Raw genomic sequence first — 71,680 nt, forward strand, 5'->3', positions numbered from 1 at the left:
TCATATAAGAAATTCTTACAGCACCTTACTCGAATATTTTATTTTTTATTTTTATTCTTCATGTATGCATGCATATATGTTCTTTTAGAAATGTATTGTTAGATTAATGTGTAAAATAAAAATGTATACTTTTTAAAACGTTGAGTATACCTTATTGAAGCATAGCGCCGGCACATCCTCTTTCTCCGGTGAGAACACTAGCCCTGAACCAGCGTGCCAGTTATTAATCGCCGGGGTGATAGCGACGTGTGGGGCTGCACATTGCTGTGGCCTCTACAAACACATCGACGTTGGGGCATTTTCTGAGCGATGTAGTAAAATCGCTTAGAAAATGGCCAGGGATCATTGTGTGTGTAGTTTTACACAGAAAAGGGGAAAATGAGGATCTCACTTAAGGGGATATAACACCCACTGCAGATTACACAGGGTGACGGAGCAGTTGCAGCAGCCAGCAGGCCAGGGAGTGTCACAGTCACTCCATCACACCCACACAGTGTGTGTGTGTGTGTGAACAGGTCAGTGACCATTGGATGTGTAATGGCCAGTACGATGTGTGGCACCATGTGTAATGGGTATTATGGTGTGTGGCGTATAGCTTTAGGTGCATTACGTTGTGTGGCGTATAGCATTATGGGCATTACGGTGTGAGGTATATAGTGTAAGGGGCATTATGGTGTGTGGCATACTGGGCATTACAGTGTATGGCATATAGTGTTACGGGCAATAAGGTGTATGGCATAATGTGTAATGGGCATTACAGTGTGTGACAATGTGTAATTTGCATTACGGTGTGCAAATTTCTGGTGCCGTGTGTCCAACTGAATGAACCTGGCGCAATCTGCCTAAGGGGCTCTAGCTGGGGCACTGGGCCTAAGGCGCTCTAGTTGGCGCAATCCATATTAGTGGCACCACTATGTGGTGTAATGTGAATAACGGACACTACTGTGTCGTGTAATATGAATGGTACTATTATGTGGCTAGGTCCCTTTCCCCATGAAGCCACATTCCTAAATTTTTGGTGCACGCACCCCAAGGTGTCTAGTTACGGAACTGTTGCTACTGGGCTCATGTGTATAAGAGTCACTACTACTACTACTACAGACATTTATACACCTTTTTTGCAGTGTACACTTTGGCAAGTACTCTCTCTTTGTAAAGTATTGGATGGCACAAATTTATAGTTTGCAGGATTGCGCCAAACACCCTAACACTGGCCCTGAACAAAAGGATATGTGCGCTATAAGAAAATCCGGGGCCACTTGCTAGTGTTTGCCCCCAGGCTAAAAGTAGCCAGCCAGCCCCTGTGGAGTGTCAATGTTAACCATCACCGATCTATGGTGTGCATGTATACATATTGGTTGTCACAGTAATATATATATCATACCTGAAACTGTGGTTCTTTACATTGTGGTGGCAAATGGTACAGACATAGGGGTATATTCAATAGAGGTCGAAACTGCTGTCTTGCCAAAAAGACGGCAGTTTTCAACATGAATACATTGGAAGGGGTTCCGACCTATTCAATCATTGCTTTTTTTTTTTTTCTGGCATGTCGAAATGTTTCGACATGCCGAAAAGCAGGTGGATTGACGGAAGAGCCGCTAATTCATCTGCTTTTGACGGAAACACAGCCAAAACTGAAAGGTTTTGGCTGTTTTTCTGTCATTCTCAATCCAGCATAACAAAATGCCGGATTGAGGCAGGGAGGATGGCGCAGTGTGGGCAGTAGCAACAGCTTACACAGCACTGTCCTCCTGTACACTGCAGCCCGCACCCTCATGCCGCTGCCCGCACCCTACCACCAACTCCTGTACATCAGCCGCCATGCTGGATGAGAGCCAGGCGAGTGAAAATAAATCCAGGAAAATGGGCAGCAGTTCTGACAAGCACACCAGCACAGTTCAAATGCACTATTTCTGCATTGAGAAATGCTTTTATTTAGCTAGAAATAGACACACCCCCTCTGTAAGTGAAGAACACCCTTTATGCAAATATACAGATAAAACAAGATCGCATAGTGAAAATCTCATATCACATCTCATAGCACATCTCAAGCACAAAAGTGAAAATCTCAAGCTGATCTCAAATGAGTAGAGAAAGCAAAAATCAGATGAAACATCGAATCTAACATCAAATCGCAAGGCACATCTCACCTTGTGTACACACTATTAATAAATAATAAATTAATAATACACAATTAAATCATTGCAATCAAGCATTTTATTTTTTACGATTTTGGATTATATTTCAACAAATATAAGAAAAACATAATCAATATTTACCGAAAAGTACTTTCATTGATATTAGTTTGAGCTCTTTTGCACCATAATGCTGCCCATACACGCTGCTATGTGTGCTTTCACGGTGTGTGCTTTGAGGTGCGCGCTCCCGCGCACCTCATCGCACAGTACAAATAGTATGTGCTTGCACATACTTTTTGTACTTAGTTCTCATCACATCGCATTGCATGCACAACGCATGCACAGGCAATGCGATGCGATACCCGCTATTTAAGCCCACAACGCCCGCTCGCATCGGGGCGTGTATGGGCAGCTTAAGAGCTGGTATTAAGATTTAGTAAATATCTGATGGTCAAAGAAGATAAATACCTAGATTAGATTGGTGGTTATTCAGAATCCTATGAAGGAATAATCCAGCCAATGGCCACTACTACTAAATATTCCCTTTGGCAGCAGTAAGGACTAATACATGCTTATAATCTATGAGATCACTCTCTACTTTTCGATCAAGAACCTCACAAGAAATTATTCCAAATCCTTCATCGGTGAGGTTCTGTTTTATAAAACTTTCATCACAATGAAATGCATGTATCATTTCATTACCAGCTGTGATATATGTTGTATTTAAGCATCCAATTAAAATAAAGTATCCCCCAGGTTTAAGCAGTTTCAACATCTTCCTCAGGTTGCTTCTGTACCCCTGTTGGTCCTGACTGACTAGGCCCAGCAACCATGCTGTGAGTACACAGTCAGCTTTTGGTAACACTTCCGGATCCGTGAGATTTTCTTTGCTGAAGTCGATTTTCACAATGCGTTTGATTGAATCTTTTAACTTTTCTTCCTTTTCCTGTTCTTTAACACTAAGAACAAAATACAGTAAACCTTTATATTATACTGTATAATAAAGGGGGCTTAAGTTGCAGAATTGTATTTTTCACTTCAATTTGTTTTTAAAAGCTCATCCACAAAAAAAGGCAAATCATCGCAAAAGCACACAAACACTTTAATTGTATAATTAATTCTTTCAAGCAGTTAAATGTTCCCCGGACTCTTAAGTGTTCTTTATGTGTATGGTATGTTAACCCTTTGAGTGCCAACGTTGCTGTGATCGATCCTCAAAATATCCGCTAAAAATGCCAGAGTCGCTTAAATAAATATAAATACAGCCAAGTCAATTAACTGAAGCTTAGTAAAATATTGCACCCAAAAAAAAAGAGCAGATATTTTGAGGATCTCTCACAGCAATTAGGCATTAGGGATGCCAATCCTGGGGAATTTTTTCAATCCCGGGTTTCCGGATCGAAAAATGCTCAATCCTGGGATTCCCGGGATCGGCATCCCTAAAAGAAAACTGCCCCCTGTCTCCCACATTTACTTACTTGGAGGAGCAGTGGAGCTGGGCATGCGGCAGCAGAGTGGATGCAGGCGGCGGGTGTGATGCCGGAAATGCTTGTGTGTGGCCGGGATAGGTTGTACGGTGGAGAGTTCCAGCAGCGGAAGCGCAGTGCAGCATGATGTGTCATAGGCCACTCTGTGTATGCCGAATGCCGGGTCCGGAATAACCGGGCATTAGACTGCGCATGCGCAGCATTAGACTGCGCATGCGCAGCATTAGACTGCACATGCACAGTGTCCAATACCGGGATTTAAATCCCAGACATTTTGAGGCCAAATCCCGGGATCCCGCTGATCCCAGGATTGGCCACCCTAGTTTGCATTCATAGGGTCAATTCCTATTTTCAACCCTGGATTGCTACAGGCACAATTGGAGCTATTGAATCTTGAGAAATGCTGGCCATTAACTAGAAATCAGTGGCGTAACTACTGTAAGGCAGCCCCAGCAGCCGCTTGGGGGAGCAAGCAGCAGCAGGGTCTGTGTGGGCGCCGGCACCCACTCGACGCACTGACATGCTGCTGCCTGCCGCTGCCCACTGACTGAGCACTGGAGGCGAATCAGCGGCAGCGCGGGTGCGGCCATGGCAGAGATGTCAAATTCCCCCACTGATTCAATTGACTTTACACAGAGCTGGCTATTGGCTACTGTGTACAGGATGGGTGGGCGGATGGGCGTGCTAGGGCGGCTTGGTATATATCGGAGCCAAGGGAAGCAGCAGTGTCTGCTGGTCTCTCTTACTCTATCCTGCTTCAGCTTCTCCGTTATGAGTGTGACACACTGGGGAAACATGCCGGAGAGGAGCCTGGAGGGGGGCACAAACTTTTTGGCAGGGGGGAGCAAAATTTATAGTTACGCCACTGCTAGAAATTATTCACTTTTAAGTTATAATCTACCCCCCTGCTCTACATCCAAAACTAAAACAGTTACCTGACGAAATGTAAGAGAAGTATTTTTTGTGTAGTATCGCACTGGAAAAATACCCTAATAGTACTGATTATGTATAAGAATAATTACTACTGGGTAAATGATTCTCCAATACCTATTTGTTTTTGCTGTAGTACTGTATGTCAGCTTTTAATTAGGTTGGAGGTGCTCCCCTAAGTCAGAAACATAGTTCAAATATAGACAAAGAAAAGAAGACTTGTGTTGGGGGCACTGAGAATTAATCGATCAGAATATGAAGGTATTAAAAATGAACCTTTATTTCAATTAAACTTAATATAAAGTCCCTTAGAATGGACCTATGGTTTGTTTAGGCCCAGGACAAATTACATTTATGGCAAACAAACAAACACACATAAATATATTGAAATAAAGGTTCATTTTTAATACCTTCATATTCTGATCGATTAATTCTCAGTGCCCCCAACACAAGTCTTCTTTTCTTTGTCTATATCTGACGAAATGTAACACAGTCTGAGTTTGTCGGAGGTGCGATTGGCAGCTTAAATAGATATTTTTAAAGTGATTGCCACTTTTAAAAAATGTCGGAGGCCGGCTGCCAAAGCACCTCCAGCAAACATGTACTTTGTTATACCCCTTCCACTGTATCTTTTAATATAGTTATTATTTTTTTTAACTTGACTCATATTTTATATACATATTGAGTATGTTTAGAATAATACTTTACCTGATCCCTTGCAGCTCGGTAACAATCTTAGATGCATGAGTCCAATCAAATGCCCCAGTGCGGGTGTTCACCCATTTGTTGAGTTCCATAATACACGGCTCTTGTAATTTTAGTATTGTGATCTCTTTGAAAAATTCACGGACAACAAAAAGTTGATGAACGATGGATCCGACACTGATGTCAATCAAAGTATCTCCTTTAATACAACCTGCATGGAAAGAAGAAACGCAGCATTCTATAGAGTTACAGGGAGTTAACAGCAAAGAAAGATAATGTTTGTCCTAACATTGATCACATACTGAAACAGATTTCATAATGTACAATATGGTTCATGGCATAATACTGGGTGCCTTCATCTACATACAGTAATAAATGTCCGGCACTCTGAGAGTTAATACATTGCTATAAGCAGCGGCAACAAAGTAATGGACACATGGTGCGCAGTATACATCCCCCTGTATAAAAAATGGGGTGAACGTAGAAATGGCTGACACCACAGCATCTACAGACCGCCATCAATTAGATAAATAGAAGATTCTCAAATGTCTTTCAAAGGCAAATGTGGATAAATAGTACCTTGTACAAAAAGATACAGAAGATACTGTAAGTATATATGTGTATATATATATATATATATATATGAGAGAGATCAATTTACCAGTATAGAGGAGGGGTCTGCCGTAATGCGGGCCCCCCCTCCGCTGCCATCCACGTCCAGCTGTGCTCCCCGGCTCCTCCCATCCACCGCCGTGCTCCCCGGCCACGCGCGCTCCCGAGTTCCCTGCACAGGCCAGCGCATGCGCAGTAACTTCATACATACGCTGGCCCAAGCCTCCATGGTCTGGTTTTGCAGCAGCCCCCGGAGGCTTGATCGGGTTCCGGAGCATGCGCAGTATGGTCCGCGGTACTGCGCATGCGCAGAACCTGTTTTGGGGGCTGCTGCGCATTTGCGCAGATAGAGGCATCCCGGAGGGAGGGAACACCTCCCAATGGGATGCCTTGAGTGACTGGCAGGTCGGACTTCCAATAGGAAGACACTGCCAGTCACAGTGAAGCCAGAGGAGTCTCACAGTCATCTGGCTTCACTTTAGGCAGAGACAGTGGTGGATTTTACATGGGGAGGCTGCAGCCCTGCAGCCCATAGGCAAAAACCGCCACTGATATAGATATCTATATAGATATATATACGCTTCCCGAGTCACTCGTGTCCTGTATACGTACAATTATGCCATTTTTCCTGCTCAAGCATACACTGCTCAGTGCTGAGCTGGGGAGAGAGGCAGCAGCAGCCTGTCCTCTCTCTCCCTGCAGTGGTGTGCAATCACAGGGGTGTTGCCATGCCCCTTCTCAGTGGCCACACCCCCTTCATTTTACTAGGGCCAGACAAACCTGTTGGCTTCCCTTGGCATCTGGTTTCTCTCTCTGAGCTGGAAAGGTCTCACCTACTCCCATTACGCACAGCTATGTTACCCAGAATAACCATATCTAAAGCATACAGTTTATCAAAACACACCTGTTACTAATGCATTGTGCAGCTTCTCCATAATAAAAACCACAGATTAATCTTTAAACCCACTATCTGTATGAAAATAATTATTAAGGAAATCCCTGGAATCCATCCTGTGCAGATGATGATGCTTCATCTTGGGTCCGGCCTCCATTCTCTTGTCTCCTGTATCACAGGAGGTGATGAGTCTCTGATCTGTACCTGTAGCCTTATTGTAATTTCTCTGACTTTCTCTTTATATGCATCAGTAATCTTGATCCGCCGTAGTCCAGGACTTCTTCCAGGTTCTTCAAGCTGCCGGCGACTCCGGCAGCTTCCTGCAGCGGACTGAGAGGCGCAGAGATGTTACATCTTCCGCACCGCTCATCAGAATGATTCTATTGGCTGATCAGAAGCGCCACTGAGCAGCCAATAGAATCATTCTGATGAGAGGCACGGAAGATGAAACATCTCTGCGCCTCTCAGTCCGCTGCGGGGAGCTGCCGGCAGCTTGAAGAACCTGGAAGAAGTCCTGGACTACGGCGGATCAAGACTGAAGAACTTCCATGGAGGACCTGGGTGAGTAGGATTTCCTTCCACAGGTCCACCATGGATTTCTTCAGACCGGGCACCGACCCCGGAGCCAGGGACCCACCGACGGGATCAAGATAGCTGTCAGTATGTGTGTTATGTATGTATTAAAGTTTTATTTTTCTGGTGTGTCAGTGTGTGTTTATTTAACTATTTTTTAAAATGTGGAACTACAAGACCCAGCGGGCCTTTTAATGCCCCGCAGGCTGGGACTTGTGGTTCTCCAAGTCCCAGCTTGCAGCGTAGGTTTGCTGGGACTCATAGTTCCACAGTTAAAAACAATAGTTTACTCTATTTTTTTACACACAATCAGCTCGATTCCCACCGCCCAGGGGCATCGAGGACAGCACCAGGCTTCAGCCTGGTCAGGGGAGTCCTGGAGGGGGGGGGGCTTTATTGGGGGGGTCCCCACTCCCCCAGGGCCCCTGGCCAGGCTGACCGGTCAGAGGGCTGAATGCTTTGGCTGGGGGGGCTTGTATAAAAAGTCTCCCCCCAGGTGTGGCATTACCCTGCTGGCTGGTTGAGCCTGGGGCTGGTTCTTAAAATACGGGGGACCACTAGTCATTTTATTTTGGGAACCAGCCCCGGACCTGGGGCTGGTTGTTAAAAATCAGGGAAATTTAATTTTCTTTTTTTTTTTTTACACCTTGCAGCCTGCACAAATCTGACTGATCCGTGCAGACTGCCTACACTAATTCGTATTAGAAGCCGTATATACGGCCGCTAATACGAATTTATATGCCATCGGAGGGTTACAAAGCAGTCGTATTTGACTGGTTTGTAAATCCCCCTCCGGAACACGACAAAGCATACGAGGTATGCTGTCGTATTAATTTGTGTAACGATCAGATCAGGTGATCGATCAAATTAACGTATGCCTCCTGTTATGATTATCTGTTCAATCAATGTATGTCTGGTATGTTTGGTAAAATCATGCCGCCTGTGATTATTATGTGGGAGATCAGAACATGTCATGTATTATGTGTGTGGACTATTGGTGACCCAGGGAGTGTAGCCATCTGTGGACTCCTCTGGAGTTAGGATGTAAGATAAGATCTGAGACCCCTCATAAACCAGATTGGGGGGGAGAGCAATAGTGTCCAGCCAACAGGCCAAAGGTGCTCTGGCCCTCCACTAAATTACCTCTTATCACTTGATGAATGTATAAAATCTACTTCAAAGCAGGGACAAATTCTTTATGGGAAAGATCCTATATCTAGGGACCTTCACTAGGCTCAGCAAGGGAATGGTTAAAAATCCCAAGGGTGGGAGGGATGAGGGAGTCTTCAAGGTATAACTAAGACCCTTCTCCCTATAGTCAGTGTCACTACCTGGGGGTCTAGCAAACAGGCTGTAAGCGACCAGAGATTTCTTGTGGAGAACCTCCCCACGTCAGGATCTGTATTTAAGTGTAAGATAGGTTCTGTCATTTTTCCCTTTTTATTTTATTTCTGAAATTGCATTTAAAACTTGTGTGTACTTTTAAAATCACTGTAAAATCTTGTAACTATTTTCTAAAGCTCTGTAGTATTTCTAGGAATAAATAATACATATTCTCAGTCCTGGTTCTGTGTTCTTAAGACTCATTAGCCTCAGAAGAGAACGCTCCAGAGTGTAACCATTTGTATATTGTATTGTGCGGTCAGGTGCGAGCCAAGCCGCCCCTTGCGCAGTTTCAAGCGCTAAAATCAGGTTTTGGCTGGTGGCAGTGTACCTCAAGGAAAGGACCCGAGCGTCCTAAGTGAACCCCAGTCACGGCCGGAGTTGCTCAGATTGACGTATCGGAGCAGGCGACCGGTGGGTCCGTGACATTTGGCGGCAAGCGGTGGGGTGGAGAATTCATTTTTCTCTTTAAGAACTTAAGTGAGTGTGGGTTAAATTTTGTGAGAAATACCCACATCACCAGAATCAGAACTCAGAGCTTTACTATAGTTTTAAAAGTCACACAGTGGATGCAATTTCTGTTCCCTCCCTTCTCTTGTTTTTCTTTCCTATCATTTTATTTGACAAGTGTGAGACTCAGAATGGATGATTACCAGCAGATGAGGAGAGATGACCTGGCGGTCGTGTGTGTTCAGAGGAATATCCCTTGGTCTGGCCAGAGTAGAAAACGTTTGATTCAGGCACTAGTGGATGCCGATCGGACTCTAGCTGCTGGAGGAAACCAGTCCATGGACAATCCTACCCCAGGGGCTCAGTCAGTACTGGACCTTACAAACGATTCCGCGCCAGGGTCAAACACTTCTGCTGGACCTAGCAAGTCTACACTGCCGAGCGACCTTCTAGCTGCTATCAGGCAAATGAAGAATGTGAACCCCATATTCACTTTGCAGCTGGTGCAGCACTGCCAAGCCATTGTCGACAGAGAGGCTGCGGAGCGCAAAGCCGTACGAGAGGCTGAGGAGCGCAAAGCCATACGAGAGGCTGAGGCTGCAGAGCGTCAGGCCGAGCGTGAGTACCAGTTGGAACTGGTGAGGTTTGGAGGGCTGATCGCTGTTGGTGAACCAGTGGAGGATGATACAGGGCATCATGATGGCGAACCTTTACGTGAGACTTTATCTGCCGTGGCTACTGAGTTAGCAGGAGATGGGCTTCGTACTGAACTTTTACTGTCTGCGGAAGTAAATAATGTGTTGGATCATGATGTGGACAGAGGTCCCAAATCACCGCTGACGCGAATTTCACCGGACCGCGTCATGCACAGTTCCCTGTGGAAGCCAAGTGAGTGTCAGCTTGGTTGTGAATAATGAGCTGGCCCTGGACACTACAGCCGGTGCTCAGAGAGGTGACATCTCTGCTAGCACCAGGGAGACTGTAGAATGTGTGGCAGTCAGGGAGACTGCGGAGTACCAATCCCCTACAGCACCAGAAGAGCCCAGTGAGTATTCTGACCCATATGGTGATGATTATCCGTTTAGGCTTATGAGCCCAGAAGAACTCACTACAGAATGTCAGCTGCAAGGTATCTCCTGCCCCAACAATTCCCGCTGGGAGATGATCAAGCGGCTCACCCATGCACGAAATGAAGAGCGCAATGTTTTCGGCATGTATCGCGGTGAGTTTCTAACCTGGGGTCCCGATGCGACTCCTTGGTTGCTGCTGAGAGACCTGACGGACTGTTTTGAAATAGCGCAGCAATATGCGTATGATTGTAAAAAGCTTGATACTCCATGGTGGAAAGAGCAGTGCCGCTGGGCAGATGCTGAAAGGAATCGCCTGGAACAGCTTCTATCACCAGCTATGGAACCAACGACACAGCCTACCGGGGTTTCCCTCATGGACATGGTACCCCGGCCTGCTACAATCGGTGTGGAACCTGTTCCAGAGACCTCACATCACAAGGCCCAGTTTAAACTGCTGGAAGATGTGAGCAGCATGTTCCCACCCGTTGCTCCAGATTTGTTGCCGGAAGAGGGTGACTGCATAGTGAAAGTATGCAGGGAAGAGACTATGTTGGAAATAGGAATGGGACTTTCTGACTGTATGCACACAAGTATGTGTGGGACTACTGATGTGGGACTTATATTAACTCCACACATATCTGTCAATGTTGTTCCCCCTGTCGCTAACCCTTCTGAACCATATGATGCATCTCAGGTAGTATGTAACCATGCTGAACATTGCAATGTTGTTATTTTGTGTGAAGCCCCTGGGATGATCTGTGATAGTGCCGTACCTTCGGTGGAGGGTGAGTTAGAGACAGGTATAGTGGGTAATCCTTGCCAGTTTGTGGGGTTAAATGAATGCCCTAATCTAGTTGGGAATGAGACACCCTCACTCACCAGTGGTAGGAGTGCTGCTGGTGATGTCATTAAGGTTGCTGTGCTAGACATTAACCCTGTTCCTCCAGTGATGTCTGGTTGTGACATGGGGCCAGGGGATGCTAACTGCACAAATGGGACAGATCTGAGTTGGTTGCAGGCAGCGCATGTACCTGCCAATAAGTTACTGGTGACAACATGCTCAGATAACCCCATTCCTGCTCAGAGACAATGGGATCCAGATATAGCGTTTTTGCCACGGTGCAATTGTAAGCCAGCAGGATGGGCCCCATGTGTTGTGGAAGATGCACAGGCTAATTTGCAGGCATTGCAGGATGTCTCCCCAGGTTATGATATTGATGTTACTGTTGATAATGTGATGTCTTGCGCTACTGTGGGAAATGTGGTACCAGGTATAATAAGTGACCCGGTGGGTCATGTGTGCACTGTAGACCTGTCAGATAGGGAGAGAGTGTCCCTTACTGCAGCTTTCCCCCCAAACCCCCCTCCTTACGGTAGCCACACAAACACAGATACAGGAACACAGCATGGGCTCCCTCCAGACACTGAGAACCTCAGTGGCACCACCCCAGCCACAGAACCTGCGGGTCTGGGAGGGAAGGTCATGCTCAGGAAGGTGTCCTGGACTGCCATGGAAAGCTTGGATTTCCACGCAGAACTGAGACTCAACCCTGCACAGGCTGCTCTGAACGTACCAGGTGAGCCGATGCCCACTGCGGCTGCCCCATACCTGGGAAGTGGGGAAGATACCCCTGGGTACAGTGAGAGGGTTGTTTTAGGAATAGAGCCAGTGGCTAGTAGGGAAGCTGCTGTGTGTAAGCAGAAGGGTGGGAGGGCCCGCGAAGCACAGGTAAACTCAGCTCCATTAACCTCGGAAAGGCTGAGCTGGGATATTCCCAAGACAGGGGACAATGACCTGCTGGTATTCCCCCTTGCAGAAACGTGCCCCCCTTCACAATTCACACACACAGACACACAGAGCGAATCTCCTCACAAAAGGATGAGGTGTGAGGTGTTGAGTGAGTGGACCTTCCCCCCAGTGAAGGGGAGGGGGGGTCAGTCAGCTCAGGAGAGGTGCTGGGAAGACATTTTTAAGTCTGTATATAGTGCTGGGAGAAGGCCCCACACCTGTGGTATAGTTAAACGTGCCGAGTTACGAGTCCCAGGGGGATGGCCGTTTGGGGTGTGGCGGAATGGTCTGGTACTGATCTCAGTGAGTAAGGCCAAACTGCCAGCTGCAGGGGAGAATCCGTGTCCAGGAGTCCGACGCACAGCTGTGGTGGGCTGTGTCATTGCCAGCCGGGATGGACACAGCTCCCACTATATCAGTGTGCTTACAGACTATGGGTTCGAGGACACCTGTGTGCTTTTAGTTTGCCATCTCCTGCGAGAGGGACAGGGACTATGCCCATTGCCCACCCTAGCCACGGCTATGGCGTCAGGTGGTGCCATGACAGAGGCCAAGTATAGGGAAGTGTTAGTACAAATTCAGCAGACTCAGTGGCAGTCTGTTTCAGCACAGAGACCACTGCTACCCGTCCAGGTGATGTAGTTAATAGCGCACTGATGAGACGGTGACGTGGGTCACCGCCTCTGTGCGCCATTTTAAAAGGGGGAGGTGTAACGATCAGATCAGGTGATCGATCAAATTAACGTATGCCTCCTGTTATGATTATCTGTTCAATCAATGTATGTTTGGTAAAATCATGCCGCCTGTGATTATTATGTGGGAGATCAGAACATGTCATGTATTATGTGTGTGGACTATTGGTGACCCAGGGAGTGTAGCCATCTGTGGACTCCTCTGGAGTTAGGATGTAAGATAAGATCTGAGACCCCTCATAAACCAGATTGGGGGGGAGAGCAATAGTGTCCAGCCAACAGGCCAAAGGTGCTCTGGCCCTCCACTAAATTACCTCTTATCACTTGATGAATGTATAAAATCTACTTCAAAGCAGGGACAAATTCTTTATGGGAAAGATCCTATATCTAGGGACCTTCACTAGGCTCAGCAAGGGAATGGTTAAAAATCCCAAGGGTGGGAGGGATGAGGGAGTCTTCAAGGTATAACTAAGACCCTTCTCCCTATAGTCAGTGTCACTACCTGGGGGTCTAGCAAACAGGCTGTAAGCGACCAGAGATTTCTTGTGGAGAACCCCCCCACGTCAGGATCTGTATTTAAGTGTAAGATAGGTTCTGTCATTTTTTCCTTTTTATTTTATTTCTGAAATTGCATTTAAAACTCGTGTGTACTTTTAAAATCACTGTAAAATCTTGTAACTATTTTCTAAAGCTCTGTAGTATTTCTAGGAATAAATAATACATATTCTCAGTCCTGGTTCTGTGTTCTTAAGACTCATTAGCCTCAGAAGAGAGCGCTCCAGCGTGTTACCATTTGTATATTGTATTCTGCGGTCAGGTGCGAGCCAAGCCGCCCCTTGCGCAGTTTCAAGCGCTAAAATCAGGTTTTGGCTGGTGGCAGTGTACCTCAAGGAAAGGACCCGAGCGTCCTAAGTGAACCCCAGTCACGGCCGGAGTTGCTCAGATTGACGTATCGGAGCAGGCGACCGGTGGGTCTGTGACAATTCGTATTAAGAATACGAATGCAACTTTTTGCATTCGTATTCTTAGTAAATTTCCCCCTATATATTTAACATACTGTATTCATATGATATTTTTATCACTATACAATGTGACATGTCTGTCTTGTCTGTTACAAGACGATTGCGGCGAGTCTGTGTAACCACGCATCAGCAGTCCTATGCCTACATGTGTTCAGCTTCAGCTGCAGGGCAATTAGGAGTTTGTCTCTGTGTGGGGGGGATTCAGTCCAGATCGGAGCCGTTGGTAGCAGTAAGGACTGTTAATTGCTTATAATCTGTAAGATCACTCTCTATTTTTCTATCAGGAAACTCTCAAGAAGGAAAGATCTCACCTGCTCCCATTACGCACAGTAGAGGAATGCTATAGCTATACCTGTGCAATAAAAGGTCACATATTAATTTGCTGTTACCCAGAATAACCATATCTGAGGATACAATGTATCCTAAATACACACCTGTTACTAATGCATTGTGCAGCTTTTCCATAATAAAAACCACAGATTCATCTTTAAACCCACTCACTGTGTGAAAATAATTATTCAGGAAATCCCTGGAATCCATCCCGTGCAGATGATAATGTTTCATCTTGGGTCCGGCCTCCATTCTCTTGTCTTCTGTATCACAGGAGGGGATGAGTCTCTGATCTGTACCTGTAGCCTTATAGTAATATATCTGGCTGTTCTCTATATACACAGCAGAAATCGTTAGTTATTTACTGTGATTGGAATGTTCTCACACACAGCTGACATTAAAGTGCTGAAAAAGTATTTATTGTGATTAAATATTTAATACAATCAGGTGATATTGATATCCCTCTGCAATGTGATGTACTGTCTGTTCCAAGCCGCTAGCGCAGGTCTACCTACTTAGAGTCTCCTCTCCAGGACAAGGTGCAATTTTTTGGTAAAAAATGGCCAAAATCACACCATTTTCTGAAAATCGCACATGTAGTATTGTGCGATTTGCGGTAACATTATTAGGCTTTGCTATGACCAAAAAATAGCACTTCAAGAATCGCATCCAGATGTTTTCTCATTGAAAACATAAAAATTGCAAATGCAATAGGGTACAATTTTTTAAACCGCACCCTAAACTTTACCAAAAATCTGAAAAAAATTAACCTGCTTCTGGCAGGCTAGACTGATAAAATCAGTGAGATCTGAGCATGGTTCTGTCAGAAATAAGTATATAAAGTGAAAATGAAAAAATAATGATGTGGGGTCCCCGCTGAGCATAACCAGTTTACCAGGGTCCCCCCCCCTGTTAAAGAAACCATCATTGGGCTCTTGGACTGGTCCAGGTTCCAAACATAAGGGGGTTCCAGCACTGGGCTCCAACAGCCAGCAGGGTGATATCACAGCCTGGGTAGACTATTCATATAGGCTCCAATGGCCAAAACATCACAGTTTACCTCCAAATTTTGGAGAGATTTGTGCAAGTGTATGACATTTTCACCCAGAGTTTCTCTACAATAAACAGAACAACAAACAAACTGAAAGCGTAAACCAGGATCTAGGCAAATTTACCCAAATGTATTTATCTGCTCTCCAAGACAGTGTGGTCTCTTTGTTACTGTGTACAACCATAATAACCATGTTCATAAAAGCCTGAGGACTTTCTCCTCTTTTTTGTCCAGAATTGTGTTGCATCCTATTCTACATGGACTGCCTTCTTCCCAGTCAGTACCATTACCAGCAGTCCATGACACTCTGAAACACTTTACTAATATCTGGAGTGAGGTGAAAATAAATTTAAGTAAAGCATCTGCTCCACGCAGAAGAGAAACCAATTGATTGGGTCTGGCTATAAACTAGACATCTTTGGCTGAAAGTAGCCAATATGAAGCTAGCTCCCAAGTTCAGTAAGGCAATTTCACAGCTGGGGAGACATATATACTTATTCACAGAGCACTATTACATGCCGAGCCATGATTGGCCAATGGGTATATGATTGTCATAATTGGACAGATGTCACATGTTCAGGACATGCACCTTTTTAACCCCTAGGATACCTACATGATCTGGAGAGAAACAATCTACACTGGATTAGGTGAGTATGCTGATTTCTTTAGAGGTACCATATAGCTTTCTACTGGATAAGAGGATCAAAGGGCTACAGGAGATGTGTGAGTGTGTCAGTATGTATGTGAGTGTGCATGAGTGTGTTAAAAAGCTATACTATCATGCGTCCTGTCATTATTGTAAAATTTGTTTTACAAGTGGAATTACAGGTAATAGCAGGCCCTTTAATGCCCTGCATGCTGGTCCTTCTGGTTCTCCAAGAACCAGCATCTGGAGGAGACTTGCTGGGACCTGTAGTTCCACAAGTAAAACACAAATTTAAAACTTTCTTTTACACTTTGAAGCTACTGTATGAACTCAGCACCCACCACCCAGGTGTGTTAGGCATAGCACCGGGCTTTATTCCTGGCCCTTGGGTGCTCTGGAGGGACAAACCCCTTTATTGTGGAGTTTCCATTCCACCAAGTGACCCGGGCCAGGGTTGTATATTTGGGGGGTTAATGCTATGACTGCAGGGACTAATATAAACATATCCTCCAGCTGTGACATTACCTAACTGACCAGTGGAGCCAAGGCTGGTTTCAAAAATACGGAGGACCTCTATGCTCTTTTCCCTAAAAAATTTTTTAAACCATTACTGGTCCAAGAGCCAGGTGCTGGTTCCTTTTACCATATATTTTTAGAACCAGTACTGTCTTAAAGAGAGTCTGTTGATGATTATCTTTAAGAGGGGGAACTCCATGCTGTTTGTATTTTACTTTTTTAACACTTTCTTTAACTTTTTCACAAAGAAGCATTGTACAGATCTGACTGATCCATGCACGCTTCATTGTTGGCAGCAGGAAGAATTAATTCTGCAAACATTGGAACTTAATAAAATAACTGAAATTGTTTTAAAAAACAGACCCTTGTGCATTCATAAACAGCAGAGTTGCCACCAATACACAGGAGATTAGTAAATTGAAGAGCGCCAGATGCACTAAGCTTCAAAAGTGATAAAATGGAGGGTGATAAAAAGTCAACCAATCAGCACCTGTCTGACATTTTTCAAACACAGTCTGTGACATGGCAGATAGGAGCTGATTGGCTGGCTGTTTATCACTCTCCATTTTATCACTTTTGAAGCTTAGTGCATCTCTGGCACTGTATTCGAAGAGTAGTCTCTTTCAATCAATTCTGAATCCTCTGTTAATATGAGCTAATAATTTGTGCTGATAATCATATTAACAACAATGCTGGTGATGACTCTGACATGTTCCAAATGAGCTTATGAATAACAACAGGGTTAGCATGCCTTAAGACAATTGGTAATTTGATTTACCCAAACCCCAAAGATGCTGTATTTTATGGGAGCCAATACAAAACAATCACTTTAGCCAAAAAAGTTTATTTCCTGTTTCTGAAGGGCTTGGTTTTTTAAACTGTGTATGTTCTTTTTAATAGAAAGCATAAAGGTGGATGGAAGGGCACAAGGACACTACCCTCGTGAAACACTTTTTTTTTCAATTTAGGCTGCATTTTCTGGGAGCATTCTTGATAATCTTCTGCCAGCTCATGCTTCTTCTTCTTATTATTATTATAAACAATATTTCATGGGTGTGCTTGACTGGTAGTGTGTAAGGGGAGTATACAATATTTTTTTTTCTCCATGTGCAGCGAATCCTGTTTAGGATTCGCTGCAAATTCACAGGGTTCAGGAGGGCTGCAGCATTCGCTGCCAGCCCTCCCTGTCACCCTATTCAATGCAGCAGGGGCTCATTGACCCTGCTGGTGAATATTAACCCCTGCGACGAATGCCGCAGGGAGCCGGAGGCAAGCAGAGAGACGTAAGCCTCCCTGACTGCCCCAGAATTTGTCGGGGAGGGCTCCCGGAGCACAGGCAGCAGAGGCTACCCCCCGGGAATGCTGGCAAGGGACAGAGGTAGGGAGCTGCTTCTCTGGTCCCACACATAACAAGCCGGGACCAGAGTGAAGTGAATATATGTATATCTAATGAGAGTCTCCGAGCCCCCTGCTGGGGAATGTGTAAAAAAAATAAATGATGCAGGGTGAGAGGGGGTTGGTGAAGGGGTTGGAGGATGCATGGTGAGAGGGGATTGATGCAAGGGGGCGTGGGATGCAGGGTTAGAGTGGGTTGGTGCAGGGTGAGAGAAGACACAGGGTGAGAGTGGGTTGGTGTAGGGTGAAAGGGGGTTGGTGCAGGGTGAGGGAAGATGCAGGGTGGGAGGGGGAGGAGGACACAGGGTGAAAGGGGGTTGGGGCAGGGGGGGGCGGAGGATGCAGGGTGAGAGGGGTTTGGTGCAGGGTGAGGGAAAATGCTGGGTGAGATGGGGCTGGTGAAGGGAAGCGGAGGACGCAGGGTGAGGGGGTTGATGCAGGGTGAGAGAGGGTTGGTGCAGGGTGAGAAGGGTTTGATGAAGGGGGGTGGAAGATGCAGGGTGAGAGGGGGTTGGTGCAGGGGGACGTGGAATGCAGGGATAGAGGGGGTTGGTGCAGGGGGTGTGGCATGCAGGGTTTGAGAGGGTTGGTTATGGGTGAGGGAATACACAGTGTGAGATTGGGTTGGTGCAGGGTGAAAGGGGTTGGTGCAAGGTGAGGGAAGATGCAGGGTGAGACGTGACACAGGGTGAGAGGGGGTGGTGCAGGTGGGCTGAGGATGCAGGGTGAGAGAGGATTGGTGCAGGGTGAGGGAAGATGCAGGGTGTGAGGGGGTTGGTGCAGGGGGGTGTGGGATGCAGGGTTAGAGAGGGTTGGTTAAGGGTGAGGGAATACACAGGTTGAGATTGGGTTGGTGTAGGATGAGAGGGGGTTGGTGCACGGTGAGGGAAGATGCAGGGTAAGAGGGGGTTGGTACAGGGGGGCGTGGAATGCAGGGATAGATGGGGTTGGTGCAGGGGGGTGTGGGATGCAGGCTTAGAGAGGGTTGGTTAAGATAATACACATTGTGAGATTGGGTTCGTGCAGGGTGAAAGGGGGTTGGTGCAAGGTGAGGGAAGATGCAGGGTGAGACGGGACACAGGGTGAGAGGGGGTGGTGCAGGGGGGCTGAGGATGCAGGGTGAGAGAGGATTGGTGCAGGGTGAGGGAAGATGAAGGGAGAGAGGGGGTTGGTGAAGGGGGCGGAGGACATAGGGTGAGAGGGTGTTGGTGGAGGGGGTCAGAGGATGCAGGGTAAGAGGGTTGGTGAAGGGTGAGAGGGATTTTGTGAAGGGGGTGGAGGATGCAGGGTTAGAGAGGGTTGGTGCAGGTTGAGGGAAGACACGGGGTGAGAGTGGGTTGGTGTAGGTCTTAGAGGTGGTTGGTGCAGGGTGAGGGAAGACGCAGGGTTATAGGGGCGGAGGACATAGGGTGAAAGGGGGTTGGTGCAGGGGGGGTGGAGAATGCAGGGTGATAGGGGGTTGGTGTAGGGTGGGGGAAAATGAGATGGGGCTGGTGAAAGGAATCGGAGGACGCAGGTTGAGGGGGTTGATGCAGGGTGAGAGGACACAGGAGGAGGGAAGCTTCAGGGTGAGAGAGGGTTGATGCAGGGTGAGAGGCGTTTGGTGAAGGGGGGTGGAGGATGCAGGGTGAGAGGGGGTTGGTGCAGGGGGGCGTGGGATGCAGGGTTAGAGAGGGTTGGTGCAGGGAGAGAGGACACAGGATGAGGAAAGACTCAGGGTGAGATGGGGGTTGGTGCAGGGTGAGAGGGGTTTGGTGAAGGGGGGTGGAGGACGCAGGGTGAGAGGGGGTTTATGCAGGGTGGCAGAGGATGCAGGGTGAGAGGGGGTTGGCGCAGGGAGAGATGGGGTTGGTGCTGGGACAGAGGGTGAGAGGGGGTTAACGCAGGATGAGACAAGACACAGGGTTAGAGAAGGTGCAGGGTGAGATGGGAAACAGAGTGAAAGGGGTTTGTGCAGGGGGTGCAGAGGATGCAGGGTGAGAGGGGTTTGGTGAAGGGGAATGGAGGAAGCAGGGTGAGAGGGGGATGGGGCAGGGGGGCATGGGATGCAGGGTTAGAGAGGGTTGGTGCAAGGTGAGAGGACACCATGAGGGAAGAAAGAGGGTGAAAGTGGGTCAGTGCAGGGTGAGGGAAGATGCTGGGTGAGATGGGGTTGATGAAGGGGGCGGAGGATGCAGGGTGAGTGTGTGGCATCCCAGTTAGATTTGCCACTAGATAGAACCCGGGAGTGAGGGGTTAAAATTAGCGCGCCAAAGAAACTGTGCCCTGGGCTGACTGACAGCCTGAGGGGACCAATAGGGACCTGCCGGATGTGGGGGAGGAGAGTGAGATCAGCGCGGAGGACGGAGGAGAGAGAGTGGTGCGCGGGAGCAGAGAAGAGGACGGCGTGGCGCAAGGCAGAGGGAGCTGAGCGGATTGACGAGAGAGAGAGAGAGAGACGCCGCACCTTGTCCCGACAGTGACCGGCCGGGTGTGTTGAGCCAGAAGGGGAGCCGCGGCAGGAGCTGAAGACGCGCGTGTGGAAGAGGACGGCGCGAGCAGAGAGGAGACCAGCAGCAATTAACCGGGCGGCAGCAGCAGCAAGTGGCGGGACCGGAGCAAGCGCCTGAGTGCGGCAACGCTGCAGCAGCAGCGCCCACACTAGTGTGCCCACCGCCGCTGAAGGGGACCAGACAGACACCGGGAGCGGCATCGTGACGGGCAGGAGCCTGCAACTGACTCCAGTATATTCAGGTACTTTTCACTGTGCCCCGCCAGCCAGCCCAACCAGCCATCAGCAAGTCCCCACTGTGCCCTGCCAGCCAGCCCAACTACGCAAGTCCCCAGGCAGCAAGTTCCTACTGTGCCCTCCCAGCCAACAACTTCCCTGGCAGCAAGTCCATACTGTGCCCTCCCAGTCAACAAGTCCCCACATTCATACCTCCCATCTTCTGCCCGTATGAAATAGGGACACTCGCGCGGCCCGAAAAGGGGGCGGGGCGTATGCAAAATACGCTAATTAACCGCGACCTCATTTTCATACGAGAATAGACGCTGTGCGCATGCGCACAGCGTCTATTCTACTAGATTGGGGGTCTCCCAACTGTCACCCCCCCCGCAGCGGGACAATGCCTGCCGCGGGTGGGACAGCGGGACAGGACCCGAAATTCGGGACTGTCCCTCTAAAATCGTGACAGTTGGGAGGTATGCCCACGTTACCTTCAGACAGCTGCTTTCCCCGTGCCTAAGACCTTGAATAACCCCTGACCCCGTTCAGGTCAGTGCCCTGATTAGTTACCCGACCAGCGTGGGACCCTCCTGCCCTTAAAAGAAGTATTAAAGGATCCTCGTCCCCTTTTTCCCATTGCGTTGTGGAATTGTTCCCCTACACGTGGAGTTACAGACAGCATTTACTGCAGGACAGGTTTACAACAACACCATCTTGTGGACAAAATAGAGAAGGTCCGGATTTTGATTTCAATTATGGTTAAAAGTGTGTAAAGTATTCTGTTAGTGTATTTAATATATTGTGTTAGGTGACTAGGGTCATCAAGAGTTGCGGCGTTGCCAAGTGAGAGAGTTACTTCCTCCAGGGTGCCACTTGACGGCCGGTGGGATCAGTTCTCTCACTTCCCAGCGACCTGGTATGGGGTCGTGAAAGGTTAAGTTATACATCGTCTAGTTGTGTAGTCAGCCACGTGGTTAGGCAGGTACTCCTAGGTATTTTGTTATGTCAGAAATTACTGTGTCATAGTGTATGTAATGTTTCAACTGCATGCTTACTGCTTAATTTCACTGTTCCGTTAATAAAACACAAGCAGTTGAAACTCCCAAGCGTCTTGCTCTACTTCCTGCGGAGGTGTGATCTTTCCCAGCCGGGGCGGTGAAGAACCTGCGTGCGGAAGAGTCATCCGGCGACGAGAAAGGTAATCTCCAAACAAGCCCCAAAGCGCGGCCCTTTTACAAGTGGGTGTCGGTGCAGGCTGAGGGTAGATGCAGGGTGAGAGGGGGTTGGTGAAGGGGTTGGAGGATGCAGGGTGAGAGGGGATTGTTGCAAGGGGGCGTGGGATGCAGAGTTAGAGAAAGTTGGTGAGGGAAGACACAGGGTGAGAGTGGGTTGGTGTAGGGTGAAAGGGGGTTGGGGCAGGGAGAGGGAAAATGCTGGGTGAGAGGACACAGGATAAGGGAAGACTCAGGGTGAGAGGGGGTTGGTGTAGGGTGAGAGGTTTTGGTGAAGGGGGGTGGAGGATGCAGGGATGTAGTGGGTTGGTGCAGGGAGGCAAAAGATGCAGGATTTGAGATGGTCCCCCTGGGGGAAATTTACTAGAGGAAATTTCACATAAAAGCACATCAATACGAATACGAATTGCCGTATTTTCGGGATAGTAAGGGGGAAATTTACTAAAGGAAATTTGTAAAAAATAGGTGTATTTGTATCCAGAAATACACTTATTTTTGACATTTACTATCCCGAAAATACGGCAATTCGTAGTCGTATTGATGTGCTATCAATACGAATACGAATGGCTGAATTTTCGGGATAGTAAATGTCAAAAATAAGGGTATTTCTGGATACAAATACACCTATTTTTTTTTACAAATTTCGATAAGTAAATTTCCCCCAGGGTGAGAGTGGGTTGGTGTAGGGTGAAAGGGGGTTGGTGAAAGGGGACGGAGGAAGCAGGGTGAGAGAGGGTTGGTGCAGGGTGAGAGGGTTTGATGAAGGGGGGTGGAGGATGCAGGTGCAGGGGGGCGTGGTATGCAGGGGTAGAGAGGGTTGGTGCAGGGTGAGAGGACACAGGGTGAGGGAAGACACAGGGTGAGATTAGGGTATGTGTAGGGTGAGGGAAGACTCAGGGTGAGAGGGGGTTGATGTAGGGTGAGAGGGGGTTGGTGAAAGGGGATGGAGAAAGCAGGGTGAGAGGGTTGGTGCAGGGTGAGAGGGGTTGGTGAAGGGGGGTGGAGGATGCAGGGTGAGAGTGGGTTGGTGCAGGGGGGCAAGGGATGCAGGATTTGAGATGGTTGGTGTAGGGTGAGAGGAAACAGGGTGAGGAAAGACACAGGGTGGGATTGGGTTGGTGTAGGGTGAGGGAAGATGCAGGGTGAGAGGGGGCGGAGGACACAGGATGAAAGGGGGTTGGTGCCGGGTGAGGGAAAATGCTGGGTGAGATGGGGTTGGTGAAGGGTGAGGGGGGGTTTTTGAAGGTGGGTGGAGGATGCAGGTGCAGGGGGGCGTGGGATGCAGGGGTAGAGAGGGTTGGTGCAGGGTGAGAGGACACAGGGTGAGGGAAGACACAGGGTGAGGGAAGACACAGGGTGAGAGTGGGGTTGGTGTAGGGTGAGGGAAGACTCAGGGTGAGAGGGGGTTGATGTAGGGTGAGAGGGGGTTGGTGAAAGAGGACGGAGGAAGCAGGGTGAGAGAGGGTTGGTGCATGGTGAGAGGGTTTGGTGAAGGGGGGTGGAGGATGCAGGGTGAGAGTGGGTTGGTGCAGGGGGGCAAGGGATGCAGGATTTGAGATGGTTGGTGTAAGGTGAGAGGAAAAAGGGTGAGGGAATACACAGGGTGAGATTGGGTTGGTGTAGGGTGAGGGAAGATGCAAGGTGAGAGGGGGTGGAGGACACAGGATGAAAGGGGGTTGGTGCATGGGGGGGGGGATGATGCTGGGTGAGATGGGGTTGGTGAAGGGTGAGGGGGGGTTAGTGAAGGTGGGTGGAGGATGCAGGTGCAGGGGGGCGTGGGATGCATGGGTAGAGAGGGTTGGTGCAGGATGAGAGGACACAGGGTGAGGGAAGACACAGGGTGAGATTGGGGTTGATGTAGGGTGAGGGAAGACTCAGGGTGAGAGGAGGTTGATGTAGGGTGAGAGGGGGGTTGGTGAAAGGGGACGGAGGAAGCAGGGTGAGAGAGGGTTTGATGAAGGGGGGTGGAGGATGCAGGTGCAGGGGGACGTGGGATGCAGGGGTAGAAAGGGCTGGTGCAGGGTGAGAGGACACAGGGTGAGGGAAGACACAGGTTGAGAGTGGGGTTGGTGTAGGGTGAGGGAAGACTCAGGGTGAGAGGGAGTTTATGTAGGGTGAGAGGGGGTTGGTGAAAGGGGATGGAGGAAGCAGGGTGAGAGAGGGTTGGTGCAGGGTGAGATGGTTTGGTGAAGGGGGTTGGAGGATGCAGGGTGAAAGTGGGTTTGTGCAGGGGGGCAAGGGATGCAGGACTTGAGATGGTTGGTGTAGGGTGAGAGGAAACAGGGTGAGGGAAGACACAGGGTGGGATTGGGTTGGTGTAGGGTGAGGGAAGATGCAGGGTGAGAGGGGGCGGAGGACACGGGATGAAAGGGGGTTGGTGTATGGGGGGGCGGATGATGCAGGGTTAGAGGGGGTTGGTGCAGGGTGAGGGAAAATGCTGGGTGAGATGGGGTTGGTGAAGGGAAGCGGAGGATGCAGGGTGAGGGTGTTGATGCAGGGTGAGAGGACACAGGATGAGGGAAGACTCAGGATGAGAGGGGGTTGAAGTAGGGTGAGAGAAGATGCAGGGTGAGAGGGGGCGGAGGACACAGGATGAAAGGGGGTTGGTGCACGGGGGGGCGGATAATGCAGGGTTAGAGGGGGTTGGTGCAGGGTGAGGGTAAATGCAGGGTAAGATGGGGTTGGTGAAGGGTAAGGGGTGTTAGTGAAGTTGGGTGGAGGATGCAGGTGCAGGGGGGCGTGGGATGCAGAGGTAGAGAGGGTTGGTGCAGGGTGAGAGGACACAGGGTGAGGGAAGACACAGGGTGAGAGGGGTTGGTGTAGGGTGAGGGAAGACTCAGGGTGAGAGGGGAATGATGTAGGGTGAGAGGGGGTTAGTGAAAGGGGACAGAGGAAGCAGGGTGAGAGAGGGTTGTTGCAGGGTGAGATGGTTTGATGAAGGGGGGTGGAGGATGCTGGTGTGGGGGCATCGTTCAGAACTCTCAAGCATGATCGTTCAGCACACAGTGATGTGTGCTGAGTGATCTGTCAGGGCCATTGTTCAGTGTTCTTCGGTGAGAAGGAGGAAAAAGGGGTTCGAGTGGAGCGCTATCAATAAGCGGCCAACACTGGGTTGTCAGGCCCAACAAAAATAGTTACAAAGAGAGAGGATGTGCCGGTGCTAGCTGCTTCAATAAGGTATACTCAATGGTTTAAAAAGTATACATTTTTATTTTACACATTAATCTAACAATACATTTCTAAAAGAACATATATGTATGCATACATGAAGAATAAAAATAAAAAATAAAATATTCGAGTAAGGTGCTGTGAGAATTTCTTATATGAGCAATTGTAAAAGTCTAGGACTTCATAATGATGTAAGTTTTGTATATTACCATCCTTTTTGTATATCACCTGGATATGGGGCTGGTCCAGGGAAGGTGACTCCAGAGTGTCCTTGCCTTATAATTTCAAAGGCTCAAGCCTCCCTATTTGGCGAGTGTCCTCCTTTTGGCTGGATTAGGAATATGGCGTGTATCCCAGATGAAGGTCCAGTTTTAAGTGGAGTATTATTTCGTCGTCGGGAGAAAGAATGGACTGGTCACTCTTTGGGTGGATGTGGGGTCCAGACACGTGAATTATCAGGCTCAACGCGTTTCCCCGGCTTATCTATGGCTGGCTTCCTCAGGAGCAAGTATGGACTGGTAGTCACAGCCCAGTTTAAATAGCAGTGGGTTTATTGCTCAATTGGTGTTTAATTGGTACACCTGTGTTGATTAGCACCTGTTGTAGTTAGCTGATACAATCCTACAGGTTAACATGCATACAGAATTAAAATAACCATTGAGTATTACTGAAATATTGTATTCTATCAGTCCAGGAGGCAGTTAGGGCTGATAGAAAGTTACTTTAATAACAAAAAACATTTGTCAAGCTAAATAAACATTATTTTATTGGGTCACGTGACCCGGAACTAGGTACAGAGTGGATCGTATATATGTAACATGATTTTTACCTCATTTGCAGGTTCCAGGATGGTCCAGTGCAGCACAGGGCACCCGGGGGAGCCCCCGCCCGCCGCCGATTGCCGGTATAGGTGGTAGGAGCGGGGGGATCCCCACGAGTATTCCACGCTGCGTCCGCCGTGTTGCTAAGGAACGGGCGCATAATGACGATGCGTCACGTGCATAGTGACGATGCGTCACATGATGCAGCACCGTCACGCAAACTTAGGAGACGTCGGCCCAGCCCCTAGCTCCACAGGGAAACGTGCACTTATGCGCAGTCGCATATTGCACGCGATACACGTCCCCAGCATTGCCGGGCAACCAAGCCGGCGTCTCCTGTGATATAAACATACCACTTGGCAGAGAGTCCCTAAGGATAACTGGAAGAAGGTGTTAGGTTTTTCAAAATAGGAGGGACATCGATTGATCTTGTTATAAAATTTATGACAGAAAAACTTAATATATAATTTCAATAAATGTATCAATAATGTAATTATTCCTATCACTGAGAAAACAAAACAAAAAACAGGCATATATATTTCTTTCGTTCTTATTAGTGTCAGAGGTCACCGCCGTGCACAGCCTTCCCCGTCCTCCGGGGCGCACGGCGGTCGGCTCTCTGACTCTCGTTGCCAGGCAACGTCTACGCTGGCTACTTCCTGCCCGGCGTCCGGGCGTCAGGGGGTTGCCTAGCAGCGACGCTGCATCCGTCCGGGTCTCTCTGCAGGCGCCGTCATCACGGCGCGACCCGGAACGCGCCTTGCGCGCGCTTCCCCTCTTCAAATACCGGCGTCTTTCACCATTTAGACGCTGGCTATAATCCTTTGTGGGCGCCTTGCAGCTTTCTCACTCTGGCAACTCTCCGGCTTCTGACCTGCGTTCCTGCGGCAGTTTCTTCCCTGCATCATCCGCCTCCTGGTTACTTAGGAGCTGTTCCTGTCAGAATCCTGTGGTATCGTTCCATACCTTGCTTGTGCCTATTCTTGCTGTATCTCAGTTTGTTATTTTGTTGTGTACATTTAGCTCAGTATATCTTAGGGTTATTCTGGTCACCTTCCCTTTTAGGGTTCCCCCTTCCTGGGGCCCCCTGTCTCAGCTACCGGGGTATTAGTTAGTTCTCCTCTTGTCCACCTGTTACCTCCGCCGGTTGGTTGTCGCCACCACCTAAAACGCTTTGGAGGGCACCGGAGTTGCACAGGCTTAACCCGTGCTTCAAACGTGGCTGCCGTGCGAGAAGATCTAGGGCTCCTGCACCTTCCGGTGGACCTATAGGGTGGCAACACTCTGGTCAGTTCCCTGTCCACTCCTGTTGGCCTCATCGGGCCCTGCCCCCTCATGTCCCTTGGTCTCGGTGTTGCGCCAATCGACCGGTAATGATTACCAGCTAGGACCTATTCCAGTCTCATTGTGGGCCAGGTATCCTAGCACGTCTGAGCCGTGTCGACACAGTACTGTTGTATAGGGTGGGTGCTCAGCGCCTAACAGTATAGCCAGCCTTTAAAATTGGTCGGTATCACCTGGCTCCCTATTTTTTCCCTGCAGTTGTTGCTTCATTTTTTTTCCAGGGTTAGCTGGGTATCCGGGGATCCTTTATATCTTTGGTAAGTCCTCAGCAGCCCCTTGCTTGTATGGATCCTAATGCGGCACAAGCTCTAGCCAATCAGGTTTCTCTCCTTACTAAACAGTTACAGGACCTGTCTATTAAAGTTGACTCCAACCTTGCGACTCATTTGCCTGAGCCCAAAGTTAATTTTCCTGAAAAGTTTTCCGGCCATAGGCCTCTCTTTGTAAATTTCAGAGAGAGCTGTAGATTATACTTCCGGTTAAAACCCCACTCTTCAGGTACCAAGCAGCAGAGAGTGGGTCTGGTAATATCCCTTCTTCAAGGGGACCCGCAATCTTGGGCCTTTAGTTTGGGTTCGGATGATCCGGCTCTCCGCTCTGTGGAGGCCTTCTTTCAGGCGTTAGGTATTCTTTATGACGACCCTGATAAATCTGCGTCAGCTGAGGCTTATCTTAGGGCCCTCAAACAGGGTAATCTCTCAGCCGAGGAGTACAGTGCTAAATTCAGACGGTATGCTCCTGATTCTGGGTGGAATGACCCAGCATTACGAAGTCAGTTTCGCCTAGGTCTGACGGATAGTATCAAAGATTGTTTAGTACAGTATCCCTCTCCTCCTTCTCTTGATAAATTGATCCTTTTGGCTATTCGGATCGATCGGAGAATTAAGGAGAGACGCGGTGAAAGGGGGGTTCAGGCGTTACCCAGTTCTGAGCCCTTTGAGGAGTCTCCTCCCGATTTGGGTGAACCTATGCAGCTTGGGACAACCAGATTATTTTCCAGGCTGACTCCCAAGGAGAAGGTCCGTCGACGTACACTGGGTCTGTGTATGTATTGTGGTTCTAAAGATCATATTTTAAACAGATGCCCAGTATTGTCGGGAAACGGCAAAGCCGAGAAGTAATGGGGAGTGTCTTCTCGGGCTGTTCTTTGTTCTCCTCATCTGATTCTTTGTTTCTTCCTGCCAGTTTTCAAGTGTCTTGTTCTTCTTGGGAGGGTCAATCATTAGTGGATTCTGGCGCGGCAGCTAGTTTTATGGATAATAAAATTGCCAAAGATCTGGGGTTACCCCTGCTACCGTTAGCTTCGCAGGTTTCTGTGTGCGGTTTAGATGGTAGTACTCTGGAAGCAGGAGCCATCACTCATTATGTCGAGTTATCGGATTTCCGGGTTGGATTCTCCCACTCGGAGACTATATGTTTGTTGGTTCTTCAGTCTCCCATCGCACCGATTGTGCTCGGCCTTCCGTGGCTTAAAAAGCACAATCCGGTTTTTGATTGGAGGTCCGGAGAATTGATACGGTGGGGTAGAGAATGCTTTGGGAATTGTATCAGGCTTCCAGCTCTTCTCACCACCCCTACTCCCTCTGGCTTACCGGCCCAGTTTGCGGAGTTCGCAGATGTTTTTTCTAAAAAAGAGGCGGACTCACTTCCTCCGCATCGTTCGTATGATTGCGCCATTAATTTGTTACCTGGTTCTAAACTACCTAAAGGTAGATTGTACTCCTTGTCTCTGCCCGAAGAGAGGGCAATGCAGGAGTACGTGGAGGAGAGCCTGAGAAAGGGTTTTATCAGGCCTTCCAAGTCTCCGGTTGGAGCGGGTTTTTTTTTTGTAAAAAAAAAAGATGGGACCCTACGTCCGTGTATTGATTTTCGTCAATTGAATGACATTACGGTAAAGAACTCTTATCCGTTGCCTTTAATTTCTGTTCTTTTTGATCAGCTGCGCTCAGCTGTGGTGTTTTCAAAAATTGATTTACGCGGAGCCTATAATCTGATCCGCATAAAAGCCGGGGATGAGTGGAAGACGGCGTTCAACACTCACTCAGGCCATTATGAGTATCTAGTCATGCCGTTTGGCCTAGCCAACGCCACGGCTGTATTTCAGGATCTGATCAATGATGTCCTTAGGGACTTTCTAGGTGTTTTTGTTGTAGTTTATCTTGACGACATTTTGATTTATTCTTCTTCTTTGGATATGCATCGTCAGCATGTCAGGGCAGTTCTCCAGAGGCTCAGAGAGAACAATCTATTTGCCAAACTCGAGAAATGCGAGTTCGAGATAGATACCATCTCATTCCTTGGTTACATAATCTCTCCCAAAGGCTTTTCTATGGACCCTGTTAAGCTTAAAGCCATTCAAGAATGGGTCCAGCCTTCTAATTTAAAGGCCGTACAAAGGTTTTTGGGCTTTGCCAATTACTATAGGAGGTTTATTTTTCACTTCTCGGATCTTGTGGCTCCTATTGTTGCTCTCACTAAAAAAGGAGGGGATCCTGGGTCTTGGTCTTGTTCTGCTGTGGACGCTTTTAAAAGACTAAAACAGGCTTTCTCTTCTGCCCAAATCCTTCGTCACCCGAATCCAGAATGCCCTTTTGTCCTTGAGGTCGACGCATCAGAGATCGGGGTGGGTGCTGTCCTCTCCCAAAGGGACAAGATTGATGGGTTGTTGCATCCTTGTGCCTTTTATTCCAGGAAGTTTTCGGATGCCGAGGCTAATTATGATGTAGGTAACCGGGAATTACTGGCCATCAAATGTGCTCTGGAGGAGTGGAGGCATTGGCTGGAGGGGGCCAAATTCCAGATCACAATTTTTACCGATCACAAAAATTTGGTTTACTTACGTTCGGCCAAAAGATTGAATTCAAGGCAAGCCAGATGGGCGTTATTCTTCGTCAGGTTCAATTTTATTATTACCTATAGACCTGGAGCTAAGAATGTTCTTGCGGATGCCTTGTCAAGAAGCTTTTCAGCCTTACAAGATCCTGTGTCTCACCCCGAGCCCATTATTCATCCTTCATGTATTCTGGCAGGCCTGACTCAAGGGCTCTTGGATTCCGTTCTTGTAGCTCAATCCTCGGCCCCAGCCACTACCCCGGATGGTAAATTATTTGTCCCTCAAGGACTTCGCGAACAAGTTTTTTCTGAATTTCATGCTTGTAAGTCCGCTGGCCATCCAGGGGTCTCTACGACTCTTTCTTTATTATCACGTGCGGTATGGTTGCCAGGAATGAAAAGAGATGTCGAACATTTTGTCGCCAATTGTAACACGTGTGCCCAGAATAAGTCATCTCGACTTTCCCCCTTGGGTCAGTTAATTCCCTTACCTGTCCCTGATAAACCCTGGACGCACATCTCCATGGATTTTGTTACGGATTTGCCACCAGCTTCAGGTTTTAATACCATTTGGGTGGTGGTAGACAGGTTTAGTAAAATGGCACATTTTGTTCCTCTGAAGGGCTTACCTTCGGCGAAGATTTTAGCTTCTTTATTTATCACTCATATCTTACGGGTTGCCATCTGACATTGTTTCGGACAGAGGGGTCCAGTTCGTTGCTAGATTCTGGAGGATGGTGTGTTCAGCGTTACAAGTTAAGCTGAGTCCTTCATCTGCATTTCACCCCCAGTCGAATGGTCAGACTGAGCGGGTTAACCAATCTTTAGAACAGTTCCTGCGATGTTACGTCTCCAAGACTCAGCGGGATTGGGTTGAGAACTTGCCATTTGCGGAGTTTTCATATAACAATGCCTGGCATGCCGCCACCAAGAAGTCTCCATTTTTCTGCAATTACGGTTTCCACCCTAGAGCAAACGCTTTCATTCCCACTTATGCCAAAGTGGGTAATTCTAGGTGGTTGGCTTCTAAGAGAAAAATTTGGCGCATGGTTCGGGGAGCGCTCCTCTCTGCTGCTATGTCAGCCAAACACTTCTCTGACCGCCACAGGAGACCATGCCTGTTCAAGGTGGGAGACTGGGTCTGGCTTTCTACCAAGAACATCAAGCTCCGGCAGTTCTCACGCAAATTGGGTCCACGCTTCATTGGCCCTTATAAAATCATTAAGAAGGTTAACCCGGTCGCATTCAAATTGTGGCTTCCTCGTTCTCTCAGGATTAACAACACCTTCCACTGCTCACTGTTCAAACCTGCCCTCCAGCCAGTGATTCGTAGGCCGTTGCCCATCCTACGGCGGGGTCAGGAGGAGTATGTGGTCGATTCCATTTTGGACTCCAAAATTTCTAGAGGGAAACTATTTTTCCTAGTTCATTGGAGGGGGTTTGGACCTGAAGAGAGGTCCTGGGTCATTGTAACGATCAGATCAGGTGATCGATCAAATTAACGTATGCCTCCTGTTATGATTATCTGTCCGGTCAATGTATGTCTGATATTGGTGTAATAGTTATGTCTCCTGTGAGTATTGGAATCAGGACATGTCTTGTATGTAAACTGTAGGTGACCCTGGTTTTAGTTTGAGGCCTGTATTTCCTCAGTGTGACATCTGTGGACTCCTCCGGAGTTAGGATGTAAGATAAGATCTGAGCCCTCATAAACCATGGTCCAGAAGAAGAGGTTAGAGTTTGTCCTCTTCCTTCACATCTCTTATCAGTGGGTCTGCTATGCAAGGAAAGAGGATCAATCACTTTGAAAACAGCAGACTGTACATTGCCAGGGACCTTCCACATTCCTTCAGCATGGAAAGAGTGGAATCCCAAGGGTGGGAGGGATGAGGGAGCCTGCAAGGTATAACAAGACCCTTCTCCCTATAGTTCAGAGTCACTACCTGGGGGTCTAGCAAAACAGGCTGTAGGCGACGAGAGATTTCTTGTGGAGGATCCCCCCACGTCAGGATCTGTATTTAAGTGTAAGATAGGTTCTGTCTTTTTTCCCTTTTTATTTTTGAAATTGCATTTAAAACTCGTGTGTACTTTTAAAATCACTGTAAAATCTTGTAACTATTTTTGTCTAAAGCTCTGTAGTATTTCTAGGAATAAATAATACATATTCCCAGTTCTGGTTCTGTGTTCCTAAGACTCATTAGCCTCAGGAGAGAAAGGCTGGAAAACGTTACCATTGTTATCTTGTATTGTGTGGTCAGGGGCGAGCCAAGCCGCCCCTTGCGCAGTTTCAGGCGCTAAAATCAGGTTTTGGCTGGTGGCAGTGTACCTCAAGGAAAGGACCCGAGTGTCCTGAGTGAACCCCAGTCACGGCCGGCGCTGCTCAGATTGACGTATCGGAGCAGGCGACCGGTGGGTCCGTGACATTTGGCGGCAGCGGTGGGATGGAGAATTCATTTTTCTCTTTAAGAACTTAAGTGAGTGTGGGTAGAATTTTGTGAGAAATACCCACATCACCAGAATCAGAACTCAGAGCTTTACTATAGTTTTAAAAGTCACACAGTGAGTGCAATTTCTGTTCCCCTTCCTTCTCTTGTTTTTCTTTCCTATCATTTTATTTGACAAGTGTGAGACTCAGGATGGCTGATTACCAGCAGATGAGGAGAGATGACCTGGCGGTCGTGTGTGTTCGGAGGAATATCCCTTGGTCTGGCCAGAGTAGAAAACGTATGATTCAGGCACTCGTGGATGCCGATCGGACTCTAGCTGCTGGAGGAAACCAGTCCATGGACAATCCTACCCCAGGGGCTCAGTCAGCACTGGACCTTACCAACGATTCCGCGCCAGGGTCAAACACTTCTGCTGGACCCAGCAAGTCTACACTGCCGAGCGACCTTCTAGCTGTTATCAGGCAAATTAAGAATGTGAACCCCGTAATCGCTTTGCAGCTGGTGCAGTTCTGCCAAGGCATTGTCGACAGAGAGGCTGCGGAGTGCAAAGCCAGACGAGAGGCTGAGGAGCGCAAAGCCGTACGAGAGGCTACAGAGCGTCATGCCGAGCGTGAGTACCAGTTGGAACTGGTGAGGCTCAGGGGGCTGATCGCTGTTGGTGAACCAGTGGAGGATGATACAGGGCATCATGATGGCGAACCTTTACGTGAGACTTTATCTGCCGTGGCTACTGAGTTAGCAGGAGATGGGCTTCGTACTGAACTTTTACTGTCTGCAGAAGTAAATAATGTGTTGGATCATGATGTGGACTCTGTTATCAATCATGGGGAGCCTAACAAGGGACAGAGGTCCCAAATGACCGCTGACGCGAATTTCACCGGACCGCGTCATGCACAGTTCCCTGTCTTGGAAGCAGACAGAGAAAGCCAAGTGAGTGTCAGCTTGGTTGTGAATAATGAGCTGGCCCTGGACACTACAGCCGATGCTCAGAGAGGTGACATCTCCGCTAGCACCAGGGAGACTGTAGGATGTGTGGCAGTCAGGGAGACTGCAGAGTACCAATCCCCTACAGCACCAGAAGAGCCCAGTGAGTATTCTGACCCATATGGTGATGATTATCCGTTTAGGCTTATGAGCCCAGAAGAACTCACTACAGAATGTCAGCTGCAAGGTATCTCCTGCCCCAACAATTCCCGCTGGGAGATGATCAAGCGGCTCACCCGTGCACGAAATGATGAGCGCAATGTTTTCGGCATGTATCGCGGTGAGTTTCTAACCTGGGGTCCCGATGCGACTCCTTGGTTACTGCTGAGAGACCTGACGGACTGTTTTGAAATAGCGCAGCAATATGCTTATGATTGTAAAAAGCTCGATACTCCATGGTGGAAAGAGCAGTGCCGCTGGGCAGAGGCAGAAAGGAATCGCCTGGAACAGCTTCTATCACCAGCTATGGATCCAACGACACAGCCTACCGGGGTTTCCCTCATGGACATGGTACCCGGGCCTGCTACAATCGGTGTGGAACCTGTTCCAGAGACCTCACATCACAAGGTCCAGTTTAAACTGCTGGAAGATGTGAGCAGAATGTTCCCTCCCGTTGCTCCAGATTTGTTGCCGGAAGCGGCTGGCTGCATAGTGAAAGTATGCAGGGGAGAGACTATGTCGGAAATAGGAATGGGACTTTCTGACTGTATGCACACAAGTATGTGTGGGACTACTGATGTGGGACTTTTATTAACTCCACACATATCTGTCGCTAACCCTTCTGAACCATATGATGCATCTCAGGTAGTATGTAACCATGCTGAACATTGCAATGTTGTTATTTTGTGTGAAGCCCCTGGGATGATCTGTGATAGTGCCGTACCTTCGGTAGAGGTGGAGGGTGAGTTAGAGACAGGTATAGTGGGTAATCCTTGCCAGTTTATGGGGTTAAATGAATGCCCTAATCTAGTTGGGAATGAGACACCCTCACTCACCAGTGGTAGGAGTGCTGCTGGTGATGTCATTAAGGTTGCTGTGCTAGACGTTAACCCTGTTCCTCCAGTGATGTCTGGTTGCGACATCGGGCCATGGGACTCTAACTGCACAAATGGGACAGATCTGAGTTGGTTGCAGGCAGCGCATGTACCTGCCAATAAGTTACTGGTGACAACATGCTCAGATAACGTCATTCCTGCTCAGAGACAATGGGATCCAGATATAGCGGGTTTGCCACGGTGCAATTGTAAGCCAGCAGGATGGGCCCCATGTGTTGTGGAAGATGCACAGGCTAATTTGCAGGTATTGCAGGATGTCTCCCCAGGTTATGATATTGATGTTACTGTTGATAATGTGATGTCTTGCGCTACTGTGGGAAATGTGGTACCAGGTATAATAAGTGACCCGGTGGGTCCTGTGTGCACTGTAGACCTGTCAGATAGGGAGAGAGTGTCCCTTACTGCAGCTTTCCCCCCAAACCCCCCTCCTTACTGTAGCCACACAAGAACAGATACAGGAACACAGCAGGGGTTACCTCCAGACACTGAGAACCCTCCAGAGAGTGCATTTTTCCAGCATCACTGGATAACGGATGCCTCTCCTGAGAACCTCAGTGGCACCACCCCAGCCACAGAACCTGCGGGTCTGGGAGGGAAGGTCAGGCTCAGGAAGGTGTCCTGGACTGCCATGGAAAGCTTGGCTTTCCACGCAGAACTGAGAATCGACCCTGCACAGGCTGCCCCATACCTGGGAAGTGGGAAAGATACCCCTGGGTACAGTGAGAGGGTTGTGTCAGGAATAGAGCCAGTGGCTAGTAGGGAAGCTGCTGTGTGTAACCAGAAGGGTGGGAGGGCCCGTGAAGCACAGGTAAACTCAGCTCCATTAATCTCAGAAAAGCTGAGCTGGGATGTTCCCAAGACAGGGGACAAGGACCTGCTGGTATTCCCCCTTGCAGAAACGTGCCCCCCTTCACAATTCACACACACAGACACAGAGGGCGAATCTCCTCACAAAAGGATGAGGTGTGAGGTGTTGAGTGAGTGGACCTTCCCCCCAGTGAAGGGGAGGGGGGGTCAGTCAGCTCAGGAGAGGTGCTGGGAAGACATGTTTAAGTCTGTATATAGTGCTGGGAGAATGCCCCACACCTGTGGTATAATTAAACGTGCCGAGTTACGAGTCCCAGGGGGATGGCCGTTTGGGGTGTGGCGGAATGGTCTGGTACTGATCTCAGTGAGTAAGGCCAAACTGCCAGCTGCAGGGGAGAATCCGTGCCCAGGAGTCCGACGCACAGCTGTGGTGGGCTGTGTCAATATCAGCCGGGATGGACACAGCTCCCACTATATCAGTGTGCTCACAGACTATGGGTTCGAGGACACCTGTGTGCTTTTAGTTTGCCATCTCCTGCGAGAGGGACAGGGACTATGCCCATTGCCCACCCTAGCCACGGCTATGGCGTCAGGTGGTGCCATGACAGACGTCAAGTATAGTGAAGTGTTAGTACAGATCCCGCAGAATCAGTGGCAGTCTGTCTCAGCACAGAGACCACTGCTACCTGTCCAGGTGATGTAGTGAATAGCGCACTGAGGAGATGGTGACGTGGGTCACCACCTCTGTGCGCCATTTTAAAAGGGGGAGGTGTAACGATCAGATCAGGTGATCGATCAAATTAACGTATGCCTCCTGTTATGATTATCTGTCCGGTCAATGTATGTCTGATATTGGTGTAATAGTTATGTCTCCTGTGAGTATTGGAATCAGGACATGTCTTGTATGTAAACTGTAGGTGACCCTGGTTTTAGTTTGAGGCCTGTATTTCCTCAGTGTGACATCTGTGGACTCCTCCGGAGTTAGGATGTAAGATAAGATCTGAGCCCTCATAAACCATGGTCCAGAAGAAGAGGTTAGAGTTTGTCCTCTTCCTTCACATCTCTTATCAGTGGGTCTGCTATGCAAGGAAAGAGGATCAATCACTTTGAAAACAGCAGACTGTACATTGCCAGGGACCTTCCACATTCCTTCAGCATGGAAAGAGTGGAATCCCAAGGGTGGGAGGGATGAGGGAGCCTGCAAGGTATAACAAGACCCTTCTCCCTATAGTTCAGAGTCACTACCTGGGGGTCTAGCAAAACAGGCTGTAGGCGACGAGAGATTTCTTGTGGAGGATCCCCCCACGTCAGGATCTGTATTTAAGTGTAAGATAGGTTCTGTCTTTTTTCCCTTTTTATTTTTGAAATTGCATTTAAAACTCGTGTGTACTTTTAAAATCACTGTAAAATCTTGTAACTATTTTTGTCTAAAGCTCTGTAGTATTTCTAGGAATAAATAATACATATTCCCAGTTCTGGTTCTGTGTTCCTAAGACTCATTAGCCTCAGGAGAGAAAGGCTGGAAAACGTTACCATTGTTATCTTGTATTGTGTGGTCAGGGGCGAGCCAAGCCGCCCCTTGCGCAGTTTCAGGCGCTAAAATCAGGTTTTGGCTGGTGGCAGTGTACCTCAAGGAAAGGACCCGAGTGTCCTGAGTGAACCCCAGTCACGGCCGGCGCTGCTCAGATTGACGTATCGGAGCAGGCGACCGGTGGGTCCGTGACAGTCATGGATCAGGATCTTCACGCTCCTTGCCTAAAAAGGAGATTTTTTCAGTCCTTTCCTGACAAACCCAGGTTTGGAGGTCGGTTGACCTCTCCTCGAGGGGGGGTACTGTCAGAGGTCACCGCCGTGCACAGCCTTCCCCGTCCTCCGGGGCGCACGGCGGTCGGCTCTCTGACTCTCGTTGCCAGGCAACGTCTACGCTGGCTACTTCCTGCCCGGCGTCCGGGCGTCAGGGGGTTGCCTAGCAGCGACACTGCAGCCGTCCGGGTCTCTCTGCAGGCGCCGTCATCACGGCGCGACCCGGAACGCGCCTTGCGCGCGCTTCCCCTCTTCAAATACCGGCGTCTTTCACCATTTAGACGCTGGCTATAATCCTTTGTGGGCGCCTTGCAGCTTTCTCACTCTGGCAACTCTCCGGCTTCTGACCTGCGTTCCTGCGGCAGTTTCTTCCCTGCATCATCCGCCTCCTGGTTACTTAGGAGCTGTTCCTGTCAGAATCCTGTGGTATCGTTCCATACCTTGCTTGTGCCTATTCTTGCTGTATCTCAGTTTGTTATTTTGTTGTGTACATTTAGCTCAGTATATCTTAGGGTTATTCTGGTCACCTTCCCTTTTAGGGTTCCCCCTTCCTGGGGCCCCCTGTCTCAGCTACCGGGGTATTAGTTAGTTCTCCTCTTGTCCACCTGTTACCTCCGCCGGTTGGTTGTCGCCACCACCTAAAACGCTTTGGAGGGCACCGGAGTTGCACAGGCTTAACCCGTGCTTCAAACGTGGCTGCCGTGCGAGAAGATCTAGGGCTCCTGCACCTTCCGGTGGACCTATAGGGTGGCAACAGAGTCAGCGGCTGAGACAGACTCTCCCTTTCCCCACTGACCTATCCACTCTGGTCAGTTCCCTGTCCACTCCTGTTGGCCTCATCGGGCCCTGCCCCCTCATTTCCCTTGGTCTCGGTGTTGCGCCAATCGACCGGTAATGATTACCAGCTAGGACCTATTCCAGTCTCATTGTGGGCCAGGTATCCTAGCACGTCTGAGCCGTGTCGACACAGTACTGTTGTATAGGGTGGGTGCTCAGCGCCTAACAATTAGATCCAGAAAACAATTCAGATGGCATAAAACACAGGAATACAGAAATATTGACTGATATAACATGACAGAAAACATATAATATATGGGTCTATATAAATATCAGAGAGATATCAATGAGGAACCAAATGTATGTGGGTGAGGGAACTCCCTCATAAAGATCTCTCATAACTACCTTTAATCTATCAGAAAACACACATATGTTTTTATATGACAATTGAACTGTTTCATAATGAGATATACTGTAGGACATTTATAACACCGTGTTGAGTTCAATTGTCTCATTCAGTCCGTCTGGGTGGAGAGAGTTGAACCTAAGGGTCCAAAATATTTCTCTTTTGCATAGTAAATTATATCTGTCCCCTCCACGTGAGGTACCTGCAACGTGTTCTAGACCTATTATTTTTAAACATGATGTATTAGATCCATGTTTTAGTTTGTAGTGTCGTGAAACGCTATGTTTAACAAAACCTTTTAGAATGTTCCTCCTGTGCTCCATACGCGTTGAGCCTGATAATTCACGTGTCTGGACCCCCCCATCCACCCAAAGAGTGACCAGTCCATTCTTTCTCCCGACGACTAAATAATACTCCACTTAAAACTGGACCTTCTTCTGGGATACACGCCATATTCCTAATCCAGCCAAAAGGAGGACACTCGCCAAATAGGGAGGCTTGAGCCTTTGAAATTATAAGGCAAGGACACTCTGGAGTCACCTTCCCTGGAACAGCCCCATATCCAGGTGATATACAAAAAGGATGGTAATATACAAAACTTACATCATTATGGAGTCATAGACTTTTACAATTGCTCATATAAGAAATTCTTACAGCACCTTACTCGAATATTTTATTTTTTTATTTTTATTCTTCATGTATGCATGCATATATGTTCTTTTAGAAATGTATTGTTAGATTAATGTGTAAAATAAAAATGTATACTTTTTAAACCGTTGAGTATACCTTATTGAAGCAGCTAGCGCCGGCACATCCTCTTTCTCCGGTGAGAACACTAGCCCTGAACCAGCGTGCCAGTTATTAATCGCCGGGGTGATAGCGACGTGTGGGGCTGCACATTGCTGTGGCCTCTACAAACACATCGACGTTGGGGCATTTTCTGAGCGATGTAGTAAAATCGCTTAGAAAATGGCCAGGGATCATTGTGTGTGTGGTTTTACACAGAAAAGGGGAAAATGAGGATCTCACTTAAGGGGATATAACACCCACTGCAGATTACACAGGGTGACGGAGCAGTTGCAGCAGCCAGCAGGCCAGGGAGTGTCACAGTCACTCCATCACACCCACACAGTGTGTGTGTGTGTGTGTGTGTGTGTGAACAGGTCAGTGACCATTGGATGTGTAATGGGCAGTACGATGTGTGGCCCAATGTGTAATGGGTATTATGGTGTGTGGCGTATAGCTTTAGGTGCATTACGTTGTGTGGCGTATAGCATTATGGGCATTACGGTGTGAGGTATATAGTGTAAGTTGCATTATGGTGTGTGGCATACTGGGCTTTACAGTGTATGGCGTATAGTGTTACGGGCAATAAGGTGTATGGCATAATGTGTAATGGGCATTACAGTGTGTGACAATGTGTAATTTGCATTACGGTGTGCAAATTTCTGGTGCCGTGTGTCCAACTGAATGAACCTGGCGCAATCTGCCTAAGGGGCTCTAGCTGGGGCACTGGGACTAAGGCGCTTTAGTTGGCGCAATCCATATTAGTGGCACCACTATGTGGTGTAATGTGAATAACGGACACTACTGTGTCGTGTAATATGAATGGTACTATTATGTGGCTAGGTCCCTTTCCCCATGAAGCCACATTCCTAAATTTTTGGTGCACGCACCCCAAGGTGTCTAGTTACGGAACTGTTGCTACTGGGCTCATGTGTATAAGAGTCACTACTACTACAACTACAGACATTTATACACCTTTTTTGCAGTGTACACTTTGGCAAGTACTCTCTCTTTGTAAAGTATTGGATGGCACAAATTTATAGTTTGCAGGATTGCGCCAAACACCCTAACACTGGCCCTGAACAAAAGGATATGTGCGCTAGAAGAAAATCCGGGGCCACTTGCTAGTGTTTGCCTCCAGGCTAAAAGTAGCCAGCCAGCCCCTGTGGAGTGTCAATGTTAACCATCACCGAGTGTATGTATACATATTGGTTGTCACAGTAATATATATATCATACCTGAAACTGTGGTTCTTTACATTGTGGTGGCAAATGGTACAGACATAGGGGTATATTCAATAGAGGTCGAAACTGCTGTCTTGCCAAAAAGACGGCAGTTTTCAACATGAATACATTGGAAGGGGTTCAAACCTATTCAATCATTGCTTTTTTTTTTTCTGGCATGTTGAAATGTTTCGACATGCCGAAAAGCAGGTGGATTGACGGAAGAGCCGCTAATTCATCTGCTTTTGACGGAAACACAGCCAAAACTGAAAGGTTTTGGCTGTTTTTCTGTCATTCTCAATCCAGCATAACAAAATGCCGGATTGAGGCAGGGAGGATGGCGCAGTGTGGGCAGTAGCAACAGCTTACACAGCACTGTCCTCCTGTACACTGCAGCCCGCACCCTCATGCCGCTGCCCGCACCCTACCACCAACTCCTGTACATCAGCCGCCATGCTGGGTGAGAGCCAGGCGAGAGAAAATAAATCCAGGAAAATGGGCAGCAGTTCTGACAAGCACACCAGCACAGTTCAAATGCACTATTTCTGCATTGAGAAATGCTTTTATTTAGCTAGAAATAGACACACCCCCTCTGTAAGTAAAGAACACCCTTTATGCAAATATACAGATAAAACAAGATCGCATAGTGAAAATCTCATATCACATCTTATAGCACATCTCAAGCACAAAAGTGAAAATCTCAAGCTGATCTCAAATGAGTAGAGAAAGCAAAAATCAGATGAAACATCGAATCTAACATCAAATCGCAAGGCACATCTCACCTTGTGTACACTTTATTAATAAATAATAAATTAATAATACACAATTAAATCATTGCAATCAAGCATTTTATTTTTTACGATTTTGGATTATATTTCAACAAATATAAGAAAAACATAATCAATATTTACTGAAAAGTACTTTCATTGATATTAGTTTGAGCTCTTTTGCACCATAATGCTGCCCATACACGCTGCTATGCGTGCTTTCACGGTGTGTGCTTTGAGGTGCGCGCTCCCGAGCACCTCATCGCACAGTACAAATAGTATGTGCTTGCACATACTTTTTGTACTTAGTTCTTATCACATCGCATTGCATGCACAACGCATGCACAGGCAATGCGATGCGATACCCGCTATTTAAGCCCACAACGCCCGCTCGCATCGGGGCGTGTATGGGCAGCTTAAGAGCTGGTATTAAGATTTAGTAAATATCTGATGGTCAAAGAAGATAAATACCTAGATTAGATTGGTGGTTATTCAGAATCCTATGAAGGAATAATCCAGCCAATGGCCACTACTACTAAATATTCCCTTTGGCAGCAGTAAGGACTAATACATGCTTATAATCTATGAGATCACTCTCTACTTTTCGATCAAGAACCTCACAAGAAATTATTCCAAATCCTTCATCGGTGAGGTTCTGTTTTATAAAACTTTCATCACAATGAAATGCATGTATCATTTCATTACCAGCTGTGATACAGTATATGTTGTATTTAAGCATCCAATTAAAATAAAGTATCCCCCAGGTTTAAGCAGTTTCAACATCTTCCTCAGGTTGCTTCTGTACCCCTGTTGGTCCTGACTGACTAGGCCCAGCAACCATGCTGTGAGTACACAGTCAGCTTTTGGTAACACTTCCGGATCCGTGAGATTTTCTTTGCTGAAGTCGATTTTCACAATGCGTTTGAATCTTTTAACTTTTTTTCCTTTTCCTGTTCTTTAACACTAAGAACAAAATACAGTAAACCTTTATATTATACTGTATAATAAAGGGGGCTTAAGTTGCAGAATTGTATTTTTCACTTCAATTTGTTTTTAAAAGCTCATCCACAAAAAAAAGGCAAATCATCGCAAAAGCACACAAACACTTTAATTGTATAATTAATTCTTTCAAGCAGTTAAATGTTCCCCGGACTCTTAAGTGTTCTTTATGTGTATGGTATGTTAACCCTTTGAGTGCCAACGTTGCTGTGATCGATCCTCAAAATATCCGCTAAAAATGAAAGAGTCGCTGAAATAAATATAAATACAGCCAAGTCAATTAACTGAAGCTTAGTAAAATATTGCACCCAAAAAAAAGAGCAGATATTTTGAGGATCTCTCACAGCAATTAGGCATTAGGGATGCCAATCCTGGGGAATTTTTTCAATCCCGGGTTTCCGGATCGAAAAATGCTCAATCCTGGGATTCCCGGGATCGGCATCCCTAAAAGAAAACTGCCCCCTGTCTCCCACATTTACTTACTTGGAGGAGCAGTGGAGCTGGGCATGCGGCAGCAGAGTGGATGCAGGCGGCGGGTGTGATGCCGGAAATGCTTGTGTGTGGCCGGGATAGGTTGTACGGTGGAGAGTTCCAGCAGCGAAGGCGCAGTGCAGCATGATGTGTCATAGGCCACTCTGTGTATGCCGAATGCCGGGTCCGGAATAACCGGGCATTAGACTGCGCATGCGCAGCATTAGACTGCGCATGCGCAGCATTAGACTGCACATGCACAGTGTCCAATACCGGGATTTAAATCCCAGACATTTTGAGGCCAAATCCCGGGATCCCGCTGATCCCAGGATTGGCCACCCTAGTTTGCATTCATAGGGTCAATTCCTATTTTCAACCCTGGATTGCTACAGGCACAATTGGAGCTATTGAATCTTGAGAAATGCTGGCCATTAACTAGAAATCAGTGGCGTAACTACTGTAAGGCAGCCCCAGCAGCCGCTTGGGGGAGCAAGCAGCAGCAGGGTCTGTGTGGGCGCCGGCACCCGCTCGACGCACTGACATGCTGCTGCCTGCCGCTGCCCACTGACTGAGCACTGGAGGCGAATCAGCGGCAGCGCGGGTGCGGCCATGGCAGAGATGTCAAATTCCCCCACTGATTCAATTGACTTTACACAGAGCTGGCTATTGGCTACTGTGTACAGGATGGGCGGGCGGATGGGCGTGCTAGGGCGGCTTGGGATATATCGGAGCCAAGGGAAGCAGCAGTGTCTGCTGGTCTCTCTTACTCTATCCTGCTTCAGCTTCTCCGTTATGAGTGAGACACACTGGGGAAACATGCCGGAGAGGAGCCTGGAGGGGGGCACAAACTTTTTGGCAGGGGGGAGCAAAATTTATAGTTACGCCACTGCTAGAAATTATTCACTTTTAAGTTATAATCTAGCCCCCTGCTCTACATCCAAAACTAAAACAGTTACCTGACGAAATGTAAGAGAAGTATTTTTTGTGTAGTATCGCACTGGAAAAATACCCTAATAGTACTGATTATGTATAAGAATAATTACTACTGGGTAAATGATTCTCCAATACCTATTTGTACTGTATGTCAGCTTTTAATTAGGTTGGAGGTGCTCCCCTAAGTCAGAAACATAGTTCAAATATAGACAAAGAAAAGAAGACTTGTGTTGGGGGCACTGAGAATTAATCGATCAGAATATGAAGGTATTAAAAATGAACCTTTATTTCAATTAAACTTAATATAAAGTCCCTTAGAATGGACCTATGATTTGTTTAGGCCCAGGACAAATTACATTTATGGCAAACAAACAAACACACATAAATATATTGGCCTGACACACCATAAATTGGTCCAATTTATGGTGTGTCAGGCCAATATATTTATGTGTGTTTGTTTGTGTGTCATAAATGTAATTTGTCCTGGGCCTAAACAAACCATTGGTCCATTCTAAGGGACTTTATATTAAGTTTAATTGAAATAAAGGTTCATTTTTAATACCTTTATATTCTGATCGATTAATTCTCAGTGCCCCAACACAAGTCTTCTTTTCTTTGTCTATATCTGACGAAATGTAACACAGTCCGAGTTTGTCGGAGGTGCGATTGGCAGCTTAAATAGGTCTTTTTAAAGTGATTGCCACTTTTAAAAAATGTCGGAGGCCGGCTGCCAAAGCACCTCCAGCAAACATGTACTGTGTTATACCCCTCCCACTGTATCTTTTAATATAGTTATTATTTTTTTTAACTTGACTCATATTTTATATACATATTGAGTATGTTTAGAATAATACTTTACCTGATCCCTTGCAGCTCGGTAACAATCTTAGATGCATGAGTCCAATCAAATGCCCCAGTGCAGGTGTTCACCCATTTGTTGAGTTCCATAATACACGGCTCTTGTAATTTTAGTATTGTGATCTCTTTGAAAAATTCACGGACAACAAAAAGTTGATGAACGATGGATCCGACACTGATGTCAATCAAAGTATCTCCTTTAATACAACCTGCATGGAAAGAAGAAACGCAGCATTCTATAGAGTTACAGGGAGTTAACAGCAAAGAAAGATAATGTTTGTCCTAACATTGATCACATACTGAAACAGATTTCATAATGTACAATATGGTTCATGGCATAATACTGGGTGCCTTCATCTACATGCAGTAATAAATGTCCGGCACTCTGAGAGTTAATACATTGTTATAAGCAGCGGCAACAAAGTAATGGACACATGGTGCGCAGTATACATCCCCCTGTATAAAAAATGGGGTGAACGTAGAAATGGCTGACACCACAGCATCTACAGACCGCTATCAATTAGATAAATAGAAGATTCTCAAATGTCTTTCAAAGGCAAATGTGGATAAATAGTACCTTGTATAAAAAGATACAGAAGATACTGTAAGTATATATGTGTATATATATATATATATATATATATGAGAGAGATCAATTGCGGCATTTACCAGTATAGAGGAGGGGTCTGCCGTAATGCGGGCCCCCCCTCCGCTGCCATCCACGTCCAGACGTGCTCCCCGGCTCCTCCCAGCCACCGCCGTGCTCCCCGGCCACGCGCGCTCCCGAGTTCCCTGCACAGGCCAGCGCATGCGCAAGAACTTCATACATACGCTTGCCCAAGCCTCCGTGGTCTGATTTTGCAGCAGCCCCCGGAGGCTTGATCGGGTTCCGGAGCATGCGCAGTATGGTCCGCGGTACTGCGCATGCGCAGAACCTGTTTTGGGGGCTGCTGCGCATTTGCGCAGAGAGAGGCATCCCGGAGGGAGGGAACACCTCCCAATGGGATGCCTTGAGTGACTGGCAGGTCGGACTTCCAATAGGAAGACACTGCCAGTCACAGTGAAGCCAGAGGAGTCTCACAGTCATCTGGCTTCACTTTAGGCAGAGACAGTGGTGGATTTTACATGGGGAGGCTGCAGCCCTGCAGCCCATAGGCAAAAACCGCCACTGATATAGATATCTATATAGATATATATACGCTTCCCGAGTCACTCGTGTCCTGTGTACGTACAATTATGTCATTTTTCCTGCTCAAGCATACACTGCTCAGTGCTGAGCTGGGGAGAGAGGCAGCAGCAGCCTGTCCTCTCTCTCCCTGCAGTGGTGTGCAATCACAGGGGTGTTGCCATGCCCCTTCTCAGTGGCCACACCCCCTTCATTTTACTAGGGCCAGACAAACCTGTTGGCTTCCCTTGGCATCTGGTTTCTCTCTCTGAGCTGGAAAGGTCTCACCTACTCCCATTACGCACAGCTATGTTACCCAGAATAACCATATCTAAAGCATACAGTTTATCAAAACACACCTGTTACTAATGCATTGTGCAGCTTCTCCATAATAAAAACCACAGATTAATCTTTAAACCCACTATCTGTATGAAAATAATTATTAAGGAAATCTCTGGAATCCATCCTGTGCAGATGATGATGCTTCATCTTGGGTCCGGCCTCCATTCTCTTGTTTCCTGTATCACAGGAGGTGATGAGTCTCTGATCTGTACCTGTAGCCTTATTGTAATATCTCTGACTTTCTCCTTATATGCATCAGTAATCTTGATCCGCCGTAGTCTAGGACTTCTTCCAGGTTCTTCAAGCTGCCGGCGACTCCGGCAGCTTCCTGCAGCTGACTGAGAGGCGCAGAGATGTTACATCTTCCGCACCGCTCATCAGAATGATTCTATTGGCTGCTCAGCAGCCAATCAGAAGCGCCGCTGAGCAGCCAATAGAATCATTCTGATGAGAGGCACGGAAGATGAAACATCTCTGCGCCTCTCAGTCCGCTGCGGGGAGCTGCCGGCAGCTTGAAGAACCTGGAAGAAGTCCTGGACTACGGCGGATCAAGACTGAAGAACTTTCATGGAGGACCTGGGTGAGTAGGATTTCCTTCCACAGGTCCACCATGGATTTCTTCAGACCGGACACCGACCCTGGAGCCAGGGACCCACCGACGGGATCAAGATAGCTGTTAGTATGTGTGTTATGTATGTATTAAAGTTTTATTTTTCTGGTGTGTCAGTGTGTGTTTATTTAACTATTTTTTAAAATGTGGAACTACAAGACCCAGCGGGCCTTTTAATGCCCCGCAGGCTGGGACTTGTGGTTCTCCAAGTCCCAGCTTGCAGGGTAGGTTTGCTGGGACTCATAGTTCCACAGTTAAAAACAATAGTTTACTCTATTTTTTTACACACAATCAGCTCGATTCCCACCGCCCAGGGGCATCGAGGACAGCACCAGGCTTCAGCCTGGTCAGGGGAGTCCTGGAGGGGGGGGGCCTTTATTGGGGGGGGGGTCCCCACTCCCCCAGGGCCCCTGGCCAGGCTGACCGGTCAGAGGGTTGAATGCTTTGGCTGGGGGGGCTTGTATAAAAAGTCTCCCCCCAGGTGTGGCATTACCCTGCTGGCTGGTTGAGCCTGGGGCTGGTTCTTAAAATACGGGGGACCACTAGTCATTTTATTTTGGGAACCAGCCCCGGACCTGGGGCTGGTTGTTAAAAATCAGGGAAATTTAATTTTTTTTTTTTTTTTTACACCTTGCAGCCTGCACAAATCTGACTGATCCGTGCAGACTGCCTACACTAATTCGTATTAGATGCCGTATATACGGCCGCTAATACGAATTTATATGCCATCGGAGGGTTACAAAGCAGTCGTATTTGACTGCTTTGTAAATCCCCCTCCAGAACACGACAAAGCATACGAGGTATGCTGTCGTATTAATTCGTGTAACGATCAGATCAGGTGATCGATCAAATTAACGTATGCCTCCTGTTATGATTATCTGTTCAATCAATGTATGTCTGGTATGTTTGGTAAAATCATGCCGCCTGTGATTATTATGTGGGAGATCAGAACATGTCATGTATTATGTGTGTGGACTATTGGTGACCCAGGGAGTGTAGCCATCTGTGGACTCCTCTGGAGTTAGGATGTAAGATAAGATCTGAGACCCCTCATAAACCAGATTGGGGGGGAGAGCAATAGTGTCCAGCCAACAGGCCAAAGGTGCTCTGGCCCTCCACTAAATTACCTCTTATCACTTGAGGAATGTATAAAATCTACTTCAAAGCAGGGACAAATTCTTTATGGGAAAGATCCTATATCTAGGGACCTTCACTAGGCTCAGCAAGGGAATGGTTAAAAATCCCAAGGGTGGGAGGGATGAGGGAGTCTTCAAGGTATAACTAAGACCCTTCTCCCTATAGTCAGTGTCACTACCTGGGGGTCTAGCAAACAGGCTGTAAGCGACCAGAGATTTCTTGTGGAGAACCCCCCCACGTCAGGATCTGTATTTAAGTGTAAGATAGGTTCTGTCATTTTTCCCTTTTTATTTTATTTCTGAAATTGCATTTAAAACTTGTGTGTACTTTTAAAATCACTGTAAAATCTTGTAACTATTTTCTAAAGCTCTGTAGTATTTCTAGGAATAAATAATACATATTCTCAGTCCTGGTTCTGTGTTCTTAAGACTCATTAGCCTCAGAAGAGAACGCTCCAGCGTGTTACCATTTGTATATTGTATTGTGCGGTCAGGTGCGAGCCAAGCCGCCCCTTGCGCAGTTTCAAGCGCTAAAATCAGGTTTTGGCTGGTGGCAGTGTACCTCAAGGAAAGGACCCGAGCGTCCTAAGTGAACCCCAGTCACGGCCGGAGTTGCTCAGATTGACGTATCGGAGCAGGCGACCGGTGGGTCCGTGACATTTGGCGGCAAGCGGTGGGGTGGAGAATTCATTTTTCTCTTTAAGAACTTAAGTGAGTGTGGGTAGAATTTTGTGAGAAATACCCACATCACCAGAATCAGAACTCAGAGCTTTACTATAGTTTTAAAAGTCACACAGTGGATGCAATTTCTGTTCCCTCCCTTCTCTTGTTTTTCTTTCCTATCATTTTATTTGACAAGTGTGAGACTCAGGATGGCTGATTACCAGCAGATGAGGAGAGATGACCTGGCGGTCGTGTGTGTTCAGAGGAATATCCCTTGGTCTGGCCAGAGTAGAAAACGTTTGATTCAGGCACTAGTGGATGCCGATCGGACTCTAGCTGCTGGAGGAAACCAGTCCATTGACAATCCTACCCCAGGGGCTCAATCTGCACTGGACCTTACAAACGATTCCGCGCCAGGGTCAAACACTTCTGCTGGACCCAGCAAGTCTACACTGCCGAGCGACCTTCTAGCTGCTATCAGGCAAATGAAGAATGTGAACCCCATATTCACTTTGCAGCTGGTGCAGCACTGCCAAGCCATTGTCGACAGAGAGGCTGCGGAGCGCAAAGCCGTACGAGAGGCTGAGGAGCGCAAAGCCATACGAGAGGCTGAGGCTGCAGAGCGTCAGGCCGAGCGTGAGTACCAGTTGGAACTGGTGAGGCTCGGAGGGCTGATCGCTGTTGGTGAACCAGTGGAGGATGATACAGGACATCATGATGGCGAACCTTTACGTGAGACTTTATCTGCCGTGGCTATTGAGTTAGCAGGAGATGGGCTTCGTACTAAACTTTTACTGTCTGCGGAAGTAAATAATGTGTTGGATCATGATGTGGACTCTGTTATCAATCATGGGGAGCCTAACAAGGGACAGAGGTCCCAAATCACCGCTGACACGAATTTCACTGGACCGCGTCATGCACAGTTCCCTGTCTTGGAAGCAGACAGAGGAAGCCAAGTGAGTGTCAGCTTGGTTGTGAATAATGAGCTGGCCCTGGACACTACAGCCGGTGCTCAGAGAGGTGACATCTCTGCTAGCACCAGGGAGACTGTAGAATGTGTGGCAGTCAGGGAGACTGCGGAGTACCAATCCCCTACAGCACCAGAAGAGCCCAGTGAGTATTCTGACCCATATGGTGATGATTATCCGTTTAGGCTTATGAGCGCCCAGAAGAATTCACTACAGAATGTCAGCTGCAAGGTATCTCCTGCCCCAACAATTCCCGCTGGGAGATGATCAAGCGGCTCACCCATGCACGAAATGATGAGCGCAATGTTTTCGGCATGTATCGCGGTGAGTTTCTAACCTGGGGTCCCGATGCGACTCCTTGGTTGCTGCTGAGAGACCTGATGGACTGTTTTGAAATAGCGCAGCAATATGCGTATGATTGTAAAAAGCTTGATACTCCATGGTGGAAAGAGCAGTGCCGCTGGGCAGATGCTGAAAGGAATCGCCTGGAACAGCTTCTATCACCAGCTATGGAACCAACGACACAGCCTACCGGGGTTTCCCTCATGGACATGGTACCCCGGCCTGCTACAATCGGTGTGGAACCTGTTCCAGAGACCTCACATCACAAGGCCCAGTTTAAACTGCTGGAAGATGTGAGCAGCATGTTCCCACCCGTTGCTCCAGATTTGTTGCCGGAAGAGGGTGACTGCATAGTGAAAGTATGCAGGGAAGAGACTATGTCGTAAATAGGAATGGGACTTTTTGACTGTATGCACACAAGTATGTGTGGGACTACTGATGTGGGACTTATATTAACTCCACACATATCTGTCAATGTTGTTCCCTCTGTCGCTAACCCTTCTGAACCATATGATGCATCTCAGGTAGTATGTAACCACGCTGAACATTGCAATGTTGTTATTTTGTGTGAAGCCCCTGGGATGATCTGTGATAGTGCCGTACCTTCGGTGGAGGGTGAGTTAGAGACAGGTATAGTGGGTAATCCTTGCCAGTTTGTGGGGTTAAATGAATGCCCTAATCTAGTTGGGAATGAGACACCCTCACTCACCAGTGGTAGGAGTGCTGCTGGTGATGTCATTAAGGTTGCTGTGCTAGACATTAACCCTGTTCCTCCAGTGATGTCTGGTTGTGACATGGGGCCAGGGGATGCTAACTGCACAAATGGGACAGATCTGAGTTGGTTGCAGGCAGCGCATGTACCTGCCAATAAGTTACTGGTGACAACATGCTCAGATAACCCCATTCCTGCTCAGAGACAATGGGATCCAGATATAGCGTTTTTGCCACGGTGCAATTGTAAGCCAGCAGGATGGGCCCCATGTGTTGTGGAAGATGCACAGGCTAATTTGCAGGATGTCTCCCCAGGTTATGATATTGATGTTACTGTTGATAATGTGATGTCTTGCGCTACTGTGGGAAATGTGGTACCAGGTATAATAAGTGACCCGGTGGGTCATGTGTGCACTGTAGACCTGTCAGATAGGGAGAGAGTGTCCCTTACTGCAGCTTTCCCCCCAATCCCCCCTCCTTACGGTAGCCACACAAACACAGATACAGGAACACAGCATGGGTTCCCTCCAGACACTGAGAACCTCAGTGGCACCACCCCAGCCACAGAACCTGCGGGTCTGGGAGGGAAGGTCATGCTCAGGAAGGTGTCCTGGACTGCCATGGAAAGCTTGGATTTCCACGCAGAACTGAGACTCAACCCTGCACAGGCTGCTCTGAACGTACCAGGTGAGCCGATGCCCACTGCGGCTGCCCCATACCTGGGAAGTGGGGAAGATACCCCTGGGTACAGTGAGAGGGTTGTTTCAGGAATAAAGCCAGTGGCTAGTAGGGAAGCTGCTGTGTGTAACCAGAAGGGTGGGAGGGCCCGCGAAGCACAGGTAAACTCAGCTCCATTAACCTCGGAAAGGCTGAGCTGGGATATTCCCAAGACAGGGGACAATGACCTGCTGGTATTCCCCCTTGCAGAAACGTGCCCCCCTTCACAATTCACACACACAGACACAGAGGGCGAATCTCCTCACAAAAGGATGAGGTGTGAGGTGTTGAGTGAGTGGACCTTCCCCCCAGTGAAGGGGAGGGGGGGTCAGTCAGCTCAGGAGAGGTGCTGGGAAGACATTTTTAAGTCTGTATATAGTGCTGGGAGAAGGCCCCACACCTGTGGTATAGTTAAACGTGCCGAGTTACGAGTCCCAGGGGGATGGCCGTTTGGGGTGTGGCGGAATGGTCTGGTACTGATCTCAGTGAGTAAGGCCAAACTGCCAGCTGCAGGGGAGAATCCGTGTCCAGGAGTCCGACGCACAGCTGTGGTGGGCTGTGTCATTGCCAGCCGGGATGGACACAGCTCCCACTATATCAGTGTGCTTACAGACTATGGGTTCGAGGACACCTGTGTGCTTTTAGTTTGCCATCTCCTGCGAGAGGGACAGGGACTATGCCCATTGCCCACCCTAGCCACGGCTATGGCGTCAGGTGGTGCCATGACAGAGGCCAAGTATAGGGAAGTGTTAGTACAAATTCAGCAGACTCAGTGGCAGTCTGTTTCAGCACAGAGACCACTGCTACCCGTCCAGGTGATGTAGTTAATAGCGCACTGATGAGACGGTGACGTGGGTCACCGCCTCTGTGCGCCATTTTAAAAGGGGGAGGTGTAACGATTAGATCAGGTGATCGATCAAATTAACGTATGCCTCCTGTTATGATTATCTGTTCAATCAATGTATGTCTGGTATGTTTGGTAAAATCATGCCGCCTGTGATTATTATGTGGGAGATCAGAACATGTCATGTATTATGTGTGTGGACTATTGGTGACCCAGGGAGTGTAGCCATCTGTGGACTCCTCTGGAGTTAGGATGTAAGATAAGATCTGAGACCCCTCATAAACCAGATTGGGGGGGAGAGCAATAGTGTCCAGCCAACAGGCCAAAGGTGCTCTGGCCCTCCACTAAATTACCTCTTATCACTTGAGGAATGTATAAAATCTACTTCAAAGCAGGGACAAATTCTTTATGGGAAAGATCCTATATCTAGGGACCTTTACTAGGCTCAGCAAGGGAATGGTTAAAAATCCCAAGGGTGGGAGGGATGAGGGAGTCTTCAAGGTATAACTAAGACCCTTCTCCCTATAGTCAGTGTCACTACCTGGGGGTCTAGCAAACAGGCTGTAAGCGACCAGAGATTTCTTGTGGAGAACCCCCCCACGTCAGGATCTGTATTTAAGTGTAAGATAGGTTCTGTCATTTTTCCCTTTTTATTTTATTTCTGAAATTGCATTTAAAACTCGTGTGTACTTTTAAAATCACTGTAAAATCTTGTAACTATTTTCTAAAGCTCTGTAGTATTTCTAGGAATAAATAATACATATTCTCAGTCCTGGTTCTGTGTTCTTAAGACTCATTAGCCTCAGAAGAGAGCGCTCCAGCGTGTTACCATTTGTATATTGTATTGTGCGGTCAGGTGCGAGCCAAGCCGCCCCTTGCGCAGTTTCAAGCGCTAAAATCAGGTTTTGGCTGGTGGCAGTGTACCTCAAGGAAAGGACCCGAGCGTCCTAAGTGAACCCCAGTCACGGCTGGAGTTGCTCAGATTGACGTATCGGAGCAGGCGACCGGTGGGTCCGTGACAATTCGTATTAAGAATACGAATGCAACTTTTTGCATTCGTATTCTTAGTAAATTTCCCCCTATATATTTAACATATTCATATGATATTTTTATCACTATACAATGTGACATGTCTGTCTTGTCTGTTACAAGACGATTGCGGCGAGTCTGTGTAACCACGCATCAGCAGTCCTATGCCTACATGTGTTCAGCTTCAGCTGCAGGGCAATTAGGAGTTTGTCTCTGTGGGGGGGGGGATTCAGTCCAGATCGGAGCCGTTGGTAGCAGTAAGAACTGTTAATTGCTTATAATCTGTAAGATCACTCTCTATTTTTCTATCAGGAAACTCTCAAGAAGGAAAGATCTCACCTGCTCCCATTACGCACAGTAGAGGAATGCTATAGCTATACCTGTGCAATAAAAGGTCACATATTAATTTGCTGTTACCCAGAATAACCATATCTGAGGATACAATGTATCCTAAATACACACCTGTTACTAATGCATTGTGCAGCTTTTCCATAATAAAAACCACAGATTCATCTTTAAACCCACTCACTGTGTGAAAATAATTATTCAGGAAATCCCTGGAATCCATCCCGTGCAGATGATAATGTTTCATCTTGGGTCCGGCCTCCATTCTCTTGTCTTCTGTATCACAGGAGGGGATGAGTCTCTGATCTGTACCTGTAGCCTTATAGTAACATATCTGGATGCTCTATATATATATACACACAGCAGAAATCGTTAGTTATTTACTGTGATTGGAATGTTCTCACACACAGCTGACATTAAAGTGCTGAAAAAGTATTTATTGTGATTAAATATTTAATACAATCAGGTGATATTGATATCTCCTCTGCAATGTGATGTACTGTATGTTCCAAGCTGCTTGCACAGGTCTACCTACTTTTAGAGTCTCCTCTCCAGGAGAAGGTGCAATTTTTTGGTAAAAAATGGCCAAAATCACACCATTTTCTGAAAATCGCACATGTAGTATTGTGCGATTTGCGGTAACATTATTAGGCTTTGCTATGACTAAAAAATAGCACTTCAAGAATCGCATCCAGATGTTTTCTCATTGAAAACATAAAAATTGCAAATGCAATAGGGTACAATTTTTTAAACCGCACCCTAAACTTTACCAAAAATCAGAAAAAAATTAACCTGCTTCTGGCAGGCTAGACTGATAAAATCAGTGAGATCTGAGCATGGTTCTGTCAGAAATAAGTATATAAAGTGAAAATGAAAAAATAATGATGTGGGGTCCCCGCTGAGCATAACCAGTTTACCAGGGTCCCCCCCCCTGTTAAAGAAACCATCATTGGGCTCTTGGACTGGTCCAGGTTCCAAACATAAGGGGGTTCCAGCACTGGGCTCCAACAGCCAGCAGGGTGATATCACAGCCTGGGTAGACTATTCATATAGGCTCCAATGGCCAAAACATCACAGTTTACCTCCAAATTTTGGAGAGATTTGTGCAAGTGTATAAAAATTTCACCCAGAGTTTCTCTACAATAAACAGAACAACAAACAAACTGAAAGCGTAAACCAGGATCTAGGCAAATTTACCCAAATGTATTTATCTGCTCTCCAAGACAGTGTGGTCTCTTTGTTACTGTGTACAACCATAATAACCATGTTCATAAAAGCCTGAGGACTTTCTCCTCTTTTTTGTCCAGAATTGTGTTGCATCCTATTCTACATGGACTGCCTACTTCCCAGTCAGTACCATTACCAGCAGTCCATGACACTCTGAAACACTTTACTAATATCTGGAGTGAGGTGAAAATAAATTTAAGTAAAGCATCTGCTCCACGCAGAAGAGAAACCAATTGATTGGGTCTGGCTATCAACTAGACATCTTTGGCTGAAAGTAGCCACTATGAAGCTAGCTCCCAAGTTCAGTAAGGCAATTTCACAGCTGGGGGGACATATTTACTTATTCACAGAGCACTATTACATGCCGAGTCATGATTGGCCAATGGGTATATGATTGTCATAATTGGACAGATGTCACATGTTCAGGACATGCACCTTTTTAACCCCTAGGATACCTACATGATCTGGAGAGAAACAATCTACACTGGATTAGGTGAGTATGCTGATTTCTTTAGAGGTACCATATAGCTTTCTACTGGATAAGAGGATCAAAGGGCTACAGGAGATGTGTGAGTGTGTCAGTATGTATGTGAGTGTGCATGAGTGTGTTAAAAAGCTATACTATCATGCGTCCTGTCATTATTGTAAAATTTGTTTTACAAGTGGAATTACAGGTAATAGCAGGCCCTTTAATGCCCTGCATGCTGGTCCTTCTGGTTCTCCAAGAACCAGCATCTGGAGGAGACTTGCTGGGACCTGTAGTTCCACAAGTAAAACACAAATTTAAAACTTTCTTTTACACTTTGAAGCTACTGTATGAACTCAGCACCCACCACCCAGGTGTGTTAGGCATAGCACCCGGCTTTATTCCTGGCCCTTGGGTGCTCTGGAGGGACAAACCCCTTTATTGTGGAGTTTCCATTCCACCAAGTGACCCGGGCCAGGGTTGTCTATTTGGGGGGTTAATGCTATGACTGCAGGGACTAATATAAACATATCCTCCAGCTGTGACATTACCTAACTGACCAGTGGAGCCAAGGCTGGTTTCAAAAATACGGAGGACCTCTATGTTCTTTTCCCTAAATTTTTTTTTAAACCATTACTGGTCCAAGAGCCAGGTGCTGGTTCCTTTTACCATATATTTTTAGAACCAGTACTGTCTTAAAGAGAGTCTGTTGATGATTATCTTTAAGAGGGGGGAACCCATGCTGTTTGTATTTTACATTTTTAACACTTTCTTTAACTTTTTCACAAAGAAGCATTGTACAGATCTGACTGATCCATGCACGCTTCATTGTTGACAGCAGGAAGAATTAATTCTGCAAACATTTAATAAAATAACTGAAATTGTTTTAAAAAACAGACCCTTGTGCATTCATAAACAGCAGAGTTGCCACCAATACACAGGAGATTAGTAAATTGAAGAGTGCCAGATGCACTAAGCTTCAAAAGTGATAAAATGGAGGGTGATAAAAAATCAACCAATCAGCTCCTGTCTGACATTTTTCAAATACAGTCTGTGACATGGCAGATAGGAGCTGATTGGCTGGCTGTTTATCACTCTCCACTTTATCACTTTTGAAGCTTAGTGCATCTCTGGCACTGTATTCGAAGAGTAGTCTCTTTCAATCAATTCTGAACCCTCTGTAAATATGAGCTAATAATTTGTGTTGATAATCATATTAACAACAATGCTGGTGATGACTCTGACATGTTCCAAATGAGCTTATGAATAACAACAGGGTTAGCATGCCTTAAGACAATTGGTAATTTGATTTACCCAAACCCCAAAGATGCTGTATTTTATGGGAGCCAATACAAAACAATCACTTCAGCCAAAAAAGTTTATTTCCTGTTTCTGAAGGGCTTGGTTTGTTAAACTGTGTATGTTCTTTTTAATAGAAAGCATAAAGGTGGATGGAAGGGCACAAGGACACTACCCTCGTGAAACACTTTTTTTTTCAATTTAGGCTGCATTTTCTGGGAGCATTCTTGATAATCTTCTGCCAGCTCATGCTTCTTCTTCTTATTATTATTATAAACAATATTTCATGGGTGTGCTTGACTGGTAGTGTGTAAGGGGAGTATACAATATTTTTTTTTCTCCATGTGCAGCGAATCCTGTTTAGGATTCACTGCAAATTCACAGGGTTCAGGAGGGCTGCAGCATTCGCTGCCAGCCCTCCCTGTCACCCTATTCAATGCAGCAGGGGCTCATTGACCCTGCTGGTGAATATTAACCCCTGCGACGAATGCCGCAGGGAGCCGGAGGCAAGCAGAGAGACGTAAGCCTCCCTGACTGCCCCAGAATTTGTCGGGGAGGGCTCCCGGAGCACAGGCAGCAGAGGCTACCCCCCAGGAATGCTGGCAAGGGACAGAGGTAGGGAGCTGCTTCTCTGGTCCCACACATAACAAGCCGGGACCAGAGTGAAGTGAATATATGTATATCTAATGAGAGTCTCCGAGCCCCCTGCTGGGGAATGTGTAAAAAAAATAAATGATGCAGGGTGACAGGGGGTTGGTGAAGGGGTTGGAGGATGCATGGTGAGAGGGGATTGATGCAAGGGGGCGTGGGATGCAGGGTTAGAGAGGGTTGGTGCAGGGTGAGAGAAGACACAGGGTGAGAGTGGGTTGGTGTAGGGTGAAAGGGGGTTGGTGCAGGGTGAGGGAAGATGCAGGGTGGGAGGGGGAGGAGGACACAGGGTGAAAGGGGGTTGGGTCAGGGGGGGGCGGAGGATGCAGGGTGAGAGGGGTTTGGTGCAGGGTGAGGGAAAATGCTGGGTGAGATGGGGCTGGTGAAGGGAAGCGGAGGACGCAGGGTGAGGGGGTTGATGCAGGGTGAGAGAGGGTTGGTGCAGGGTGAGAAGGGTTTGATGAAGGGGGGTGGAAGATGCAGGGTGAGAGGGGGTTGGTGCAGGGGGACGTGGAATGCAGGGATAGAGGGGGTTGGTGCAGGGGGTGTGGCATGCAGGGTTTGAGAGGGTTGGTTATGGGTGAGGGAATACACAGTGTGAGATTGGGTTGGTGCAGGGTGAAAGGGGTTGGTGCAAGGTGAGGGATGATGCAGGGTGAGACGTGACACAGGGTGAGAGGGGGTGGTGCAGGTGGGCTGAGGATGCAGGGTGAGAGAGGATTGGTGCAGGGTGAGGGAAGATGCAGGGTGTGAGGGGGTTGGTGCAGGGGGGTGTGGGATGCAGGGTTAGAGAGGGTTGGTTAAGGGTGAGGGAATACACAGGTTGAGATTGGGTTGGTGTAGGATGAGAGGGGGTTGGTGCACGGTGAGGGAAGATGCAGGGTAAGAGGGGGTTGGTGCAGGGGGGCGTGGAATGCAGGGATAGATGGGGTTGGTGCAGGGGGGTGTGGGATGCAGGGTTAGAGAGGGTTGGTTAAGGGAATACACATTGTGAGATTGGGTTCGTGCAGGGTGAAAGGGGGTTGGTGCAAGGTGAGGGAAGATGCAGGGTGAGACGGGACACAGGGTGAGAGGGGGTGGTGCAGGGGGGCTGAGGATGCAGGGTGAGAGAGGATTGGTGCAGGGTGAGGGAAGATGAAGGGAGAGAGGGGGTTGGTGAAGGGGGCGGAGGACATAGGGTGAGAGGGTGTTGGTGGAGGGGGTCAGAGGATGCAGGGTAAGAGGGTTGGTGAAGGGTTAGAGGGATTTTGTGAGGGGGGTGAAGGATGCAGGGTTAGAGAGGGTTGGTGCAGGTTGAGGGAAGAAACGGGGTGAGAGTGGGTTGGTGTAGGTCTTAGAGGTGGTTGGTGCAGGGTGAGGGAAGAGGCAGGGTTATAGGGGCGGAGGACATAGGGTGAAAGGGGGTTGGTGCAGGGGGGGGGTGGAGAATGCAGGGTGATAGGAGGTTGGTGTAGGGTGGGGGAAAATGAGATGGGGCTGGTGAAAGGAATCGGAGGACGCAGGTTGAGGGGGTTGATGCAGGGTGAGAGGACACAGGAGGAGGGAAGCTTCAGGGTGAGAGGGGGTTGGTGCAGGGGGGCGTGGGATGCAGGGTTAGAGAGGGTTGGTGCAGGGAGAGAGGACACAGGATGAGGAAAGACTCAGGGTGAGATGGGGGTTGGTGCAGGGTGAGAGGGGTTTGGTGAAGGGGGGTGGAGGACGCAGGGTGGGAGGGGGTTTATGCAGGGTGGCAGAGGATGCAGGGTGAGAGGGGGTTGGCGCAGGGAGAGATGGGGTTGGTGCTGGGACAGAGGGTGAGAGGGGGTTAATGCAGGATGAGACAAGACACAGGGTTAGAGAAGGTGCAGGGTGAGATGGGAAACAGAGTGAAAGGGGTTTGTGCAGGGGGTGCAGAGGATGCAGGGTGAGAGGGGTTTGGTGAAGGGGAATGGAGGAAGCAGGGTGAGAGGGGGATGGGGCAGGGGGGCATGGGATGCAGGGTTAGAGAGGGTTGGTGCAAGGTGAGAGGACACCATGAGGGAAGAAAGAGGGTGAAAGTGGGTCAGTGCAGGGTGAGGGAAGATGCTGGGTGAGATGGGGTTGATGAAGGGGGCGGAGGATGCAGGGTGAGTGGGTGTCGGTGCAGGCTGAGGGTAGATGCAGGGTGAGAGGGGGTTGGTGAAGGGGTTGGAGGATGCAGGGTGAGAGGGGATTGTTGCAAGGGGGCGTGGGATGCAGAGTTAGAGAAAGTTGGTGAGGGAAGACACAGGGTGAGAGTGGGTTGGTGTAGGGTGAAAGGGGGTTGGGGCAGGGAGAGGGAAAATGCTGGTTGAGAGGACACAGGATAAGGGAAGACTCAGGGTGAGAGGGGGTTTGTGTAGGGTGAGAGGTTTTGGTGAAGGGGGGTGGAGGATGCAGGGTAAGAGTGGGTTGGTGCAGGGAGGCAAAAGATGCAGGATTTGAGATGGTCCCCCTGGGGGAAATTTACTAGAGGAAATTTCACATAATAGCACATCAATACGAATACGAATTGCCGTATTTTCGGGATAGTAAGGGGGAAATTTACTAAAGGAAATTTGTAAAAAATAGGTGTATTTGTATCCATCATTCATAAAACACAGGGTTCTATTCATAGAACACAGGGTTCCATTCATAGAACACAGGGTTCTATTAATAGAACACAAGGTTTTATTCATAGAACACATGGTTATATGTATAGATCACGGGTGGTTTCCTTTCAGAGTACACATAATTTCATTCATAAAACACAGGGTTCTATTCATAGAACACAGGGTTCCATTTATAGAACACAGGGTTCTATTCATAAAACACAAGGTTTTATTCATAGAACAGATGGTTATATTTATAGATCACGGGTGGTTTCCATTCAGAGAACACATGGTTTCATTTATAAAACACAGGGTTCTATTCATAGAACACAGGGTTCCATTCATAGAACACAGGGTTCTATTCATAGAACACAAGGTTTTATTCATAGAACACATGGTTATATTTATAGATCACGGGTGGTTTCCATTCAGAGAACACATAATTTTATTCATAAAACACAGGGTTCTATTAATAGAACACAGGGTTCCATTCATAGAACACAGGGTTCTATTAATAGAACACAAGGTTTTATTCATAGAACACAAGGTTACAGTATATGTATAGATCACGGGTGGTTTCCATTCAGAGTACACATAATTTCATTCATGAAACACAGGGTTCTATTCATAGAACACAGGGTTCCATTTATAGAACACAGGGTTCTATTCATAAAACACAAGGTTTTATTCATAGAACAGATGGTTATATTTATAGATCACGGGTGGTTTCCATTCAGAGAACACATGGTTTCATTTATAAAACACAGGGTTCTATTCATAGAACACAGGGTTCAATTCATAGAACACAGGGTTCTATTAATAGAACACAAGGTTTTATTCATAGAACACATGGTTATATTTATAGATCACGGGTGGTTTCCATTCAGAGAACACATAATTTCATTCATAAAACACAGGGTTCTATTCATAGAACACAGGGTTCCATTTATAGAACACAGGGTTCTATTCATAGAACACAAGGTTTTATTCATAGAACAGATGGTTATATTTATAGATCACGGGTGGTTTCCATTCAGAGAACACGTGGTTTAATTCATAAAACACAGGGTTCTATTCATAGAACACAGGGTTCCATTTATAGAACACAGGGTTCTATTCATAGAACACAAGGTTTTATTCATAGAACAGATGGTTATATTTATAGATCACGGGTGGTTTCCATTCAGAGAACACGTGGTTTCATTCATAAAACACAGGGTTCTATTCATAGAACACAGGGTTCCATTTATAGAACACAGGGTTCTATTCATAGAACACAAGGTTTTATTCATAGAACAGATGGTTATCTCAAATCCTGCATCCCTTGCCCCCCTGCACCAACCCAATCTCACCCTGCATCCTCCATCCCCCTTCACCAAACCCTCTCACCCTGCACCAACCCTCTCTCGCCCTACTTCCTCCGTCCCCTTTCACCAACCCCCTCTCACCCTACATCAACCCCCTCTCACCCTGAGTCTTCCCTCACCCTACACCAGCCCCACTCTCACCCTGTGTCTTCCCTCACCCTGTGTCCTCTCACCCTGCACCAACCCTCCCTACCCCTGCATTTACTATCCCGAAAATACGGCAATTCGTAGTCGTATTGATGTGATATCAATACGAATACGAATGGCTGTATTTTCGGGATAGTAAATGTCAAAAATAAGGGTATTTCTGGATACAAATACACCTATTTTTTTTACAAATTTCCTTTAGTAAATTTCCCCCAGGGTGAGAGTGGGTTGGTGTAGGGTGAAAGGGGGCTGGTGAAAGGGGACGGAGGAAGCAGGGTGAAAGAGGGTTTGATGAAGGGGGTGGAGGATGCAGGGGTAGAAAGGGCTGGTGCAGGGTGAGAGGACACAGGGTGAGGGAAGACACAGGTTGAGAGTGGGGTTGGTGTAGGGTGAGGGAAGACTCAGGGTGAGAGGGAGTTTATGTAGGGTGAGAGGGGGTTGGTGAAAGGGGATGGAGGAAGCAGGGTGAGAGAGGGTTGGTGCAGGGTGAGAGGGTTTGGTGAAGGGGGTTGTAGGATGCAGGGTGAAAGTGGGTTTGTGCAGGGGGGCAAGGGATGCAGGACTTGAGATGGTTGGTGTAGGGTGAGAGGAAACAGGGTGAGGGAAGACACAGGGTGGGATTGGGTTGGTGTAGGGTGAGGGAAGATGCAGGGTGAGAGGGGGCGGAGGACACGGGATGAAAGGGGGTTGGTGTATGGGGGGGGCGGATGATGCAGGGTTAGAGGGGGTTGGTGCAGGGTAAGGGAAAATGCTGGGTGAGATGGGGTTGGTGAAGGGAAGCGGAGGATGCAGGGTGAGGGTGTTGATGCAGGGTGAGAGGACACAGGATGAGGGAAGATTTAGGATGAGAGGGGGTTGGTGAAAGGGGACGGAGGAAGCAGGGTAAGAGAGGGTTGGTGAAGGGTGAGAGGGTTTGTTAAAGGGGGGCAAGGGATGCAGGATTTGAGATGGTTGGTGTAGGGTGAGAGGAAACAGGTTGAGGGAAGACACAGGATGGGATTGGGTTGGTGTAGGGTGAGGGAAGATGCAGGGTGAGAGGGGGAGGAGGACACAGGATGAAAGGGGATTGGTGCATGGGGGGGCAGAAGATGCGGGGTTAGAGGGGGTTGGTGCAGGGTGAGGGAAAATGCTGAGTGAGATGGGGTTGGTGAAGGGTGAGGGGGGGTTAGTGAAGGTGGGTGGAGGATGCAGGTGCAGGGGGGCGTGGGATGCAGGGGTAGGGAGGGTTGGTGCAGGGTGAGAGGACACAGGGTGAGGGAAGACACAGGGTGAGAGTGGGGTTGGTGTAGGGTGAGGGAAGACTCAGGGTGAGAGGGGGTTGATGTAGGGTGAGAGGGGGTTGGTGAAAGGGGACGGAGGAAGCAGGGTGAGAGAGGGTTGGTGCAGGGTGAGAGGGTTTGGTGAAGGGGGATGGAGGATGCAGGGTGAGATTGGGTTGGTGCAGGGGGGCAAGGGATGCAGGATTTGAGATGGGTGGTGTAGGGTGAGATTAAACAGGGTGAGGGAAGATACGGGGTGGGATTGGGTTGGTGTAGGGTGAGGGAAGATGCAGGGTGAGAGCGGAAGGAGGACACTGGATGAAAGGGGATTGGTGCATGGGGGGGCAGATGATGAGGGTTAGAGGGGGTTGGTGCAGGGTGAGGGAAAATGCTGGGTGAGATGGGGTTGGTGAAGGGTGAGGGGGGGTTAGTGAAGGTTGGTGGAGGATGCAGGTGCAGGGGGACGTGGGATGCAGGGGTAGAGAGGGTTGGTGCAGGGTGAGAGGACACAGGGTGAGGGAAGACACAGGGTGAGAGTGGGGTTGGTGTAGGGTGAGGGAAGACTCAGGGTGAGAGGGGATTGATGTAGGGTGAGAGGGGGTTGGTGAAAGGGGACGGAGGAAGCAGGGTGAGAGAGGGTTGGTGCAGGGTGAGAGGGTTTGATGAAGGGGGGTGGAGGATGCAGGTGCAGGGGGCGTGGGATGCAGGGGTAGAGATGGTTGGTGCAGGGTGAGAGGACACAGGGTGAGGGAAGACACAGGTTGAGAGTGGGGTTGGTGTAGGGTGAGGGAAGACTCAGGGTGAGAGGGGGTTGATGTAGGGTGAGAGGGGTTTCGTGAAATGGGACGGAGGAAGCAAGGTGAGAGAGGGTTGGTGCAGGGTGAGAGGGTTTGGTGAAGGGGGGTGGAGGATGCAGGGTGAGAATGGGTTGGTGCAGGGGGGCAAGGGATGCAGGATTTGAGATGGTTGGTGTAGGGTGAGAGGATACAGGGTGAGGGAAGACACAGGGTGGGATTGGGTTGGTGTAGGGTGAGAGGAAACAGGGTGAGGGAAGACACAGGGTGGGATTGGGTTGGTGTAGGGTGAGAGGAAACAGGGTGAGGGAAGACACAGGGTGGGATTGGGTTGGTGCATGGGGGGGGCGGATGATGCAGGGTTAGAGGGGGTTGGTGCAGGGTGAGGGAAAATGCTGGGTGAGATGGGGTTGGTGAAGGGTGAGAGGGGGTTAGTGAAGGTGGGTGGAGGATGCAGTTGCAGGGGGGCGTGGGATGCAGGGGTAGGGAGGGTTGGTGCAGGGTGAGAGGGCACAGGGTGAGGGAAGACATAGGGTGAGAGTCGGGTTGGTGTAGGGTGAGGGAAAACTCAGGGTGAGAGGGGGTTGATGTAGGGTGAGAGGGGGTTGGTGAAAGGGGACGGAGGAAGCAGGGTGAGAGGGTTTGGTGAAGGGGGGTGGAGGATGCAGGGTGAGAGTGGGTTGGTGCAGGGGGGAAAGGGATGCAGGATTTGAGATGGTTGGTGTAGGGTGAGAGGACACAGGGTGAGGGAAGACACAGGGTAAGATTGGGGTCGGTGTAGGGTGAGGGAAGACTCAGGGTGAGAGGGGGTTGATGTAGGGTGAGAGGGGGTTGGTGAAAGGGGACGGAGGAAGCAGGGTGAGAGGGTTTGGTGAAGGGGGGTGGAGGATGCAGGGTGAGAGTGGGTTGGTGCAGGGGGGTAAGGGATGCAGGATTTGAGATGGTTGGTGTGGGGTGAGAGGAAACAGGGTGAGGGAAGACACGGGGTGGGATTGGGTTAGTGTAGGGTGAGGGAAGATGCAGGGTGAGAGGGGGAGGAGGACACAGGATGAAAGGGGATTGGTGCATGGGGGGGGCGGATAATGAGGGTTAGAGGGGGTTGGTGCAGGGTGAGGGAAAATGCTGGGTGAGATGGGGTTGGTGAAGGGTGAGGGGGGGTTAGTGAAGGTGGGTGGAGGATGCAGGTGCAGGGGGGCGTGGGATGCAGGGGTAAAGAGGGTTGGTGCAGGGTGAGAGGACACAGGGTGAGGAAAGATACAGGTTGAGAGTGGGGTTGGTGTAGGGTGAGGGAAGACTCAGGGTGAGAGGGGGTTGATGTAGGGTGAAAGGGGGTTGGTGAAAGGGGACGGAGGAAGCAGGGTGAGAGAGGGTTGGAGCAGGGTGAGAGGGTTTGATGAAGGGGGGTGGAGGATGCAGGTGCAGGGGGGTGTGGAATGCAGGGGTAGAGAGGGTTGGTGCAGGGTGAGAGGACACAGGGTGAGGGAAGACACAGGTTGAGAGTGGGGTTGGTGTAGGGTGAGGGAAGTCTCAGGGTGAGAGGGGGTTGGTGAAAGGGTACGGAGGAAGCAGGGTGAGAGTGTTTGGTGAAGGGGGGTGGAGGATGCAGGGTGAGAGTGGGTTGGTGCAGGGGGGCAAGGGATGCAGGATTTGAGATGGTTGGTGTAGGGTGAGAGGAAACAGTGTGAGGGAAGACACAGGGTGAGATTGGGTTGGTGTAGGGTGAGGGAAGATGCAGGGTGAGAGGGGGCGGAGGACACGGGATGAAAGGGGATTGGTGCAGGGTGAGGGAAAATGCTGGGTGAGATGGGGTTGGTGAAGGGTGAGGGGGGGTTAGTGAAGGTAGGTGGAGGATGCAGGTGCAGGGGGACGTGGGATGCAGGGGTAGAGAGGGTTGGTGTAGGGTGAGGGAAGACTCAGGGTGAGAGGGGGTTGATGTAGGGTGAGAGGGGGTTCGTGAAAGAGGACGGAGGAAGCAGGGTGAGAGAGGGTTGGCGCAGGGTGAGAGGGTTTGGTGAAGGGCGGTGGACGATGCAGGGTGAGAGTGGGTTGGTGCACGGGGGCAAGAGATGCAGGATTTGAGATGGTTGGTGTAGGGTGAGAGGACACAGGGTGAGGGAAGACACAGGGTGGGATTGGGTTGGTGTAGGGTGAGAGGAAACAGGGTGAGGGAAGACACAGGGTGGGATTGGGTTGGTGCATGGGGGGGGGGGCGGATGATGCAGGGTTAGAGGGGGTTGGTGCAGGGTGAGGGAAAATGCTGGGTGAGAGGGGGTTGGTAAAGGGTGAGGGGGGGTTAGTGAAAGTGGGTGGAGGATGCAGGTGCAGGGGGGCGTGGGATGCCGGGGTAGAGAGGGTTGGTGCAGGGTGAGAGGACACAGGGTGAGGGAAGACACAGTGTGAGAGGGGGTTGATGTAGGGTGAGAGGCGGTTGGTGAAAGGGGACGGAGGAAGCAGGGTGAGAGAGGGTTTGTGAAGGGGGGTTGAGGATGCAGGGTGAGAGTGGGTTGGTGCACGGGGGACAGGGATGCAGGAGGGAAGACACAGGGTGGGATTGGGTTGGTGTAGAGTGAGAGGAAACAGGGTGAGGGAAGACACAAGGTGAGTTTGGGTTGGTGTAGGGTGAGGGAAGATGCAGGGTGAGAGGGGGCGGAGGACACGGGATGAAAGGGGATTAGTGCATGGGGGGGGGGGGATGTTGCAGGGTTAGAGGGGGTTGGTGCAGGTTGAGGGAAAATGCTGGGTGAGATGGGGTTGGTTAAGGGTGAGGGGGGGTTAGTAAAGGTGGGTGGAGGATGCAAGTGCAGGGGGGCGTGGGATGCAGGGGTAGAGAGGGTTGGTGTAGGGTGAGAGGACACAGGGTGAGGGAAGACACAGGGTGAGAGTGGGGTTGGTGTAGGGTGAGGGAAGACTCAGGGTGAGAGGGGTTTGATGTAGGGTGAGAGGGGGTTGGTGAAAGGGGACGGAGGAAGCAGAGTGAGAGAGGGTTGGTGCAGGGTGAGAGGGTTTGATGAAGGGGGGTGGAGGATGCAGGTGCAGGGGGCGTGGGATGCAGGGGTAGAGAGGGTTGGTGCAGGGTGAGAGGACACAGGGTGAGGGAAGACACAGGTTGAGAGTGGGGTTGGTGTAGCGTGAGGGAAGACTCAGGGTGAGAGGGGGTTGATGTAGGGTGAGAGGGGGTTGGTGAAAGGGGGCTGAGGAAGCAGGGTGAGAGAGGGTTGGTGCGGGGTAAAAGGGTTTGGTGAAGGGGGGTGGAGGATGCAGGGTGAGAGTGGGTTGGTGCACGGGGGCCAGGGATGCAGGATTTGAGATGGTTGGTGTAGGGTGAGAGGAAACAGGGTGAGGGAAGACACAGGGTGGGATTGGGTTGATGTAGGGTGAGAGGAAACAGGGTGAGGGAAGACACAGGGTGAGATTGGGTTGGTGTAGGGTGAGGGAAGATGCAGGGTGAGAGGGGGCGGAGGACACGGGATGAAAGGGAATTGGTGCATGGTTAGAGAGGGTTGGTGCAGGGTGAGAGGACACAGGGTGAGGAAAGACACAGGTTGAGTGTGGGGTTGGTGTAGGGTGAGGGAAGACTCAGGGTGAGAGGGGGTTGATGTAGGGTGAGAGGGGGTTGGTGAAAGGGGACGGAGGAAGCAGGGTGAGAGAGGGTTGGTGCAGGGTGAGAGGGTTTGGTGAAGGGGGGTGGAGGATGCAGGGTGAGATTGGGTTGGTGCACGGGGGCAAGGGATGCAGGATTTGAGATGGTTGGTGTAGGGTGAGAGGAAACAGGGTGAGGGAAGACACGGGGTGGGATTGGGTTGGTGTAGGGTGAGAGGAAACAGGGTGGGGGAAGACACAGGGTGGGATTGGGTTGGTGCATGGGGGGGTGGATGATGCAGGGTTAGAAGGGGTTTTGCAGGGTGAGGGAAAATGCTGGGTGAGATGGGGTTGGTGAAGGGTGAGGGGGGGTTAGTGAAGGTGGGTGGAGGATGCAGGTGCAGGGGGGCGTGGGATGCAGGGGTAAAGAGGGTTGGTGCAGGGTGAGAGGACACAGGGTGAGGGAAGATACAGGTTGAGAGTGGGGTTGGTGTAGGGTGAGGGAAGACTCAGGGTGAGAGGGGGTTGATGTAGGGTGAAATGGGGTTGGTGAAAGGGGACGAGGAAGCAGGGTGAGAGAGGGTTGGAGCAGGGTGAGAGGGTTTGATGAAGGGGGGTGGAGGATGCAGGTGCAGGGGGGTGTGGAATGCAGGGGTAGAGAGGGTTGGTGCAGGGTGAGAGGACACAGGGTGAGGGAAAACACAGGTTGAGAGTGGGGTTGGTGTAGGGTGAGGGAAGTCTCAGGGTGAGAGGGGGTTGGTGAAAGGGTACGGAGGAAGCAGGGTGAGAGTGTTTGGTGAAGGGGGGTGGAGGATGCATGGTGAGAGTGGGTTGGTGCAGGGGGGCAAGGGATGCAGGATTTGAGATGGTTGGTGTAGGGTGAGAGGAAACAGGGTGAGGGAAGACAGGGTGAGATTGGGTTGGTGAAGGGTGTGGGAAGATGCAGGGTGAGAGGGGGCGGAGGACACGGGATGAAAGGGGATTGGTGCATGGGGGGGGCGGATGTTGCAGGGTTAGAGGGGGTTGGTGCAGGTTGAGGGAAAATGCTGGGTGAGATGGGGTTGGTGAAGGGTGAGGGGGGGTTAGTGAAGGTAGGTGGAGGATGCAGGTGCAGGGGGACGTGGGATGCAGGGGTAGAGAGGGTTGGTGTAGGGTGAGGGAAGACTCAGGGTGAGAGGGGGTTGATGTAGGGTGAGAGGGGGTTCGTGAAAGAGGACGGAGGAAGCAGGGTGAGAGAGGGTTGGTGAAAGGGTACGGAGGAAGCAGGGTGAGAGTGTTTGGTGAAGGGGGGTGGAGGATGCAGGGTGAGAGTGGGTTGGTGCAGGGGGGCAAGGGATGCAGGATTTGAGATGGTTGGTGTAGGGTGAGAGGAAACAGTGTGAGGGAAGACAGGGTGAGATTGGGTTGGTGTAGGGTGAGGGAAGTTTCAGGGTGAGAGGGGGCGGAGGACACGGGATGAAAGGGGATTGGTGCATGGGGGGGGCGGATGTTGCAGGGTTAGAGGGGGTTGGTGCAGGTTGAGGGAAAATGCTAGGTGAGATGGGGTTGGTGAAGGGTGAGGGGGGGTTAGTGAAGGTAGGTGGAGGATGCAGGTGCAGGGGGACGTGGGATGCAGGGGTAGAGAGGGTTGGTGTAGGGTGAGGGAAGACTCAGAGTGTGAGGGGGTTGATGTAGGGTGAGAGGGGGTTCGTGAAAGAGAACGGAGGAAGCAGGGTGAGAGAGGGTTGGTGCAGGGTGAGAGGGTTTGGTGAAGGGCGGTGGAGGATGCAGGGTGAGTGGGTTGGTGCACGGGGGCAAGAGATGCAGGATTTGAGATGGTTGGTGTAGGGTGAGAGGACACAGGGTGAGGGAAGACACAGGGTGGGATTGGGTTGGTGTAGGGTGAGAGGAAACAGGGTGAGGGAAGACACAGGGTGGGATTGGGTTGGTGCATGGGGGGGGGGCGGATGATGCAGGGTTAGAGGGGGTTGGTGCAGGGTGAGGGAAAATGCTGGGTGAGATGGGGTTGGTGAAGGGTGAGGGGGGGTTAGTGAAAGTGGGTGGAGGATGCAGGTGCAGGGGGGCGTGGGATGCCGGGGTAGAGAGGGTTGGTGCAGGGTGAGAGGACACAGGGTGAGGGAAGACACAGTGTGAGAGGGAGTTGATGTAGGGTGAGAGGCAGTTGGTGAAAGGGGACGGAGGAAGCAGGGTGAGAGAGGGTTTGTGAAGGGTGAGAGGGTTTGGTGAAGGGGGGTTGAGGATGCAGGGTGAGAGTGGGTTGGTGCACGGGGGCCAGGGATGCAGGAGGGAAGACACAGGGTGGGATTGGGTTGGTGTAGAGTGAGAGGAAACAGGGTGAGGGAAGACACAAGGTGAGTTTGGGTTGGTGTAGGGTGAGGGAAGATGCATGGTGAGAGGGGGCGGAGGACACGGGATGAAAGGGGATTGGTGCATGGGGGGGGCGGATGTTGCAGGGTTAGAGGGGGTTGGTGCAGGTTGAGGGAAAATGCTGGGTGAGATGGGGTTGGTGAAGGGTGAGGGGGGGTTAGTAAAGGTGGGTGGAGGATGCAGGTGCAGGGGGCGTGGGATGCAGTGGTAGAGAGGGTTAGTGCAGGGTGAGAGGACACAGGGTGAGGGAAGACACAGGTTGAGAGTGGGGTTGGTGTAGCGTGAGGGAAGACTCAGGGTGAGAGGGGGTTGATGTAGGGTGAGAGGGGGTTGGTGAAAGGGGACGGAGGAAGCAGGGTGAGAGAGGGTTGGTGCGGGGTAAAAGGGTTTGGTGAAGGGGGGTGGAGGATGTAGGGTGAGAGTGGGTTGGTGCACGGGGGCCAGGGATGCAGGATTTGAGATGGTTGGTGTAGGGTGAGAGGAAACAGGGTGAGGGAAGACACAGGGTGGGATTGGGTTGGTGTAGGGTGAGAGGAAACAGGGTGAGGGAAGACACAGGGTGAGATTGGGTTGGTGTAGGGTGAGGGAAGATGCAGGGTGAGAGGGGGCGGAGGACACGGGATGAAAGGGAATTGGTGCATTGGTAGAGGGGGTTGGTGCAGGGTGAGAGGACACAGGGTGAGGGAAGACACAGGGTGAGAGTGGGGTTGGTGTAGGGTGAGGGAAGACTCAGGGTGAGAGGGGGTTGATGTAGGGTGAGAGGGGGTTGGTGAAAGGGGACTGAGGAAGCAGGGTGAGAGAGGGTTGGTGCAGGGTGAGAAGGTTTGGTGAAGGGGGGTGGAGGATGCAGGGTGAGAGTGGGTTGGTGCAGGGGGCAAGGGATGCAGGATTTGAGATGGTTGGTGTGGGTGAGAGGAAACAGGGTGAGAGAAGACACAGGGTAAGATTGGGTTGGTGTAGGGTGAGGGAAGATGCAGGGTGAGAGGGGGAGGGGGACACAGGATGAAAGGTGGATGGTGCATGGGGGGGGGCGGATGATGCAGGGTTAGAGAGGGTTGGTACAGGGTGAGGGAAAATGCTGGGTGAGATGGGGTTGGTGAAAGGTGAGGGGCGGTTAGTGAAGGTGGATGGAGGATGCAGGTGCAGGGGAGCGTGGGATGCAGGGGTAGAGAGGGTTGGTGCAGGGTGAGAGGACACAGGGTGAGGGAAGACACAGGGTGAGAGTGGGGTTGGTGTAGGGGGAGGGAAGACTCAGGGTGAGAGGGGGTTGATGTAGGGTGAGAGGGGGTTGGTAAAAGGGGACGGAGGAAGCAGGGTGAGAGAGGGTTGGTGCAGGGTGAGAGGGTTTGTTGGAGGGGGGTGGAGGATGCAGTGTGAGAGTGGGTTGGTGTAGGGGGGCAAGGGATGCAGGATTTGAGATGGTTGGTGTAGGGTGAGAGGAAACAGGGTGAGGGAAGACACAGGATGGGATTGGGTTGGTTTAGGGTGAGGGACGATGCAGGGTGAGAGGGGGGCGGAGGACACAGGATGAGGGAAGACTCAGGGTGAGAGGGGGTTGATGTAGGGTGCACGGGGATGGTGAAAGGGGACAGAGGAAGCAGGGTGAGAGAGGGTTGGTGCAGGGTGAGAGGGTTTGGTGAAGGGCGGTGGAGGATGCAGGGTGAGAGTGGGTTGGTGCACGGGGGCAAGAGATGCAGGATTTGAGATGGTTGGTGTAGGGTGAGAGGACACAGGGTGAGGGAAGACACAGGGTGAGATTGGGTTGGTGTAGGGTGAGGGAAGATGCAGGGTGAGAGGGAGTGGAGGACACGGGATGAAAGGGGATTGGTGCATGGGGGGGAGGATGATGCAGGGTTAGAGGGGGTTGGTGCAGGGTGAGGGAAAATGCTGGGTGAGATGGGGTTGGTGAAGGGTGAGGGGGGGTTAGTGAAAGTGGGTGGAGGATGCAGGTGCAGGGGGGCGTGGGATGCCGGGGTAGAGAGGGTTGGTGCAGGGTGAGAGGACACAGGGTGAGGGAAGACACAGTGTGAGAGGGGGTTGATGTAGGGTGAGAGGCGGTTGGTGAAAGGGGACAGAGGAAGCAGGGTGAGAGAGGGTTTGTGAAGGGTGAGAGGGTTTGGTGAAGGGGGGTTGAGGATGCAGGGTGAGAGTGGGTTGGTGCACGGGGGCCAGGGATGCAGGAGGGAAGACACAGGGTGGGATTGGGTTGGTGTAGAGTGAGAGGAAACAGGGTGAGGGAAGACACAAGGTGAGTTTGGGTTGGTGTAGGGTGAGGGAAGATGCAGGGTGAGAGGGGGCGGAGGACACGGGATGAAAGGGAATTGGTGCATGGGGGGGGCGGATGTTGCAGGGTTAGAGGGGGTTGGTGCAGGTTGAGGGAAAATGCTGGGTGAGATGGGGTTGGTTAAGGGTGAGGGGGGGTTAGTAAAGGTGGGTGGAGGATGCAAGTGCAGGGGGGCGTGGGATGCAGGGGTAGAGAGGGTTGGTGTAGGGTGAGAGGACACAGGGTGAGGGAAGACACAGGGTGAGAGTGGGGATGGTGTAGGGTGAGGGAAGACTCAGGGTGAGAGGGGGTTGATGTAGGGTGAGAGGGGGTTGGTGAAAGGGGATGGAGGAAGCAGGGTGAGAGAGGGTTGGTGCAGGGTGAGAGGGTTTGATGAAGGGGGGTGGAGGATGCAGGTGCAGGGGGCGTGGGATGCAGGGGTAGAGAGGGTTGGTGCAGGGTGAGAGGAAACAGGGTGAGGGAAGACACAGGTTGAGAGTGGGGTTGGTGTAGCGTGAGGGAAGACACAGGGTGGGATTGGGTTGATGTAGGGTGAGAGGAAACAGGGTGAGGGAAGACACAGGGTGAGATTGGGTTGGTGTAGGGTGAGGGAAGATGCAGGGTGAGAGGGGGCGGAGGACACGGGATGAAAGGGAATTGGTGCATGGTTAGAGGGGGTTGGTGCAGGGTGAGAGGA

The 71,680-nt window shown here is 49.3% G+C and overlaps 2 long non-coding RNA genes across 2 annotated transcripts; both read right to left on the reverse strand.

Annotated features, from left to right (window-relative positions):
* Positions 1-2,315: 2,315 nt before the first annotated feature.
* On the reverse strand, positions 2,316-14,382 carry LOC146053833 (uncharacterized). The gene is made up of 3 exons (XR_014467838.1): positions 14,251-14,382; positions 5,267-5,474; positions 2,316-3,100 (listed from the first exon to the last, which is right to left on the reverse strand). It is a non-coding gene; the product is annotated as an uncharacterized LOC146053833 (long non-coding RNA).
* Positions 14,383-40,944: 26,562 nt separating this feature from the next.
* Positions 40,945-53,317, reverse strand: LOC146053834 (uncharacterized). Its single transcript, XR_014467839.1, has 3 exons — positions 53,164-53,317; positions 44,109-44,316; positions 40,945-41,809 (listed from the first exon to the last, which is right to left on the reverse strand). It is a non-coding gene; the product is annotated as an uncharacterized LOC146053834 (long non-coding RNA).
* Positions 53,318-71,680: the final 18,363 nt, after the last annotated feature.

The sequence above is a fragment of the Crinia signifera genome, unplaced genomic scaffold (genome assembly GCF_055691185.1).
Source record: "Crinia signifera unplaced genomic scaffold, ASM5569118v1 HAP2_SCAFFOLD_217, whole genome shotgun sequence".
Taxonomy (NCBI): Eukaryota; Metazoa; Chordata; class Amphibia; order Anura; family Myobatrachidae; genus Crinia; species Crinia signifera.